We start from the raw sequence: 72,089 nt of genomic DNA, 5'->3' as shown, positions 1-72,089 counted from the left end.
ATAGTTGGTATCAGTGGTATAAAAGTTTTAAAAAATCATAAACACACAAACACAAACACCTACATTCAAATGTATTCACCTCTAGTTTGTGAAATAAACCACATCTAAAATACAGATTTTTTAGAAGAGTTTCCTTTCAAATTCATTTCTGTCAGAAATAGTCCCCAAGCACTCTGTGGTTACTGATCTTATTTTTAGGGCAAACCATATTTATATTAGCTCCAAGCCTTTTCAATCTTTGTAAAAAGATAACAAAGATGAAAAGGAAAGCTGATACCGAAAAGTTGCCCCAAATTCTAGAAGAGTCCACTTTTCTTCTGTATGTTGTATTCAACTTTCAGTCTACAAACCTGACCCTTCCTTTTCTAACTTCCCTTTTATGACATGGTGTCTTTGTACACAACCTCCCTGCATTTAAGACAGTCCCCTGGGCTATTCTCCATGGAACTCATCACCACCCAGCTTGAGGGTCACCCCATTTTCCTGACTCTCCTATGCCAGGCAGCACTCTCTTCCTCTCTGTACCCACACAGACTTGCATGTACAAAAATGACCTATGAAAGTACATGTTTTTCTGCATTACATTGTTATGGGCTGTGTTTTGTTCATCTTTAAATCCTTAGAACTTAGCAGGTTCTTAGTACATGATTATTGCTCAATATATGTTTGTTGAATGAATGAACAAACTAATAAGACCCTGGTACCCACTACGTAAATAAAAAAGAAAAATAAGCTAACAACAAGCATGGATTACAGTTTTGTGCAGGCATATTTTTAGGGTTCATTAATTACAGTGGACCTATGACATTTAAAGTTTTGATTTTTGTTTTTGTCTTGTTTTGCCCTACAGCAAGTGTGTGTGTGTAAAAATGTGTATGTGGTATGTATGTGATGTGTGGTTTATATGATAAAATAGCCTTCACTGTCACCTGGAAATCCTAGAGTTTGATCTTATGTTTCTGCCTCTATTCTATTCCCACAATTTTCTGTGCTCTTATCATATCTGCTTGCTGCCACTACACACACAGACACACACACACACACACGGGAAGGGGAGAGAGACAGAGAGAGAGAGATTGAGAAATACAGACACACATACATTCCATCTCTAAGGTGAAGTGGTAAGAAATGGGAGATAAAATACAGAAATATGGAATGATCCGAGTCTCTCCTCACTTTTCGGTGAATCATCTAGCCAACACAAAGTGAGATTTGCCATTTTAATTGCCTTGCCAATAGCTCTCTTTTGGTTTCCTTGATCTTTTGGGGTAGTTTTGTGGGTTTCGGGTGTTGGACATTAAAAGCAGCGATGTTGGAGGTAGAGGCTAAGCTGGATAAACATGAAGGACCCTCAGGGTTCTTGGGCATGTGGAGACCCTCTGGTGGAAAATGAAGTGGCATGTCTGAGATTCCTGCTGATGTGGGGTAGGGACTAAGTAATGACCCAGCTTGTGAAATCAGCCCTCTGGGGCTGGCATAGAGTCATAAACCAGGCCAATTAAATTCTTAGAGGAAAATATAATTGTGTAAACTTCAAATGTTGAGTTGAACTATTCAACAGTAAGTTGTTCTTTTAACTGCCAACAGTGCCTGAGCCCACTTCTTCCTGTTATGCCAGCAACTAATGGCAGCTCTGGGTTTGGGTTTCTGGGTACTGGGAGGAAAAAAAAAGCCTTTCCCCAAAGTTTTAGTGTCCCAACAGTAAAACTGAAGTGATAGTGATAATATGGATGATATTAAGATACTTAAAGTTGATACTGGAATGAATTAAGACTTCTGGGCCATTGGAATGGAGTGAACATAGTAAGAACTATATCATTCTTGGTGGGCCAGAGGGAGAAACGTTATGGAATGAATTGTGTCCCCCTAAATTTCATATGTTGAACTCCTAACCCCCAGTACCTCAGAATGTTACTCTATTTGGAGATAGAGCCTTTAAAGAAGTAATTCAGGTAAAGTGAACTCATATGGTGGGCCCTAATCCGAAATGACTGGTGTGCTTATAAGAAAGGGAGATTAGGACACAGTACTGCGCATGCACAGAGGACAGACCATGTGAGGACACAGCAGGAAGGCAGCCATCTGCTAGGCAAGGAGACAGGACTCAGAAGAAACCAATCCTGCTGACACCTTGCTCTTGGATTTCCAGCTTTCAGAGTTTGGAGAACTAAATTTCTGTTGTTTAAGTGACCCAGTCTATGGTATTTTGTTATGGTAGCTTTAGAAAATGAATATAGTCACCTCGTCTGGGAAATATTATTTTCTAAGTCTCCTTATTTTCTAACTCAGTGAACTTTGTAAGTGATGGACAGTATGGAGAAGACTTAGGTTCTGAGAGGCCTGAAGCTTATACAATTTTTGAGCCTTCTCCTCAAGAAAAAAAAATAGGTTTAAGAAAGCAAATATTTACAGAATAAGAAAAGAAATCACAACACATTTTAAAATTGTAAAGTGCTGACAAATTAAAAAACACATGACCACGTGAACATTGCCCAGGCCTCTCTCTAAGGGCTGTTTAAATAGGAGCCCTCAGTGAGGCTCGTGCTTGGTTAGCTATGTGGTAAATGACCTGTTGAAATGACAGAAGGAGACCAGATTCCTCTATGGCTAGATTTTCTGTCTCTTCATCCTCTTGTTAGCTTCACTACAGCAAATTTGTAGATACAAATTGGCTCTTTCTCATGAGCCTCTACTAGGCCCTTAGTTTATGTTTCCGTCTAGCCAAATCATCTTTTCACACAAACATGGTGCCTTCTGGAAGAATCCTTGCAAATACCATGCCCTGTGTCCTAGTTGTGATCAGCTACTCTTTTCAGCAGCCTTTTGTGTAGATCCCTGTAATTAAGCACTCTTGGCCCTGTCAGTTGCAGGTGATGGAGCAGAGTCAGAGTTGGTGCCCCTGGTACAAAAAAAGCTCCTCTGCAGTTGCACAGAAAACCTGAGAATTTTGGTGAAATTTTCCAGTTTCAGAATTCACTGGATCTCAAATTGGATCACTAATCTGAGGTCATTTCCTTGACCCTTTTTCCATTTTCACAGGCAAAGCTTCCCTTTTGCTCAAGACAAAAACTCATAAAACTGTGCCAGAGAAATATGATTTTTTTTCACACTTCACAAAGCTGTCAAAAAGCCTACGTTTGCCAGTTTTGCTTTTAACACGCAAAACCTTTCACATGGCTCCAGGCACAACCCAGAATCTTGTGGCCAACTAGTTGGATTTCTTTCCAAAGGAAACAGTAGAAGCATTGTCGGAGAAGAAGATGGTATTGAATTCAAATGGAGCTGGCTGGGGCGTTATTCATATGCAAAAGTACAGAAGCACTGGCTTCTTCAGGGACAACTTTTATTTCAGAAGTAGGTTTAACAGCACACAGCAGGCATGGGATGTGTGTGTGTGTGTGTGTGTGTGTGTATTACACAATAATTTCACATTTTGGATAGAGATCATGTTTTTCAACTCCATTTTGCAAATGAGACATCTAGAGAGCAATCCAGTAGAGGCATTGGGACATAGGCGGATCAGTTTTATCAAATTATATCTGAGCCCCTTACACATGACTCAGTCTTAACAGCTTGTCCTGGGACTTCTCATATTTTATGCTTTCCTTTTTATTATTTTCCATGCACTCTAAGGATATTTGGTTAACAAAAATCTATTATATTTGACCATGTACTTTCTCCCTCCTTTCTTCTATTCTCTACAACAGTGATGCCCAAGTGTGGTCCCTGGACTGGTAGCATCAGCATCACCGGGTAATTAATTAGAAACGCAGATTCTCACTGAATCAGAGTAAGTATACTAAATGGGGCTCAGTAGTCTGTTATTGAACATGCCCTGTAGGACACATTGAGCCCACGAGGTGAGTGCTATTATCCAGAGGCTTAGGGAGGCTGTGTGCCATACCCACAACCAGGATGGTACTTGGGGATAGCTTGGAGATTGTTACCTATGGCTGCCCAACCAGTCTTCATAAAGCCCTCTTCTCTGCTTGCTAGTCTCTGCTTGCTAGGCAACATGAGATAAACCCCTATATTTTATTGCTTCCTACTCACAAGCCCTTTATGATAAAAATTCTGGACCTATTATCTCCAAGGGCACATAGCTGGTAAGTAGTGAAGCCAAGATTCCAAGGAGGTATGCTTGGATTTGACTCCTGTGCTTTCTTCTATACCTTGCTGCTTTCTCAGAACCAATTGTTCATAACGTGTAGCACTGGACTTGGTGGAGGACACAAAGTTAAACAATAGAGGGTCCTGACCCTTAAGGAGTTCAGGATCTAATGGGAATGCTGGCCTGTAGCTTTACGCATTCATGGGAGGTAAGGTTCAAGAGACCTAGAATGCTGCTTTGGGAAAAACTGAGGCCATAAAGTCAACAGCTCTAGATTTGAGTCCTGGTTCCACAAGCAATGGGCAAGTTATTATTAACCTCTCCAAACTTCAGTTTCAACATTTGATAGTGGCAATAATACCTACCTCATGGGCCTGTTGTGAGGACATATTGGGATTGTATATATCAAAGGTTTAGTCCAGTGCCTGATGAACAGGAAATAAATGTTATTAACATTCTTGTTATCATTACCTACCTAATAGGGTTGTTGGCAGAGAGGAAAATAATGATTATAAAATTCCAGGCATGAATGATTAAAGCACTGTAAACTAGATGGATAGAAAGATAGATAGATAGATAGATAGATAGATAGATAGATAGATAGATAGAGAGAGAGAGAGAGAGATAAATTTCCAGGGACATCATGGGCCTTCAAGAAATGGTGTGCATTTTTATTTCTTTATTAATAAGTGAAATTGTATACAGAAGTATTGGCTGAGATGTCATCTCCTTATGCAGATCAGTTGAGTGGTGGCTGAGAGAGCTAGAAGCTGAGAGGAAGAGAGGGAAGTACAAAAGGAGTGTGGAACAACTGGGATTCCCACACTTGGGTATACTAAAAGCAGCTCTGTGAATATTGAGATGTGCTATAGGCTTGATCACTTAAATATTACTTCTTCAACCTTTTTTGAAATACTGAATTTGGAGAAAAATGTAGGTCAGCAGTCACAGGATGTGAAATATAGGACACATTTCACGGACGTCAAAAGATTCTTGTAAATTTTGCAAAAAGGGATACAGCAAAAAAAAAAAAAAATCGATGGGGCCCAAACTGAATTTGTCACCTCTACTCTGTTTAATCACATCAGGCATTTGCTGAATGCACTTGGTTAGCTGTGTTTTCTTAACCATGGAGTACAGTCACAGACTGTCTAAGGAAACCTTAGCAATCATACACTATCTGTAGCTTGGGGTCTATGTACAGACTCCTGCCTAGAGATTGTGTTCATATGCTTTTTTAGTTTTTTACTAAAATCAAATCCAAGTCACATAGATAGAATGTAAAAAGTAGCTTTGCATTACAAACCTTCATAGAAATAGAACCTATTTGTTACAGAGCCAATTTTTTTCCAGGATCTTTGGGAAGAATACATTTTACAAGACTGGAATATTCTGAGTTTTTAATTTTTTTTTAAGGAAAGAATGAAATATCTAAAGTACCCTATAATCTCCAGAGAGATGAGACAGGAAATACCAGCTCGAAGCTTACAAAAATGGTAATGACCAAATTTCCCAAGAAAGTAATCTTACATTTTGTGGTCATCAGTTCACTTTACACATGAATAAACAGTGATAAAATAAGGTGATGTATAAGCAAGTTGGTAACCAGCTGTGCCTTTTATAATTATACAGATGCCCTAACTCTTGATGGAGGAGGCGTTAATTTTTTATAGTGTAGGACAATTACTACATTTGTTCATATAATTCTCTTGGAAGGCAACAATCCTGCATTAACTAAAGAGTTAACATATGACATATTGTTTACATCAGGTTCCTGCTACCTGGTTTCATGCTACCCATTTCCGATTGGCAGAAGCACAGTTGTGGAGCCAGACTATTGAACTGCAAACTAAGCTAAACAGAACTAAACGCAACTTTGTCCTGGTTGCCCCTATGTGGTCTGTCTGCACACCTGCTGGCCTCGGCAGTTGCTGGGCTGGCCCCTTGTTTATGGGGCTCCCCTCTGCCCCTGGGTCCACCTTTTTCTCCCCTCACTTTCCACTTCCACCCCCTACCCCCATTTCCTTCTCATTCTTGTGGGGTCTTGCCCACTGCCTGGGAGAGGTCTCTGATGAGCCATCAATGTTTTGCCTTCTGCTTCTTAGTTTCCCATTCTTTGCCAGTCATTTAAACCTGAATGTCAGCTTGACTATTCTTGTATATTCTCTGCTCAGATTTGGCAACTCACCTGCTGACACATGGTTTTCAACCTTGGCATTCTTTCTCCTCTACCAGACTTCAGGGCTGACACTGCACAGTTCCTCTCTAACCACCCCAATTCCTCTCACCCTGGCAAACTGACCTGAGTCCCTGCCACATTACTTCTTATCTTCCTGATACATCCCTTCCACCCTCTGCACACACACACACATACAGTAAGATATAATATTTGCCAGGGCTACCTAAAGCAGTTCAAAACTCAGGCATTTATGATTGTATAGTGATCCAATTAGCAAATGTGTTCAACGTTTTTCCTAATTTAGGATATTTAAGAGTCATCTATATTCAATATCGTATTATCTATTTATGTGAGTATGTATTGTACATGTATGTGAGTATGCTGTCTTTGTATGTCATGGGAATATAATTATGATCTCACTAAAAATATTTCTTTTATTGTTTTGTATTTTATATTTGTTTTATATTACTGAAAAAAGTCTCAAAGAATTTCTTCCTATTAACTGCTAAGAGATAGGTACTACTATAGCTGCTTTAATAAAGAAAAGTTTCATTTATTTCCGTATAATTGTGCTAAAACATAAAACAAACTACTAGCATGATGTTCTCTTAAAACTAATCAACCCCTTGAAATATATTTACGCTGGTAAATTATTTCCTAAATATTTACTTAGAAATAGTATAAAGATCAACTTAAACTTGGATGACATAAGCACAAACAGAATTAATAAGCAAGCTTTGCAATATTGTTTGATGAATCTTCACTTACACGTGGTTACAAGGATAAACTTGGATTAAATAAGCACAAATAGAATGAATAAGCAGGTGTTGAAATATGTATTTTAATACACAGACCTGTGAACAGTTTAAACAATTTCACTTGGGTTACATTCACAAATACCACCATTTACCCACCAAAGGAACTCACCTTCTAATACCACCAGTTTGAGCAATAATAGCAATGATGTCTAATACCTGTGAACACCTTACGATGTTCCAGACACTGTTATAACTGTGATCTCCATGTTAGACAATCCTCATAACTACATGCAGTAGATACTATTGTTATCTTCATTATCTCCATTTTACATATGAGGAAACAGAGACACCAGATGTTAAGTAACTCATCCCAAAATACATTGCTTATAAATAGTCAGAGAAGAATCAAACCCAGTCTTCCTCCAGAGACTGCATTTCAAGCCCCTCTGCTCTGTAGCCTCCCTAACTACAGTTCAGAATTTTACTACTAGCAGGGGCTTCCGAGAGGCTGCAGAAAACAAAGGGAGAAACAGAATTTGGTAACTATATCTAATTTCATTCCTTCCCTCAAACTCCAGTAAAAACAACAGTAAAGGGATTTCTTTTAAACACAAATTCAGAAAGAGGAGAAAATGTGAGATGAGATTGCAGTAACAAAATTTAGGAAGTTGGAAAGTTGATGGATGAGTAGGGATTAAGTAGCTATCCCAAGAATGCTGAATACTAAGCCAGCAGTGGAGAACCTAATTGCAACTAATGAATACCCTATAATTGGCCAAAGTCTTAGGAATTAGTGGCACTAGGAATCTCTTGACTCAGTGTGAGGGCAGAATGCTTGAAATCTGTTGAGTAACTGATTCTTAGATCTCAGCATGTGTTCTCTCACGCTCCATTTTTCTAACATTTAAGAGTTCTTTACATATCTGATAGAATCGGTGAAATCATCTGAACTCATAGTTTTGAAGTTTTCACAATGTCAATTTCTTCAATAGATACTATTTCACACTCATGAGAATGGTTAAAATATAACACTGACAAAATCAAATAGTAGGGGGACATTGAATAGCCAGAACTCTTATGTCATGCTGGTGGAACTATAAAATAATAACACTACTTTGGAGAACTGTTGAAAAGATTTCTGGAAAGTTAAACTTACATTTACCCATCATCAAACAATCAATTCTACTTCTAGGTATTTATCCAAGAAAATTGAAAGTGCATGCCCACAAAAGGATTTATACAAGAATGTTCACAATAACCTTACTCAGATTTGCCAAAGCCTGGAAACAACCTGAATGTTGATGGAAATCAACAGGAAAAATGGACAAAAAATTTGCTGTATGGCCATACAATGGAATACTACTCAGCAATAAGGGGAATGAACTATTAGTGCACTCAATAACATGGATGAATCTCAAAAATAGTGTTGAGCTACAGATGCTAGACACAAAGAAAGCACATTTTGTATGATTCTTTTTATTTGAAATCTAAGAATATGCAAAGCTATTCTACGGCTATGGAGTCAGACAGTGGTGCCCCTGGGACAGAAGTCAGGGCTTGACTAGAAAGAAGCCTGAGGGGATGCTCAGTAATGACGGAGATGTTCTGCATCTTGTTTGAGGTGGTGCTTCCATAGGTGTATACCAGTGTCAAAATTCATCAAACTGAAACCCTAGATTGGTGCATTTTGTTGGGCGTAAATTATACATCAATAACTTTAAAATAGTTATAAGTAGCAAAACAGATTAAAATGCATTTATGAATTTGATTTTAAGTGACGACAAACTTTATGTTTCTGGCACTTTCCAAGAGCTTTATACATACAAATTAATTTAGTCCTTGTGTTATCTCAATGAAATATGTGTATTACAAAAATTCTACAGTTGGAGAAATTCAAGCCTATAAAGTAAGGAGCTTTCCCAGTCACACAGTGAGTCCGTGGTAGAACTGGGATTTGAATCCAAGTAACATGACTCTAGAGCCTGTACACTTGCTTCTCAATAACTAGAAAGAAAGATGGGGTTATAACAAAAATAAGGTTGACAAAAAGTGACATCTAAATAATAAATTGTCTGCAAATAGAGCTCTTTTGACAAATTTTGCTCTAGCACAGAGAAGAGTTTCGGGTAGCTCTTATGGGGCTAGGTTCTTGACAGGTGTGACAAAGGAGAAAAAGGCAGGAAGGTTCTTTCAGATCCCGGCTTCTCCTGTGGGTCAGGTCTTCAGTCCGTGTGGAAAATTGCCCATGTTCCTGGGCTGGCATTGCCTAGACACTGGGAACTAAGGAGGTGCCACCAGATCTGAGTCCTGTGTGGTCAGACCACTGGGGTGTGGCATGGCATAGCAGATCTGGAACAGTATCTTTAACATCAGTCGGACCTAATTTCCAGTACCTTTTCTATGATTTTATAATTGTATGACTCTCTAAGCCTCAGTTTTGTCATCAGTATCCACAAGATGATAACACCTATGTCAGGCAACTGTTGTTAGTTTGAAATGAGATAGGATACATGTAGCAAGTACATCTAGGTGTCTGTTCAATGTTTATCCTTGCCTTTCTTCCTCTTCACCAATTGATGCCCTATTTTGCTCAGGGAACAATGTACCCAGCTAAACTCCTTTTCAGATGCCCTCTCAATGAGGGGTGATCATGTGACGCAGCTCTGACTTAATAGAAATAACATAAGCAGAAGTCTGCTGGTATTTTGGGTAGTCTTCTTCTTCCTATCTGGAACTTCAATGTGCAGCTTGAGGTGAAGCAACCATATTGCAACTATGAGGATGAAAGCTGTTTGCTAATGATAGGAGAGGAAAAATAAGCTAGGGTCACTATTGACCATTGGAGCCTCTGCACCAGCTCAGGATGGTCTACGGAACATGAGGTCCCCAGCGGTGAGGCTACTACATTTTGAATTTTTGTTACATACAGCTGAGTACCATCCTTATCTTATATCCAGGAAGCTGATAAGAATCATTAATAGTTAACAGGTAACTGTCCCTTCCCCCTAAATAAGCTGACAGTACCCCTGTGTTATTTCTATTTCTGGTATAGAGTTGTAACAAGTATATCACTGGAATACATTCTCTTTTGAAACAGAGATATGACTATACATTGCATCTCTTTTCATTACTGGTTTGCCAGGCATAGATATTAATGAATACTATTCTCAATCATAGTTTCAAAACATGTTTATATTAACACTTATTTATTTCTTGCACAATTAGGATATATGCCTGGTAATTTGTCAGTCTTATGTACTTGTCTTAAAGACATTTAAAGGGCAAGGTTGCCCTCACCATCCTTTTCTTCAAAGCCAGTTTATTTAGTATGAAATAATAATAGAAATAGGCCGGGCGCGGTGGCTCATGCCTATAATCCCAGCACTTTGGGAGGCCGAGGAGGGCGTTTCACGAGGTCAGGAGATCGAGACCATCCGGCCTAACACGGTGGAACCCTGTCTCTACTAAAAATACAAAAAATTAGCCGGGCGTGGTGGCGGGCGCCTGTAGTCCCAGCTACTCAGGAGGCTGAGGCAGGAGAACCGCATGAACCTGGGAGGCGGAGTTTGCAGTGAGACGAGATTGGCTACTGCACTCCAGCCTGGGTGACACAGCGAGACTCCGACTCAAAAAAAAAAAAAAAAAATCAGCACTTACTAAGCAAGCATTCACTATCTTGATCAATGTAATTCGACGTACTTAATCCTTGCAAAAATTAATTGAAGGGACACTATTATTACAAAGAGAAAAATTTTAGCAAAATCAGTGCCCTCTTATAAATATTTTATGAAAAACACACACACACACACACACACACACACACACGAGAGAGAGAGAGAGAGAGATAAAGCGTGATTAAGCAACATCATGAGTGAGAAGGCCGGTTTTGCCACCAGCAGTCTGACTCCAAGCCTTCCTAGCATTACTCACTTGCCCTGATTTTAACTGCTGCCTAACGCAGCCTGGAGTCACAACTGGTCAACAAGATTCAGAAATATTTAGTTGCTAAGTATGCACGCACACACGTGTGTGTGTGTGTGTGTGTGTAAGACAGAAAGAGAGGAAAAGAGAACAAGAAAATATGACGGATGGTAAGATTTTTGGAGTGGGTGAAGGTGAAAGATTGTAAAGGAAAATTTCCTTTTAAATGTCACTAAAATGCAAATGAAAATTTCATGTGAACATCTAGTTTGTGGTTTTTTGAGACTGTTAAAATTTTTAAGCTGATGAACAACCGTAGGCTAGGTCTTCAAAACTGGAAAGAAATTCTAATAAAGTTGTCATCTGATACAGTACAATTCTAGGATGAAAATTTATTCCCTCATTTGGGGAAAAAAGTTAGACACACACAATATACAGAAAATTAGACTTTATGCTAAAGGAATGTGGCAAAGAAAATAATTTCTTGCTTAAAAAAATGACTCCTTCAATGAAGAGCCATTATCACAAGATAGATATCCTGAACTTACTAATGTATTTAAAGGTATCTTCAACTTACTGATATATCTGAAATAATATGAACAATTTTTTCTATAACTCAGTTTAAGGTAGATATGAGAAGATTGTTGCATGAAATTAAACTTGACTAAGAAGTACAAGCTGAGTTTAAATAAAATACAAAAGGTTGTATTACACAGCACAGTGGAAAACCTGGCTTTATATTTTTTTGTTTTTAAAAATGGAAGTAAACAGTAGATTAACTGAACTAGATACAGTGAGCATTTCAAACTGAAACAATAGTAAAGAAATTATTTTTAAATCTTACCTTTTGATCTCTCTTTGAGTTATTTTGAACTATTGCATCATGTTATTTCTGGCTGAGGATTTTTGAAACCATGTGTATGCAGGATTAGTCCTAGACAATAGCAAATACAGTCAAGCAACCAAGAGGTAGGGGTGGAAAAAGAGGGAATGGGTGCTGGCTAGCCAAGGTCAATATTGAAAAGTCACAAGGACATGTTAGGAGCTAAGCTAGTAAAATAGAGCATACAAGCATTGCAAGTAGTTTCCAGAGAAATTCAAGTGTTTTTAACAGGTTGAAATGTTACATATCTGCTATTGTCACACGTTATCTTAAATATTCTTATTTGACACATTGTAGATTTGTTGAGATATTTAATTCTCTGAAATTTGCCATTTCTGGTAAATACTATTTACCATAACAATATCATTTATGTTGAAAAAGTAATTGATAATTTCTAAACCCATTCCTAATTAGAAAAGTAGGAATGGAGTAGAAATAGCAACACAATAAAAAAGGATCTGTATTAAACCTACAGCCAAACCTACTATGCTCAATGGTAAAGCACAAGCAGTGTGCCCAAGAAATTCAAGAACAAGGTCCTGCTCACTAGTACTATTGTTAATGATGGTTTTGAGGTTTTTAGCTAATGCAGTAAGACTACACCGTGAAATAAAATGTATGACTAAGGAGAAAACTTATTATGTACATGTGAAATTATTTTACTCTTAAAGAGCCACACCAAAAGCTTCTTAAAATAAGTAAGACAATTAAACAAAGTGGTGAAACACAAAATAAATATCCAAAATAACTTTCCTTTGTGTACGCAGTGACCAGTTAGAAAATTCCATTCATAATAGCAATGTAAAACATGAAATCACTAGGATAATATTCACAAAAAGTATAACTTTTATGAAATAAATTGAAAAAGTATTTTGAAAGATATTAGAGAAAGACACGCCATGTTTCTGAATTAAGAGACTAAGTATTACAAATAAATTACTTGTTTGCCGGTCAAAATTTTAAACTATTTTAACTTAAAAATAATTCTAATATTAAACTAGCTAATAAAAATAGAAATGAGAATGGCTTATAAAATCTTAAACAAAAGGAATATTAAAGTCAGACTCAAACTACTATATAGTAAAATGTAATATAGAACTCTTGTGATTAACACCACATGGTATTGGCAAAGAAGTGACAGATCTATGAAATGAAGTGGATAACTTTGAAATAGACTCTAGTATGTAGACTATATTATATTTTAAAGGAAATGTCACAAACTAGTGGGAAGGCTTTTGCATCCAGCAAATAAGGTTGAAAGTACTAGTAAACTTCAGAGAAAACTAAGATTCTCAGAGAAAAAGAAACAAACAGGGAATAAAAGTAAAAATATGTTTTTAAAAACTTCTACAAATGAGATTATCATGGTAGCATATTACACAAATAGGATCATTCCAGAACTCATGAAAAAAGTTCATTCTATATTTTGTCATTTATATTTACTCTACATTTGATTTTAAGAAACACCATTTGATCTAGCATGATATGCGTTCTTCTCTAGGTTGTCCTATGTCTCAGAGAGCGTTTATTAATCTAGTGTGTAACCAGCTTCATTTTTATAATGGATAATAAAAAAGGATTTGAAATTATTTAAGAGTTTGCTATATTTGCAGCTGCTGGCTTGGGTAGTCCCCGGCCTGTGATAAACCCTGGCGTTTGTTTAATCTGCTCTCTACCAGCAGCTGACACACAGCATGTTCTGCTCTTTGTCTTTCTAATTTTTTGTGAACCCTTTGATCAAAATCTGATGATGTAAAAAACAAAACAATAGAATCTGTTGCAGTGGCCACTAAATGAGTTCAAGAAGTTGTTTAAAGTATTGTCATAGTTGAGAAGGCGATTCCTTTCCTTCAAACTAGATCCAAGTTCTTGATGTTAAGGGAAAAAGAATTAAGTATTATTTTATGTATTCCTGGTGAGAACATGCTGCCATAGCCCAACTGATAAATATTCCATGTGAACTCTTGGAGTCACAATCCAAGGGTCATCTCAGCCAACACTTACTGGAGTTTCTTTCTCCATCACAGAAAAGTAAATACTTATCTTTCTCTGCTTATGGGATATGTAACTAAATATTTTTATGGTCTAAGCATATGCCACCTATCACTACTTAATCTTCATTTTTAAAGAAGACAGAACTATAGAAAAGGCCCTGTATTTGATCCAAACTCTTCTTGTATAATCTAGAAGAAATCACCTAACCTCTCCAAAATGTAGTTTCCTAGCCCATAAAATGAGAGTAACTTGAACACCTGTCCACTGGACTTTACAGGGTGGTTGAGAGAATTGCTTAAGTTTATGTCTGGAAAGGTGCTTTGAGACCTATTTATATCTGTCTACCTATACCTGTACTTATATACCTATAGCTGTATCAAAACGCAGTGTGTAATAATTAGATTGATGGGCTCAGATTATCACCATAATATTTCTATTTTGGAGCAAACGATTTCTTTTCAGGAGGGTCACAAAGATGAAGTCAAATGATTTGTGGATTATTTATTTGCTTGATTGTTTTGTGAGTGGCCCCATCCAATGTAGCTTGCTGCCCTTCTCTCCATTGCCAATAGTCAAGCATTCTGGCCACCACTCCTACAGTTTAGATCACCATCAATAAAGTGAGATGCCAGTGCCTGGCCACTGAGATCTCAGAAGCTCCAGACATAGATTTGTCTAACTTAGTTGTTCTCAACCAGCGCCAATTTTGCTCCCTATCTCCCAGAGACATATGACAATGTCTGGAGATATTTTTGGTTGGCACAGCTTGGGTGATGGCACTACTGTCATCTGAGGAGTAGAAGCCAGTGATGCCACTAAACATCCTACAATGCACAGGACAGTCTCCCTTCCCCCAGAAATAATTATACATCTCCAAGAATCAATAGTGCCCAAATTGAGAAACCTTGGTAGAAATCACCATTGGGCAACTCTGAAATGGTCCATCACTTGCACATTCAGAGTAACTGACTGATGTGAATGGAATTCAAATGGTTCTTGTTCTGGCTCATTTATACCATCATATCACAAGGTTTTAATGAGTCTAATGTGTCCATTTCTTTATTTACATTCTGTTAGGCAGCATCCGGGGAATTCAGCCAACTGAACATTTTGATATTGTATTCACTACAGTCAAGTAGAATTCTTCGTGATCTAAAACACTATTTTTTCTACATAGAGTCTCTGCAATTGGTACTCCAGGTTTTGTTCTGAGCCTAGGTAGAAAAGCACTTACTTAGGGTTGAACCACTCTATTCCATATTAAAGTCATTCAACTGTGAGATTGTAGGGAATTCTAATCTGCTAGAGGGCAGGGGGAAAAACGCAGACAGTAAGGGATGTCAGATGGCTTTCTAGGCACATGAGAAGGAAGTTGCTGAACTAGATTGGCCAAAGAAAATAGGCAGGAGGCTAGAGACACCTATATCAATTTAACACCATAGACAAGAACCCTGGTAGATTATAACTTGCACTATGTTTGAATGAAAATGTCTCACTGCAATCATCAAAATACAACATAGAATAATGAAACGATTAAATGGATCAAAGTTACACACCCAATAAGATACTGCCTCTATTCTTCATTTTATTCTTATTTACCACTGCACAGTAATGTTGCTATTAGGCTGGTAATAAAGTACCACAAGTTGACCTGCTGAGGATGTCATTCTATATTTTAAGATAGCTTTCTTAAGTTTCACTGAGATTTAGGAAATTATTTTGAAGAAATACATCCAAAGAGAAATCATTACTGATTCTCATATGAAAATAATATGCCTTTTAATTTTTTTCTTTTATATCTCCGTGACATTGACAGTGTGACTAATGCATTTGGTGGTATGAGAAATCCGCAAGGCAATGACATCACAATATGTAATTTGTCCCTTGTGTACTAAGGGAAGTCAGTTCTTTTGCATATTTAAAGAATCAAAAGGCCTAACTTGAAATGGGAATAGTATCCAGAGTAAACAAGTTGAAATGTTCTCTTCCCCCTATGACCCAGCTTTTGCCCCTGTAGTTTTAAAGTTTGGAATTAGGTTGTCATAATAGTCTGATTTCCATTTATAATTAGCCAATGATTTGAAAAAGAAAGAATAAAGGAAGAATCCTGCCTTGCATTGAAATTATTGATGTATAGTATTCTGTGGGTTCTGGTGCTTGATGAAGTTCTTTACACTGATTTTTTGTTGTTGCCAGCAACTGAAATACCTACTAATGCTTTCTGGCTCTAAAAGAATTGCACAGTATTGGCTACATATGTTTACCATTATCTACAGAACTGTCAGACCCTTTATTCCAGAGGAGGCATGTGTGGAAATAGGCCAGAATGTGAGGGAACACAGTTCCGGTAGTGAAATAAGCAACTGGAGAACATTCCCAGGGAAGTGGCTGAGTTTAGTTCTGGCAGAAATCTCATTGCTGCTAGTACCAAAAAAAAAAAAAAGGAAAACAAATATAAAGGGTAAAATGTATCTGGAGAAACCAAAAGGAGGCAAATACATAGGAATTGCACAGCCCATCAAAAAATAATTCTGATCTTTCTTTTCATTTATGCCAAGATCTTGGTTATTGGGCAACTTCTGATTTTGAAACAGCAAAATGCCTATCTGAACCTGGATTACTGATGAAGACATAATGCTTAAGACTGGCAACTTTTTGACATTTGAAGAGAATTTTAAGTTCGTTGTGGTTATAGAATTTGAAAGTTATCATTACAGTTGAATTAAATTATAGCTATTATTTTTATTTCTCCCAAACTGTATCAATTCACCAAATCAAATATGGTAAAGTAAAACAACAAAATCAACTTTTCAGTGTGCTCCATAAGGTTTTATTAGGAATGACTTAAAGCATGGAAAATCACCAGAAGATACACTACCAATTTATGATACTCTTTCTTTTTTCCCCAGCTTGACTAAAGTCTAATTGATTGATAAAAATTGACATATTTATGATATACAATATGAAGTTTTGGTATATGTAGACATTGTGCATTCATTTAGTTAAGCTAACCAAAATATCCATCAGCTCACGTACTTTTGTTTGTGGTAAGAACATGTAAGATCTACTCTCTTTACAATTTTCAAGTATACATTATTATTAACTATAGACACCATATTGTACATTACATATCTTGAACTTATTACTTTTCTCTAACTGCAATTACCTGTCCTTTTGACCATCACTTCCCTCATTCCTCCACCCTCAGCTTCTGGTAACCACCATTCTAATTTTTGCTTCTATGAGTTTGATTATTTTAGATTCCATGTATATAAGTGAGCTCTGGCAGTATTTGCCTTTCTGTGCCTGGTTTATTTCACTTAACATCCTCCAGGTTCATCCATGTTGTCACAAATGACAGAATTTTCTTTTTTAAGGCTGAATAGTATTCCATTGTATATATTATTTATCTATTCATCCATTGGTGAACACTTAGGTTGATTTCATATTTAGACTATTATAAATAACGCTGCAGTGAATATGGGAGTACAGCTATCTCTTTGACATGCTGACTCTATTTCTTCTGGCTATATATACAGAAATGTGATTGCTGGATCATGTGGTAATTCTATTTTTAATATTTTGAGGAACCGCCATTCTGTTTTCCATAAAGAAGAGAATTTTAAGAACTGTCTAATTTATATTTCTATTTCTACTATTTCTATATTTATATTTCTACTAACAATGTACAAGTGTTCTCTTTTCTCTCCTTCCTCACCAACACCTTTCATCTTTCCTCATTTTGATAATAGCCATTGTAACACACCATGTAACAGGTGTGAGGTTATAGCGCATTGCGGTTTGATTTGCATTTCCCTGATGCTTGATTATGTTGAACATTTCTTTTTCATATACCTGTTGGCCATTGATATGTCTTCCTTGGAGAAACATCTATTCAGATCCTTTGCCCATTTTAAAATCAGGTTATTTGCTTTCTTGCTATTGAGTTGTTTGCATTCCTTATATATGTTGGGATACTAACCCATAATCAGATGTATGATTTGTAAATGTTTTCTCCCATTCTGTAGGTTGTCTCTTCAGTCTCTTGATTCTTCCCTTTATTGTGGAGAATAGTTTTAGTTTGATGCAGCCCTATTTGTCTATTTTTGCTTTTGTTTTTTGTGCTTTTGGTGTCACATAAAAATATAATAATTGCCCAGGACAATGTCAGGAAGCGTTTTCCTATGTTTTCTTCTAGCAGTTTTATGTTAATACTTTCAGGTCATATGTTTAAGCTTTTAATTCATTTTGAGTTGGTTTATGTAAAGAATATGAGATGAGGGTCCAATTTCATTCTTCTTCATGTAAACATCCAGTTTCCCTAATACTGTTTACTAAAGAGATTGTACTTTCCCCATTGTATATTCTTGGAACCTAATTTATAAATTTTATTTAATGTTTAATTAGGTTAGTAAGTGACATGGATGCACTTGTAAAATATGGCTAAAACTTCAAAATATGGACAACTTGACCCCACAAAGCTTTTGGGACCAGGAAGAATCTACAGTTATACAAATTGTTTAACCATAAACCTAAATGTATCTTGGTCTTTCTGATTCAAGTAATAATACTATGTATTAATCACTTGTATATCAATCCTTCCATTTAAGCTTAACAGCAATAGTTAAAATAGGTTTTATCTCTTAAAAGGCAAGAAAATTGAAACATGAGGATTCACATAATAATTCACTGCAGAGCTAGGATTTGAACCCAAGTCTGTCTGACTCTAACCCCACATTGTGGGATTACTAAACTCATTTCCTCTTCTTCCTGAACCCACACTTAAGGCTTTATTTCCCAGCCTCCTTTTTATCTTGTGCTGAGTTCCATGTGTATTGGAATGTAAACAGAAGTGATGTTTACCCGTTTTGTGACTATCCCACAAAATTCTCCATGCAGAATTTTCCTCCAAGTGATTTCCTCTTTCACTGACTTGAAAAATGCATAAACACATTGGATATGTTAAATATGACAGAGGCATAGGAAGGAAAGAACCTGAGTTCTTATATTATCACTTGAAATAAGACATCTTTCAATTAGACACATCTGTTTTAGAATTTACATAAGCAAGAAATAAATTTCTATTGTATTTGAACCACTATACATTTGGGTGTTGTTTCTTATAGAAGCAAGCATTACATTACCTGTATATTACCGATATAATACATGTCTTTCTCCATACTATAAAGAACTAGAGAAATCCATACAAAAGGAACCAAATAAATATATATACTGGCAGAGTGTGTAAATGACTTTTAAATCCTTAAGGTTCTGGGGAAGAAGTATTTGAGCAAACAAGGAAATATCTCATCAACTCTTTTAAAGAAACTCACATTTGGAAAGGTTATATCTTATATTTATATTATTAAGAAACAACTCAAGAACCTGGTTTAGAGTCACAAAGATATAAAATCCACTAATGGATATTTGAAAAATGAATTTTCTGTGTGTAGACCAGTACGGTGTCTACAGAGATGCTCAATAATTATTTTTATTCCATGGTATTCATTGGACAAACTCAGAAGATGGGGGAGGGAAAGAAAACAAAAGGACTCTGTATTCTTCAATAGATAATTCAATTCAGAGCAAACAAGAGTTAGTTGCAATTATATACAATTTTCAAACTCTTAGGGATATCAAACTTCACTTCTGTAAAATCTAGTGATCGACTCAGGAATAAAACTGGACTCCTTTAAAAATTAGCACTAATGTGATAAGGTTGTATGGTAGTTATGTTTGTATAAAAACACATCCCTATACACCTACATTTTTTCACATCTGTCCTTTCTCATAACAGAAAACAATATTAAAGAAGCCTTAGGGAAGATGCTAAAGTTTTGTGGGATTGCTGTAAAAATGTCATATTATCTAAAACTGAGTTTAATGTCTGCAAGGAGAGTATATTCTGGCATTGATATCTAAGGGTTCTGTGTAGTGGATGAGACACCACCTATGCATCTATGGAAGAGGAGACCTTTGAAGACAGAGGGTGAATAGTGTCAATGTTCCAGAGAGGAGGCAATGAAATATGTTGGGAAGGTCATGAACTCTGGAATCAGAGACACCTTGCTCTTCTACTATTTAGTCTTAGCTTTGGCTAAGACGTCAGATATCTTGGATCGTGTGTTGTGATATATCTGCAAAAGGGGACCATCCTACATAGCTTAATTGTTTTATTGGAATTGCCAATAATGTAAACAAGTTGTTTGCAGAAATAGATTCTAAGTAGAACTTGTTGCTGTCATCAATGGAGCACCACCTAATCAGAGGACAGGGTTCAGTCTCCAGGGGAGGTAAGTGGATAAGCCTGGCTGGAAAGCTACAATCTGTGGTTTAAAAACCAGAGGAGGGATGTAGTTCAAGTCGGGGGAAATTGGTACACAAACACACAGGAAACAAATGCTCAGTCGTAAGAATGGAGAAAAAATTCTAGGAAGCGTGTGGAACCACTCCGGAATCACTAGGTACTAGGCTTATGTGGCATAACTGTCAGTAGACCTCAGTCACTGGGAAAGAGAACCCCTACTATACTGACAGACATGGCCAGGATTGATTCAAGAACTGGATAAAGCTTAGCCTTTAGGCTACAGGTTTATGGTACCTGTATCTGTGTGCATTTGAGGTTGTCTGGGACTGAAATTCTGGAAAGTAAGCTATGTTACTCAAAATTTTTGCTCATTTTTTGTTTAAAAAATGTTTTTCTCTAGCTTTATTGAGATATGATTAACAACTAAAAATTGTATATATTTAAAGTATACAATATGATAATTTGATAGATGCATACATTGTGAAATGATTACCATAATCAAGTTAATTAACACGTCCGTCATCTCACATTATCTTTTTCGTGTGTGTGTGTGTGTCTGGTGTGAACACTTAGGATCTATTCTCTTAGCAAATTTCAAGTATATAATACACATTATTAACTACAGTCACCATGCCGTACATTAGATCCTCAGAATTTATTCCGCAACCACCATTCTACTTTCTGCTTCTATGAGTTCAACTTTTTTAGATCCCACATGTGAGATCATACAGTATTTTCTTTCTGTGTCTTGCTTATTTCTCTTAGCATAATATTCTCCAGGTACATCTATGCTGTCCCAAATGGCAGAATTTCCTTCGTTTTTTATTTTTATTTTTTGGCTGAATAATATTCCATTGTGTGTGTACATATTACATTTTCTTCATCCATTAAGAAAACCCCACTAAATTGCACTTCCAATGTTGTCTATTAAAGTTCTTCATATAAATACTGTATCCCCCATTCTCTGTTTTCTTCCTTTCCTCTTTGTTTCTTTCCTCTAGCTGAAATGCTGTCTTATAGGGGTGAAATATGTAAACTGATCTTATTGAACATGATGAAGGCTATAAAAGGAGACACAGAAATATGTGCAAAATGCAATAAGAACAGAGAAAAGAAGTCCCATGTCTTCCACAGACAGTCAGGATGGTTGATGTGGGAGTATATTTGCAAGAATACTGCAATCCTGTCAGGGTGAGAAGCAGAAAGACAGCTAAGTGCAGGCCAACCATAAAGAATTCCCTTCTGCTTCCTTAACCCTAGTGCTCAAACGTGGGCTCTGTCAGCAGGACACAGGGACAGTCTCTAGAGATAAGCCCTCCTAAGGCCCCCCCTTGCTCAAAACAGAAGGAGGGAGGACACAGTGATAAGCATCTCCAACTGGAGGAACCCGTAGTCCAGAAGGCAGCTCCACTGCAGGCCTCCTAAGGTTGGATATGGATATGATTAGGGTCTGCAATAAGTGACATCTGTTTGCTCTGACCTTTGGGTAATGTGGCGTTTCTTTCTCTGGGGCAGATGCTAGAAAGGTGTTTATTGTGAGTTGACAGGGGTCTTGGTGGGTGGTGAGGTGTGAGTCAAAATTCAACTATGCATTTTGGCATTTTGTCTACAGATGTTTCTCAGATGTTTGTGGGCGGGCATGTCTTTAAATGAAAAAATACTAAATGTATGTTTCTTTTGTGGAGAAAAGGAAAAAACTCACACTCAAAAACTTGGCGCCTTTCTGCCTTCAATGACACTCTTGTTTAATGGCCAGTTTGAAATTACTTGCTGTATGTATTTTCTGAAGAGAAAATTTGCTCATATAAGAAAAAAATCTTGTTAGAATGAAATTAACAAGCTGGTGAAGAACTTGAATATGGCAGTGGGAGAAGTATGGAAACTTCATGGGGTTCCAGGTATGAGTTTTATGTAGTCTAGCCTTCCTTTATCCTCCCAACGCACACTTCCCCCTAAGCAAGACAAGATGCTGGTTTTGATAAGGATCATTCCTAACCCCAAATGTTCACTGCAGTTGGAATTAGGGGGATCTTCATAATTCACCATCTACACTCGTTTCACTAATAATTATATTATAGTACCATGGAAATTATATTCTGTTCAAAATGCTGATGTTATATATGAGACAGTGAAAGCCCTTGAAGGATATTCAACTTGCAATCCCTTCCGAATTAAGTTAAAATGTGAAAAATTGATTTGCAAACGAAAGAAGAAAATCAAAACCACACTTTTAAACTATCTTCTTTTCATACTACAAGAAAAATAAACTTTAAAAGTCCATTTTACTTTTGATTTCCAGAAACTAAACTTTCTTAAGAAATCCTCTATCTAATTTAGTTTGAGAAAAATATCCCTGAAAAACTTCACAAACAGATGAAAGAAACTTCTTTAGAGTTGATTCATCTGATTAGTCAATAAATGGAAAAAAAACAATGATGATGAAATAAGCCTGGAAACCAAGAGCTTAAACATTATGTAGCATTTCCCTGCTTTGTATCAAAACTTCTTGAAATAATATTTTTGACAGACTCTCACTTTGACCTCTACTTGTTAGCAGCTTTATGGAATTTACCTCCCAAAAAAGTTTATTTTCAAAATAGGCTTATTTATGGCTAAGAAGACCAACTTACTCAATTTGGCTCACTTAAAATTCTCAAACCTTAATGGATCTCTTAACAGGAAGTATTTTATCTAATATTGCTGCTTAGAAAGAAGATAGCTGATGAAGGATTATAAGAATAGTTGCAAAGAAAATAAAAATTTGTGTTACATTTGTTAGTGACTATGTTTTGGTATATAAATAAAGATTGCTTCTTTAACTTAGCTACCATATATGCCTATTTTCTAAGTTTTCTACAGAAATGAAACAGAGAAATATGACATGGAAAAGCAAGTCTACATAATAGTTTGTTTACAGCCTTGGTTTCATTTTCTCAAATTAGGAAAATGTGTTCTAGCAAATCTAGAGAATGGAAACATCTTAACTTATTTAAGATTCATGATTTCCTTGTTTCGACTCCTTACTATACTAATGACTGATGTTGGGTGTCAACATCTCATAGGAAATGGGGCTATCGTTACTGATATTTGGGGACCCCACAGAGTCTAGCTAGTGGCAGTCAATAATTGTAGCTCAGCCAGAGAACTATCTGTTTTTTCTTGTTTTTCTCATCTTCTCAGTCTTACCCACTTCTTTCATTCCTTTTCTCACCTCTAACCTAGTTGGAGAAAAAAATGGTGGTAAGTTAAGCTCTATTTTTTTCTTACCCAAAAAGTATGTAGCAAAAGGTCCTAGGAAAAGAAGACATGACTTTCATTGTAATGTGCAGTGGGGTGGCAATCAGTGTTTATGAATCTCAGTATTACATGTGGCCACAGTGCCTACAAGGCAAGTGTGTCAGTCAGGGTAGATGTGCTCAAAGCAGATTGGCAGGAGGTTCTTCTCCCCAGACCCAGGCTGACAGGGCACCCCACCGTGTGACACTGTCTTCTCATCCAGTTTTAGAGTTGGCTGTAACAGGGCAAAAGAATGTGGAGAATGTAAGCCATTATCCTAGAATAGACATATCTCATCTCTCCTCTTTTTCCTGGTTAGAATAAGGGACATATTCATGCTTACCTTCAAGAGAACTGGGATGGTAATTCTCTAAATTCCACAAGGAAAGGGAAATATTTGTTAATTTACTCTAGCAAGCTTGGGTTGCTTTTATTTTTATTTTTTTTTAACTAACCCTTCTGGACATGGGCACAAAATAAACTGATTAAAAATAAAAATTCATGTCTTACATGTAATAACCATTCAATAAATATTAATGAACAGCAGTTTATTAGTTTTATATTGCTGCATAACAAATTGTCACCAATTTAATGACTTAAAACAACACCCATTTATTATGCCACAATTCTGTAGGTCAGACATTTGGCATGGTGTGACTGTGTTTCCTTCTCATAGTATCACAAGCCTAAAATCATGCTGTTGGCCAGCCTGAGTTCTCATCTGGAGGCCCAGGAGAAGAATTAGCTTCCAAATTAATTCAGGCTATTGGTCGAATTCATTTCCTTGTAGTTGTAAGACTGAGGGTCCCCTGGTCCCTTGCCCTGCTGGTTGTCAGCCAGGTCAACTCTCAGCACCTAGAGACTGCCCACATTCCTTGCCATGGAGACCTCTCTACATTCAAAGTCAGCAACAGAGAATCTCCCTAGCATCAAATCCCTCTTATGCTTCCAATCTCGCTGAACTCCTCTGTCTCTCTGACCTCTTGACCCATATTTTAAGGGCTCATATGATTAGGTCAGGCCCATGCAGGCAATCTCCCTTGAAGGTTAACTGATTTAGAACCTTAATTACATCTGCAAAATCCCTTTTGCCATATAAAATAACATAATCAAAGGCATGGTATTTCATTTTATTCAGAGATTCCATAGATACTCCAGCAGAGGAGATTATATAAAGGTGAGGGGCATCAGAGGTCATTTTAGAGTTCTGTCTACCATAAGCAACCTGGGTTCAAGACTTGGGTTCAAGACCTGGCTCTACTAGTTATTAACTCCATAATTTGAGGCAAGCCATGAAGCCTTTCTTCTCTCAGTCTCAATTTCCAAAACTATAAAATATTATTCCCAGCACGGCTAACTCCATAGAGTTAGCAGGAGTTGTAAGAATAAAATGAAATTATTTGAAAACACTTTGTAAACTTTAAAGATCAATACAATGTATATTATTATTGAGTTTAAATTCAATTTTACTTCTGAGAGCTGGTGAGACCAGATTTTTTCTTTTTTTCTTTTTTTTCTGAGAGGGAGTCTCACTCTTTCGCCCAGGCTGGAGTACAGTGGCACCATCTCTGTTCATTGCAAGCTCCGTCTCCTGGGTTCATGCCATTCTCCTGCCTCAGCCTCCAGAGTACTAAGGCACCCCACCACCAAGCCTGGCTAATTTTTTGTATTTTAGTAGAGATGGGGTTTCACTGTGTTAGCCAGGATGATCTCGATCTCCTGACCTCGTGATCCGCCTGCCCCAGCCTCCCAAAGTGCTGGGATTACAGGCATGAGCCACCACATACAGCCAAGACCAGATCTTTTAAAAAGCAATGCCAGAAGAGGAGCAAGGCATTAGGGGCTGAGGAAGGGTCTTGAGAGACACACGGCTTTTTGGCTTTCTGTATACACAGAACACAAATTTGATCTGCTAATCATAAAATAAGTGAAAGCACATGATACATATTTCTTTTCTAATGCATGAAATAGGGATAAATTTCAGAGAATCACTTTGGCAAGAGGTTTTTGGCTTCTGCTCTATATAATAAAAAATATGCCTTATCATATATTTATGTGATATTTTCCAAAGGAACTGAAACACTTTACAGACAGTGCAATTCCACTACCAAATGTGCCAGTGAGATAGTGGCAGATGTGAAGCATTTGTCTACAGACAAGGTTAGCATATAGACAAGGCCATCTCAGAACACAGAACCCCAATACAACACATAAATGTTTTCCTTTTTTTCCTTGATTTAGGGTATCTCCCACAGTTAAAGAACAGTTCAGGATTTTTACGAACCCTCAAGCCCACCCTATTAGCACATGTCTACCCCGTATTCCTTTTATATTAGAGGCTGAGCATGAGAGCAATTGCATTCTTCCAGTTGGACATTCTTACTTTCTTATTGGTATTAAATACATACACATTCCCATTGATTGAATGGATTCTGTGAAGGTATCACTTAATGCACAGTCTTTGAGCTTGCTGGCTTATAAACAAGCACACAAAGTGATTGTCAGACACTCAGTTGTGTTCTGAGATATATCCTTTGGTTTAAATTCCTTATCAAAGACACTAGCAAGGACATTTGAGTAAGTTCATTACTTACAAAAACGTACTCTCAACATCACTTAAACTGTGTTCTCTTTAATACTTTCTCCTTACCCCATGGAGGTTGGAATGTAGCTGATTTTATTTCTAAAAAACACTACCGAAGAGGAAATAATTTCCAACATACAACATGAGAAATGAGGTTAGATATAAAGAAGAACTTTCTAACAGTAATAATTGTTCAATCTTACAGGGAGCAACTGACAGAGCTTTTATGACTTGCTGTCTGAGAGCACTTAAACAGGGAAGCTATCTACAGTATTGATCCTGGTGTGATCCTAGAGATGAATTTGGAGAAAATAGAGATCAATTTCTAGTGGCTTCCTTCCATAATTCTATTATTTTTATTTATTTAATTATGAATTTTAAGGCTGAAGTTAAAATAGCTTCACATTTACACTAAATTTTTATTTCTAAAATCCTTTGAAAAACATTTAATTAGTTATTTTAAAATCACATTCCTCCCCTCTCCAAGCTGAAGGTCCTAGATTTGAGATTCCTTGTAGGTTCCTTCACCCAGTGGATTTGCTTTTCCCTCCGTTCTACAATTTCCAACATTCTAACATCAAGAAACCAAGCTTGTACTAGATTCTGCAGGACTATCATAGGCAGAAATACTACCATAGGAGCATGTACTGATAATGGGCCTACTCTTGGTGGTTATTTGGATCCCCAAGTGCTATCAGAAATAGGTATCATCTGTAATCTCAATAAGTAAATAAAACTATAGATTCTAATGGCATACATTCTTTCAAATATAAATAGTAACACTTTATTATTATTTTTACCTTTGACTACTTTTTAATTTTATTATTGACTAAAAATACAATTATATATAAGCAGTTAGAACCTCCCAAAATGTTGGATCATTTAATTTCTGAGGCTGTGACAGACTTCACGGAATTTGTCTTATATGCTCAGAGTCATCTTAAATTTCACAGATCATTTGCATGCTTAACAGTTAGACTGGGATCAATTAAAACTCTTTTTAATAGCAAATTTCCAAGCTTATACATTCTTATGATTTTAAGTGACAGAATAACTTTCAAGTTTGGGATATACGGAGGGTTTGACTATTGATGAATCTTAATAATGGTGACATAGTATCTTATAGAAGGTTATTTTTTCTTTACCCTATGCTAAGGCTATATATACAACAAGATTTTTAAAAGTGAATTTACAGCCAATTAACTTTGGAAAAGAAAATGTGATAAAAAAGACCACCCAGCTGATACTAGCCCTTAAATAACCTGCTAAAAAATACTTGTATACCGAAGTGAGATCCAGATACAGTTCTTATGCTTTTTGTTTGTTGTTTTTAAGATTATTTGCTTACTTCTTGGTAAAACAACAAGTTGCTCATGTAGCTGTACAATATTTGGTGAACCAAAGATATTGTGTATAGGCCACAGATCAAGTTATCTAGCCATGTAATTATAAGATAACATGACAAAGCACAATAGTGCAGAAAATACAAAGTGCTAAAGTGTTGAATAGGATCCAAAGCAGTGAATAATTAATCCACTCTCAATCTTGCTTTTTTAAAAAAGAAATACACCATCAGCCCTAGCCTCATGCACACACACACAAACACACATATATTCCTTCCTGACAGTCACAGACTCTCATCCTCCCAGCACATGAAGGTGTATAGGGAAAAACGAAGGAGGCTGGTGTGGCCGGAAAGACTGAAGTGTTTCTCTCTGAAATCATCTCCTGCCCTTCTGAACACCACCTTTAAGATTCTTCTCACATAAAGAAGATGAATAATAATAAGTCAGAGTTGACTTTCTTGGTGGATCCTAAGCTTTGTTATATATTTTATTTTTAAAAAATCTCCTTGGTGCCTCTGTATTAGTCCTCAGAAGATTTAAGAATCTCCTGGTTCCTGAAGCTTTCCATATTTTATGAGTATGCCTGAAACTAATCTAAAGTGTTACTGATTTATTGCACTTCCTTTAGCCAAGACTGAGTGAAACAGAAAAACAGTAGGACAAATTCTGAATCTGTATCATTCCTGAGGCAAGACCATTGAGGCAAGCACTTTGGCTGTCGTCATCTGTAAAGAGCTAGCATAAGCATCCTAGTGGATGGGCTTTGATTGTCAAAATGCCATCACCCACTTCAACAGGGGGAAATGCTCGCTAGGGGCCAGGCACTCCACAAAGCGTGTTTGTGTATTTAATTCTATCAAGAGCCATGTGAGATGTATTATTATCCCCATTTACAGAAATGAAAACTGAGATTCAGAGAAAGTACGATTCATAGTAAGCTTGATTCACACATTAGTCTGGCTGACTACAAAGCCCATATCCTTTCCCTTACCCCTTCCTTCAAGCTGAAGAACAACTATATATATATATATAGTTGTCATTCAGTAGTATTTGAATGCCTACTTATATACCCAGCAGGGCTTCCATATGCTTAGCTAGGAAGTCTTCATGGCAGAATTAGGAAATTCTGGGCTGATAGACTCCCAAAATAAGGGTCAAGTGAACTAGCTGTAACAACTTCAACTGTCTTTTATCAAAACTATATCTGAACCTTAATACCCTGGGAAAGGATGACTCACAAAACCAGAGGCTCTTGTTGACTTAAAGGAAAGCTGCACTGTGTGTCAGGGGCAGATCTGCTTAGCACAGACTGTTTGATGAAGGACCTGAATTGTGACTCGCACAAGCTAAATGCCTGATATGGGCCCTCTCAAAAAAATCTGGAAGCAAAGCCGCTCTCTTGGATGGTGCTCTTCCATAGAGCCAACATAGAGTTACTGTCCTAATGTGTTGATAACAGCCCGAGTGACATCAGACTGTGAGGTCTTCAGGACAAAGACCTCATGGTGGTTTTGGCACAGTGTATCCTATTGAGCCTTGTATGTTTATGGAGAATATTAAATAACCATTTAATTGGTGGTTGGGGAATAACAGACTGGGGTCCAGGGAATATAAAGGGGTGGGGCCAGAGGAATTTTTTGACAAGAAAAGATAAGAAGCTACAGGCTGTGGGAAGCTTTTATGAGATAGAACAGTCTCTGTGCTGAGACTGTAGGCTGGGTGTGGAGGCATGAGGCAATTAGGTCTGCAGACTAAGTGAATAAAAAAACATTTCCAAGAAATTTTAAAGGTGTGAAGAATTTGAGAAGACAGATGGAAGAGGAGAGAGGGCAAGCTGACTTGACAGGCTTGTTGGCAGACTAACTGAGATTTCCTGACCAGGAGAAGTGCTAAATGAGGAGAGTCATGTATTTTTCCTCAACCAAGAGAACACTAAAGGAATGCCGCAAAAATTCCAGAGACACTACAATCACTACTTATTTTACGTGGAAAGGCAAGAGGCTACCAAAAATATATTTTTTAAGCTAGATGGCTTCGCAAAAACTCTAGCCCTGATTGAGACAGGAACAGATATATTCTGGTTACTTTATACCTCTACCAACAGTATTGAACCCAGTGCTTTTGTGTGGTGCTAATGAGTGACTGATTAAATCTGCAGTCCCAGATTTACAGTGGAACTTCAGGCCAAAATGTGGAAGAGTGATGTGATTTTACATAAAGGCAAATTCAGAAGACACACAACGGGGAAACAGTAAAGCATTCTTTTTTTTTTTCTTTTTCCTTGAAACAGTCTCGCTCAGTCGCCCAGGCTGGAGTGCAATGGTGCAATCTCAGCTCACTGCAACCTCCGCTTCCCGGATTCAAGCAATTCTCCTGCTTCAGCCTCCCAAGTAGCTGGGATTACAGGTGTGTGCCACCACACCCAGCTAATTTTATTTTGTAGTTTTAGTATAGACAGGGTTTCGCCATGTTGGCCAGCCTGGTCTCGAACTCCTGACCTCAGGTGATCCACTCACCTCAGCCTCCCAAAGTGCTGAGCTTACAGGGATGAGCCACCACACCTGGTCAAGAAAGAACTCTTTATTTCATGTATAGATTGTGAAAGTATCTCATTAAACCTTGAGTCTGGACCCTGGGCATTATGGGGCAACCTTAGCTGTGTGGTATCATACAGTTTATCAACAACGAAAAAAAATTTACTCTTAATGTAAAAACACTTGAGAAGAATCCTGGGCTGGCTGGAGGAGCTAGTCTGAGAGGTGATGTAAGGCCACAGTGGCAAGCATTGGGAAAAATATGACGTTGTCAATCCTCAGTGGTTCAGGCAGGAATAACCAAATGGGATTTAGTGAAGGACACCAGAATGTAAAGAGAGGTGGGGGTATGACTTTAGTCTTGAGAAGGCCAAGAATACAGTATAGGCAACCAGAACAGGAACTTACCAGAAGAGATCAAGGAAGATGCCAGCAACAAGAGGAAAGCACTGAGACCACTACTCTGACCAGGCATTCAGGAACTATCAGGAGAAGGGGGCTCTGAAGATGGGTGAACTCTAATTCAAGGCCAAACAGAGAGAGTCATCATGAGGAGAGCAGACTCACTGTCAGACTTAGCAAACAGTCCTGGAGCCCAGCCTTGGGCTCTGCCCTGTACTTCATAGGAACACATAACAGTAGCCCCATGTGGCTGCTGGGAGCAGTCTTGGTCAGGGAATGGGGATTGGAGCAATGCAGGTTTTGTCTCAGAGAAGATGGACTAGAGAACTTTGACGGGCACTAGCACTCAGGGAAGGACATTATGGACCTGATGATGAGGAATTAGGGAAGGCAAGGATGACTGAGAGGCTGAAAGATGCTCAGAGAAGTTGGTGAAGGTCTCTGGCTTATGACATCCAAATTAGTCATATCCAGTTCAATCCATTATCAGCACCAAGGACATAAAGATTATATAATGGATTCTATTTTATTCTTTCAGTGTAATTTTTATATTAGAGCCTCCTTATTTGTTTATCTTAATTGTGGCCAATAGACTTCAAGATGAACTCCATGACCCCTCACCTCCTGGTATTCACACTTTTGTGGCATCTCCTCCCCTTGAGTACAGATGGGGTCTGTGGCTTGCTTCTAACCAATGCATTATGGCCAAGGTGATGGGATATTATTGCCATGATTTTATTTTATTATATAAGACTGTGTTGCTAGCAGACCTGCTCTGAAATCTCTACGTGTGTGTGTGGGCATACATGTGCACGTGTGTGTGTGTTTCTCTCTTTCTCTCATTGCTGGCTTTCAAGAAGACAGCTACCTTGAATCACACGGCTGCAAGAATATGAACTTTGCCAACAACCTGAGAGAGCCTGAAAGCATCTCCTTCCCTAACCAAGCCTCCAGATGAGACCCCATCCTGGCTGACATCTTGACTGCAGCCTTGAGAGGACCCAGTTAAGCTGTGCCTCGACTCCTGAGTCACAGAAACTGTGAGAGAATAGATGGATGTTATTTTAAGCTGCTAAGTTGCTGATAATTTGTTACACAGTGTAGAGAACTAATATACTGGTACTACTCTCTATTTTCAACAATATCTATTCTCAACACAACAGTCAGAGGATCCTGTTAATATGTAAGTCTTTTTCTATTTAAAACCCTCTGGGGTCTTCCCCAATGCAGAGCAATATCCACAGTTACACCATAGCTCACGTGGCCACATGCACACACTGCCTCACTATTCTGGCCTCCTACTGCTTTCTCATGGCTCACTTTATTGATACTGGCCACCTTTTCAACTCTCCAACATGCCAGGCATGCTCTATGGGCCTTGGTTTCCTCTGTCTGGAATACTCTTCCCTCCAGTATCCATGCAGCTCACTCCCTCAGCTCTTGCATATCTTTGCTCAAATGTCATTCTCTTGATGAGGCCTTCCCTTTTTATTCGCAATAAAAAATTGCAACACTCCTCCTACTCTACCACTCTTCACCGTCATTTCCTGCTTTTCTTTTCTCCATAGTACTTAAAGCATCTGGCATATTATATGTTTTACTTATTTGTTTATTGGCTATCTCCCCACAGCAGGACATGAGCTCCATAAATGCAGACACTTATTTATCAGCTTTTTCCATTGCTTTATCTCTAGCGCTTAGAGCAGGTCTGACACATAATACCTGTTCAGTAAATATTTGTTGAAATAAATTTCAAAAATTTATATGAAATCTGCTTTTAGGTTATATTTCCAGCCATATTGTAAAATCTTCCATTTAAGCATAATATAAGCATCATCAAAAAAAATCTCAAGACTATTATTTACATTGTCTGCTCTAACAACAAAAACATGGACCATTTCAGGAAAATCACTTTCTACTGTAGAAGAAAACCAACATTAATCCAACTCAGTGAAACCCACCACATATCCAAATTTCCCTTTCATTATATGGATCTGAAAGCTGAACTCTGCTACCCTAAGAGCAGGCCGCCCAATAATGAGCTGGCAGAAAACTGAAGCACCAAAATCAAGACACTTTCTATACAACAAAGGTGTTCTCAAAGTAAAGTTCTACCAACTTTCTCTATGATTGTAAAATGAGAAAGCTGTTTATTTAAGCAATTTTAAGAGTAAGCTTTGGCAGCACCCACTTATCACTAACTGGCAGAACTAAGTATCTAAGATCTTGAATCTAGAATCTTTACTAATATCTGTTGGGCAGCAGGAATTGAGGTATGATCCCATGGCCCAGCCCCATACTGAACAGGACTTGTGGGGCAGGGAGGTTGCAAGACTCAGGAGCTGCTGTGTGGCAAGCAGAAGTCCAATAATTGCACATACTTGGAGAATAATCACTGGAAAAGACAGAGCCCTGGTGTAGTGGAAAGAGAGTGGACCTTAGAGTCAGAAAGATCTGCTTTGTTTGAATCCAAACTCTGCTCCTGACCTCTCACCTTGGGAAAATTACGCCATCTCAATTTCATTTATTGATCTATAAAATGGGAATACTGTACCTGCCTCAAGGAGTTGTGATAATAAATAAATGTGATAAAATGTGTAAATTCCTTGGACTGGTGGCTGCCACATAGGTAGGAGCTTAGTCAATGGTAGCTGTTATTCAAAATAGACATTAAAAGAACAACTTCAAGTAATGCATCATCAATGTGGAATAAAAGCATACACTAAAGACAGCTTTGAGCAATGCATTATTAGTATAATAATAAAAACAGCATGGTTAGATTTGAATAAAATGACACAGATCCCCAGTGAGAGCACAGAGCTAGAAACCAAAGAACCGTCTTCACAAATATGTAATGTGATGTAGGCATTTGCCCTTTTCTTGACACATATGAATGATGACTGAATACTAGGATTTTCTGATACTATAAACACTGTCACGTTTTTATGTTACTGGAAACTAATACTGTGCTTGGTTTTTAGTTTACTTGGGGTTTAGTGTAGATATACGTCTCCATATTTATAGGATACAGCTTCCAAATTTCTTTCAAGCCTCAATTCTAGTAACAGCTTGACCTAGAATACCTTTACTTTATTAAGGTAAACTTCTGGAGCATATACAGATTAATTCAGTGAACTTAACCTTTCATATTCACACCATCATGCCTGACAAGGATACATTGCCATGATGTTAAGCAAGGGATGTAACAGCACAAGAGATCCAACTTTCCAGAGCTGTGTTCTATTGTTACCATCAGACAGAGCAAAGGAGTCCCACAGGGACTTTATGAGCTGATCCAAACAATAACCAGACTTCCCAGCTGGGGTGAGGGCTCTCATCTGGGTGTGGTTTCTGGAAACAGCCTCCTGGACTGCAGCCATATTTTCTCAGCATGTGCTGCCTCCGGGAGGTTTGCTTTCTTATGTTGAAGGTGGTGTTCTTTGTGATGGGGCTGGCAATATTATTGAGGTGATAACACCCCACCATGGTGTCATGAGAGCCAAAACACCTCTCTCTGACCTTTTCGTTCCTGTAGCCAGTGACTTTGCAGAAATATCTGTGGCAATATCAAAGCCTCACTTGCCTTTGCAATCCGTCTCCATGCTGACCACATAGGAGATGCAATGGTCTGGATAATGCTTTCCAAGCCTGCCCACTCTGTCCACTCCTCCAAGGCCTGTGTGCAACATATTCGCTGATATAACAGAGAAGAGTCTAGTGGTTCCCAGAATTTGGGATTTAAAATACAATTTTTCCAAAAAAGACCATTAACAAGAAGCAAGTACAAGCTATTTGGTTGGGCCAAAAGTAATTGCAGTTTTTCACAGCATGAGAAATTCATGAAGCATACACAAGTATGAATAACTGAATCAATGAAGCAGAAGAAAGGATATCAGAGATTGAAAATCAATTTAATGAATTGAACTGTGAAGACAAGATTAGAGAAAAAAAGAATGAAGAGGAATAAACAAAGCCTCCAAGAAATATGGGACTATGTGAAAAGATCAAACCTACAATGATTTCTGGTGTGCCAGAAAGTGAGAGGAAGAATGGAACCAAGTCGGAAAACACACTTCAGGATATGATCCAGGAGAACTGCCCTAACTAGCAAGAAAGGCGAACATTCAAATTCAGGAAATACAGAGAACACCACGAAGGTACTCCTTGAGAAGAGCAACCCCAAGACACATAATCGTCAGATTCACTAAGGTTGAAATGAAGGAAAAATTATTAAGGGCAGCCAGAGAGAAAGGATGGGTTGCCCACAAAGAGAAGCCATCAAACTAACAGTGGATCTCTCTGCAGAAACCCTACAATCCAGAAGAGAGTGGGGGCCAATATTCAGCATTCTTAAAGAAAAGAATTTTCAACCCAGAATTTCATATTCAGCTAAACTAAGCTTCATAAGTGAAGGAGAAATAAATTCCTTTACAGACAAGCAAATACTGAGGAATTTTGTCATCACCAGGCCTGAAGTACAAGAGCTCATGAAGGAAGCACTAAATATGAAAAGGAAAAACCAGCAACAGCCAGGGCAAAAACATACCAAAATGTAAACACCATTGACACTATGAAGAAACTGCATTAACTAATGGGCAAAATAACCAGCTAGTATCATAATAACAGGATCAAATTCACACATAACAATATTAACCTTAAATGTAAATGGGTTAAATGCCCCAGTTGAAAGACACAGACTGGCAAATTGGATAAAGAGTCAAGACCCATCTGTATGCTGTATTCAGGAGAACCATCTCACATGCAAAGACACACATAGGCTCAAAATAAAGGGATAAAGGAAGACCTACCAAGAAAATGGAAAGCAAAACAAAACAAAACAAAAAGCAGGAGTTGCAATCCTAGTCTCTGATAAAACAGATTTTAAACCAATGAAGATCAAAAGAGACAAAGAAGGGCATTACACAATGGTAAAGGGATCAATGCAACAAGAAGAGCTAACCATCCTAAATATATATGCACCCAATACAGTAGCACCCAGATTCATAAAGCAGGTTCTTAGAGACCTACAAAGAGATTTAGACTCCCACAGAATAATAGTAGGAGACTTTACCACCCCACTGTCAATATTAGACAGATCAACGAGACAGAAAATTAACGAGGATATTCAGGACTTGACTCAGCTCTGGACCAAGTGGACCTAATAGACATCTACAGAACTCTCCACCCCAAATCAACAGAATAGACATTCTTCTCAGCACCACATAGCACTTATTCTAAAATTGACCACATAAATGGAAGTAAAACACTCCTCAGCAAATATAAAGAAGTGGAAATCATAACAAACAGTATCTTTGACCACAGTGTAATCAAATTAGAACTTAGGATTAAGAAACTCACAAAAAATCCACACAACTACATGAGAACTGAACAACCTGCTCCTGAATGACTACTGGGTAAATAACAAAATCAAGGCAAAAATAAGAAAGTTCTTTGAAACCAACGAGAACAAAGACACAATGTACCAGAATCTCTTGGACACAGCTAAAGCAGTGTTTAGACGGAAATTTACGGCTCTAAATGCCCACAGGAGAAAGTGGGAAAGATCTAAAATTGACACCCTAACACCACAATTAAAAGAGCTAGAGAAGCAAGAGCAAACAAATTCAAAAGCTAGCTGAAGACTAGAAATAACTAAGATCAAAGTTGAACTAAAGGATATAGAAATAAGAAAAACCCTTCAAAACACCAATGAATCCAGGAGCTGTTGTTTTTGTTTTTTTGTTTGTTTGTTTGTTTGTTTTTTCTGAGAAGATTATCAAAATAGAACGCTAGCCAGGCTAATAAAGAAGAAAAGAGAGAAGAATCAAATAGACACTACAAAAAATGATAAAGGGGGTATCACCACTGATCCCACAGAAATACAAACTACCATCAGAGAATACTATAAACACCTCTACGCCAGTAAACTGGAAAATCTAGAAGAAATTGATAAATTCCTGGACACATACACCCTCCCAAGGCTAAACTAGGAAGAAGTCGAATCCCTAAATAGACCAATAACAAGTTCTGAAATTGAGGCAGTAATTAATAGCCTACCGACCAAAAAAAGCCCAGGACCAGATGGATACACAGCCGAATTCCAACAGAGGTATAAAGAGGAGCTGGTACTATTCCTTCTAAAACTACTCCAAACAATGGAAAAAGAGGGACTCCTCTCTAACTTATTTTATGAGGCCAGCATCATCTTGATACCAAAATCTGGCAGAGTTAAAAATAAAAAAAAAATAAAAAAATAAAAAAAGAGAAAATTGCAGGCCAATATCCCTGATGAACATTGATGCAAAAATCCTCAATAAAATATTGGCAAACCAAATCGAGCAGCACATTGAAAAGCTAATCCAGCTGGGTGCAGTGGCTCACGCTTATAATCCCAGCACTTTGGGGGGAAGAGGCAGGCGGATCACGAGGTCAGGAGATCGAGACCATCCTGGCTAACATGGTGAAACCCTGTCTCTACTAAAAATAAAAAAAATAAATAAAAAATTAGCCAGGCATGGTGGCGGGCACCTGTAGTTCCAGCTACTTGGGAGGCTGGGGCAGGAGAATGGTGTGAACCCGGGAGGCAGAGCTTGCAGTGGGCAGAGATCATGCCACTGCACTTTAGCCTGGCCAACAGAACAAGACTCTGTCTCAAAAAAAAAAAAAAAAAGCTAATCCACTGTGCCACCGTGATCAGATAGGCTTCATCCCTGGGATGCATGCCTGGTTTAACATACACAAATCAATAAACGTAATGCATCACATAAACAGAACCAATGGCAAAAAACACATGATCATCTCAATAGATGCAGAAAAGGCCTTCGATAAAATTAAACACCCTTCATGCTAAAAATACTCAATAAACTAGGTATTGATGGAATGTATCTCAAAATAATAAGAGCTATTTATGACAAACCCACAGCCAATATTATACAGAAAGGACAAAAGCTAGAATCATTTCCTTTGAAAACAGGGCACAAGACAATGATGCCCTCTCTCACTACTCCTGTTCAACATAGTATTGGAAGTTCTGGCCAGGGCAATTAGGCAAGAAAAAGAAATAAAGCATATTCAAATAGGAAGAGAGGAAGTCAAATTACCTCTGTTTGTAGATGACATGATTGTATATTTAGAAAACCCCATCATCTCAGCCCAAAAACTCCTTAAGCTGATAAGCAACTTCAGTAAAATCTCAGAATACAAAATCAATGTGCAAAAATCACAAGCATTCTTATACACCAATAATAGACAAACAGAGAGCCAAATTATCAGTGAACTCCCATTCACAATTGCTTCAAAGAGAATAAAACATCTAAGAATACAACTTACAAGGGATGTGAAGGACCTCTTCGAGGAGAACTACAAACCACTGCTCAATGAAAACAAGAGAGGACACAAACAAATGGAAGAATATTCCATGCTCATGATAGGAAGAATCAATATCGTGAAAATGGCCATACTACTCGAAGTAATTTATAGATTCAATGCTATTCTCATCAAGCTACCATTGACTTTCTTCACAGAATTAGAAAAAACTACTTCAAATTTCATATGAACCAAAACAGAGCCCACATAACCAAGACAATTCTAAGCAAAAAGAACAAAGCTGGAGGCATCACACTGCCTGACTTAAAACTATACTACAAGGCTACGGTAACCAAAACAGCATGGTACTGGTACCAAAACAGATATATGAACAATGGAACAGAACAGAGACCTCAGAAATAACACCACACACCTACAACCATCTGATCTTTGACAAATCTGACAAAGACAAGCAATGGGGAAAGGATTTCCTATTTAATAAATGGTGTTGGGAAAACTGGCTAGCCTTATGCAGACAACTGAAACTGGACCCCTTCCTTACGCCATAAAAAATCAACTCAAGATGGATGAAAGATTTAAATGTAAGACCTAGAACCATAAAAACACTAGAAGAAAACCTAGGCAATAAAATTCAGGACATAGGAATGGGCAAAAACTTCATAACTAAAACACCAAAAGCAATTGCAATAAAAGTCAAAATTGACAAATGGAATCTAATTAAACTAAAGAGCTTCTGCATAGCAAAAGAAACTACCATCAAAGTAAACAGACAACCTACAGAATGGGAGAAAATTTTTGCAATTTATCCATCTGACAAAGCTCTAATATCCAGAATCCACAAGGAGGTTAAACAAATTTACCAAAAAAAGACAAACAATCCCATCAAAAGGTGGGTGAAAGTTATGAACAGACACTTTTCAAAAGAAGACATTTATGCAGCCAACAAACATATGGAAAAAAGCTCATCATCACTGGTCATTAGAGAAATGCAAATGAAAACCACAATGAGATACAATCTCATGCCAGTTAAAATGGCAATCTTTAAAAAGTCAGGAAACAACAGATACTGGAGAGGATGTGGAGAAATAGGAACACTTTTTACACTGTTGGTGGGAATGTTAATTAGTTCAACCATTGTAGAGGACAGTGTGGTGATTCTTCAAGGATGTAGAACTAGAAATACCATTTGACCCAGCAATCCCATTACTGGGTATATACCCAAAGGACTATAAATTTTTCTACTATAAAGACACATGCACACATATGTTTATTGCGGCACCATTTACAATAGCAAAGACTTGGAACCAACCGAAATGCCCATCAATGATAGACTGGATAAAGAAAATGTGGCACATATGCACCATGGAATAGTATGCAGCCATAAAAAAGAATAAGTTCATGTCCTTTGCAGGGACATGGATGAAGGTGGAAACCATCATTGTCAGAAAACTAACACAGGAATAGAAAACCAAACACCACATGTTCTCACTCATACGTGGGAGTTGAACAATGAGAACATATAGGTACAGGGAGGGGAACATGACATACTGGGGCTTGTCAGGGGTGGGGAGCAAGGGGAGGGATAGCATTAGGAGAAATACCTAATGTAGATGACAGGTTAATGGGTGCAGCAAACCACCATGGCGTGTATATACCTATGTAACAAACCTGCGCGTTCTGCACATGTGTCCCAAAACTTAAAGTATAATAAAACAAAAAAAATTAAAAAAATTTTTTTAAAGTAATTTTGATTTTTGCCATTCAAAGTGATGGCAAAAACCACAATTACTTTTGCACCAACCAACACTACCAGAAAACAATAAAGTTTAGCCTTTGGAGTCAAACTATCTAGGTTTATCTTCCAACACTGCCACGTAATAGTTATGAGACCTTGAAAAAAGATTCTTAACCACTCTGTCCTTCACCTTTAGTCTCTTTTAAATGAGGATAACAGTCCTACTCCCCTCCAAGGCTTCTTGTGAGAATTACAGATAAATTACCTGCTAAATGTAGAAAAGCACTAAGCACAGTGCCTGGCACATGCTACTCATTCAATTACTATGGCTTGTTATTGTCTTCACTGTTACAATTTCATAAAAGAAAGATTATTTTAACATAAAAAAAAAGTAGAAAGTATCTCAGAGTAAGGAGCAATTCTTCCCAAGAAAACACAGTTGGCAAAATAAGTATATTGGTATAATATATATTATACATATAAGCCAAAAATGATGACTTAAAATTTCATTTTATAAACGATAAAATACAACAGTTTCCTTGAGACCTGTTGGCCAGTTTGCAGACACATTTAACATTGTTACTTGAAGTGAAAGTCAAATTCAGATCAGCCTTGTACTTCCTGATTTAAATAGACATTGTTGAAAATATAGTTTCTCTTAGGCTTACTTTGAAAAGTGAAAGTAGTACAGTACTATTACACCCAATTCAAACTATTTGGAGCTAATTATGAGAAGTCAAATTTTTTTTAACATTTTTTTGTATTATACTTTAAGTTTGAGGGTACATGTGCACAATGTGCAGGTTTGTTACATATGTATACATGTGCCATGTTGGTGTGCTGTACCCATTAACTCGTCATTTACATTAGGTATATCCCCTAATGCTATCCCTCTCACCTCCCCCCACCCCACGACAGGCCCTGGTGGAGAAGTGAAATATTAATAGCTCCCAAGGATGGTAGTTGGAAGGTTTCAGCTTCAGGCAGGTAGCAGGAAAGAGCCTTTGGGCAATCCTGACTCAGAGCCTCTGTCCCAGGGCCCAGTCCACAGGTAGGTTGCCTTTGTTTCTTTGCCACAGACCTATGACTGCTGCCCTAATACATAACCAGACATGTCTGGCTCCAGAAAACCTTGAGTTATGGTGCTTTTGTTACCCTTTCCTTGTCCATCGCCCTATTCCTGTCTATCACTTGCAAAAAGAGTGGCGTAAGAATGGAAACATCACTCTACGTGCTGAGTGATTTTCATACTGTTGGAAAATCTATACTTGGGGTTATGTTACTGTATCTTAATTCTCCCTACATGAAGGAGATAAAAGGGTACAGCACTGTAGATTCCTGTCTGACTTTGAAAAATGTTTCATACCTTAAAGCAAGAAAATATGTTAGTTGACCTCTCAGGGTCTCTCTCAGCACCAGTAATCAATATCAAATGTCATAGTATTAGCTGATAACAATTATATTGGAAAGATCTAGAAGAACAATGGATGGTATATCAAGAATTAGTTCAGAGACTTACACCTGAAAAATGTTTTGAAATAATTGATGATTACAACAATAACAGTAGTTTTCATAGTTACCATTATCCTTGTTGTTTCTAACATGAAAGAGTAATGTTTCAATTAGGATGTCAGCTGAGAACAGAATTCACCAGAAGGTTCAAATGAAGACACTTTTTATCTAGGTGTAGGTAGGGTTAGGGAATAAGCAAAGGATATGAAGATATCCACAGACTAGCAAAAGCAGGAAGTCTAAAAGTCCAAGGGAGGAAAATAGTGCTCCCAGAGCTCACTGAGGGAGGGCTGAAGCCATGGAGTAGGGGAGAGCCTTAGCTACGGAGCCTTAGCTAGGAAGAGACCCAGTTGTGGTCAGAAAAGCAGTGCTGAAATAATGAAAGAGGAGGAAGAAATACCTCAGTAAAGCTCTCTGTTTTCTCCCACCTGCAGTCTATAGCCAGTGCCTCTTAGTGAGTGAACTCAAGTGCAGGCCAATCAGGCAGGCGGCCCAGGTTATGTATGTATAGGGGTCAGTTTTCTGAGCACAGGGCAGAGCAAGGCAGAGAATGTACCTAGGACAAACAGAGTAACTAGGACAAGCCTTTACTACATGCTATACCCTGGGCTGAGTGTTTTACATGGATTATTTTATCTAATCATCAAAAAGACTCTATGTGGTAAGTATTAGTATTAGCTTTGTTTTACAGGCATGAAAACCAAACCTACAGATGTTAAGCAATATGCTCATTGACTCATCTGCCTGCAAGTAGTGAAGCCAGGAATTGTGCACTCTGATAATTTGATTTCACTAGGTAGTTAAGAAAGATAAGCAAATAAAGTTTGAGATGTGTATTAGTCTATTTTCACACTGCTATAAAGAACTTCCCTGAGACTGTGTAATTTATAAAGGATAGAGGTTTAATTGACTCACAGTTCCACATAGCTGGGGAGGCCTCTGGAAACTTACAATCATGGTGGAAGGTGAAGGGAAAGCAAGGCACCTTTTTCACAAGGTGGCAGGAGAGAGAAGAGAAAGCAAATGGGGAAAGGCACCTTATAAAACCATCAAATCTCATGAGAACTCACTTACTATCATGAAAACAGCATGGGGGAAACAACCCCATGATCCATTGACCTACCTCCCTCATGGGGATTACAATTCGAGATGAGATTTGAGTGGGAACACAGAGCCAAACCATATCAAGATGTTATGCTAGATCAAGGTGTCAGCAAAACATAAGTCTTGGGGCTAAATCTAACTTGCCACCCGTTTTGGTAAATCAAGTGTTATTGGAACACAGCCATGCTCATTTGGATTACATTTTGTCTCTAGCTGCTTTCACACTGAGGCAGAATTGAGTAGCTGCCACAGTAAACAAATGTCCCACAAAGCCTCAAATATCTACCCTCTGGCCTTTTACAGAAAACGTTTGGTGACTCCTTCACTAGGCAGAAGAAAAGGTTTTATGGGAAAATTGGCTAGCCATAAGTAGAAAGCTGAAACTGGATCCTTTCCTTACTCCTTATACAAAAATTAATTCAATACCGATTAGAGACTTAAATGTTAGACCTAAAACCATAAACACCCTAGAAGAAAACCTAGGTAATACCATTCAGGACATAGGCATGGGCAAGGACTTCATCTCTAAAACACCAAAAGCAAGGGCAACAAAAGCCAAAATGGACAAATGGGATCTAATTAAACTAAAGAGCTTCTGCACAGCAAAAGAAACTACCATCAGAGTGAAAAGGCAACCTACAGAATGGGAGAAAATTTTTGCAATCTACTCATCTGACAAAGGGCTAATATCCAGAATCTACAAAGAACTCAAACAAATTTACAAGAAAAAAACAACCCCATCAAAAAGTGGGCAAAGGATATGAACAGACACTTCTCAAAAGAAGACATTCGTACAGCCAACAGACACATGAAAAAATGCTCATCATCACTTGCCATCAGAGAAATGCAAATCAAAACCACAATGAGATACCATCTCACACCAGTTAGAATGGCAATCATTAAAAAAAATCAGGAAACAACAGGTGCTGGAGAGGATGTGGAGAAATAGAAACACTTTTACACTGTTGGTGGGACTATAAACTAGTTCAGCCATTGTGGAAAACAGTGTGGCAATTCCTCAAGGATCTAGAACTAGAAATACCATTTGACCCAGCCATCCCATTACTGGGGATATACCCAAAGGATTATAATTTATGCTGCTATAAAGACATATGCACACGTATGTTCATTGCGGCACTATTCACAATAACAAAGACTTGGAATCAACCCAAATGTCCATCAGTGACAGACTGGATTAAGAAAATGTGGCACATATACACCATGGAATACTCTGCAGCCATAAAAAAGGATGAGTTCGTGTCCTTTGTAGGGACATGGATGCAGCTGGAAACCATCATTCTCAGCAAACTATCGCAAGAACAGAAAGCCAAATTCTGCATGTTCTCACTCATAGGTGGGAATTGAACAATGAGATCACCTGGACACAGGAAGGGGATAATCAGACACTGGGTCCTATTGTGGGGCGGGGGAGGGTGGAGGGATAGCATTAGGAGATATACCTAATGTAAATGACCAGTTAATGGGTGGAGCACACCAACATGGCACATGTATACATATGTAACAAACCTACACGTTGTGCACATGTACCCTAGAACTTAAAGTATAATAATAAAAAAAAAAAAGTAAAGATTTTACTTGGAGCCTCTCCCTGACTTCTACACTTCTTACTATCATCCTACAAAATATTCAGAATGAACCCCCTCTCTTTCAGACACAGCACACGCCTGCCTGATGCATTTCAGGCAAAGGAAGGCACAGGCATGGCACCAAACTACAGATTAAGGCAGCTGATTAGAAATAAACGATTAATTTCAATTCTGAAAATAATTTTTATTATACAAATTTTGGAAGATATTAAAACAATGAGATAGAAGATTAAAATTATGCTGCCCAACAATATTTTCATTATACATAAACACATATCATTTATACTTTTCACAAAAATGAGTTTATACTATGCATACTGCTATTGTAACCTATCTATTGAACTGTCTTTTCACCTAAATGTTCCACAATATATTATCCTTCAGGGTTATTTTAATGGTGATTGAAGTAATTCAATTAAAATAATTATTATTTATTTAAATAAAGCTAGTCCTACCCAAAATTTATTGAACACCTTCCATGTGCCAGGCACTCTCCTAAGTGCTAGGGATGAAACAGTGAACAAGCGAGAGATTTTATCTACCTTCAGAGAGCTTTATTCTAGGAGGGAAAACATAGAATAACAGAAAAATAAATAAAACAATTGCAAACTGTGATCAGTGTTATAACAGAAAGAAATAATAGAGAAAAATTATGCAGAAGTGTTTTATATAGCCTGGTCAGAAGTCTGTCTGTGGAGAATGCATGTTAGTTGAGACCGAAAATGATAAGGAACGAGTTATGCAAAGGATGGGGCAAGAGCATTCCATGCAGAGGTAACATCAGAGGCAAAGACCCTGAAGATTCAAAGGAAGCTTATTCAAGGAACAAATCGAAGATCAGTGTGGCTCAAGTTTGGTGACTACTGAGAAGAAGGTCAAAGGTCTGTAGAGTATAAACACCTACAATATGCAATGAAATACTACTTAGCAATAAAAGGAATACATTCCTGATACAGGCAGTAACATGGATGAAATCTTGAAATCATTATGCAGAGTAAAAATAGCCAGGCACAAAAGAGAAGACACGGTACGCTTTCATTTATATGAAATTTTAGAACAAGCAAAACTTGTTCTATGGTGATAGAAATTATAACAACAATTGTCCCATAATTAGGGACTAGAGCAGGGGTAACAAAGAAGGGACATAGGGTATTTTGGGGGGTATTGGAACTGTTTTATATGATAGGAGTGTTTGTTACATGGGTGAATAAATTTGTCAAGACTCATCAAATTATACACTCAATATCTGTGCATTTCATTGTGTGTAAATTATACTCTAATATAAATTTTTTAAAAAACAAAGGATGCACAAACACACACACACAACCACACACACACATTGTGGCTGGGGTCATTTCTTGAAGGGACTTTGAGCTCATGGTCTGAATGTAGATTTTATTTTCAGGGCAATGGGAGGCCCCAGAAGGTTTTAAGGAGTAGAACGATATGTCTTGATTTATAGTTTAAGATTCCTGTTGCTGCTGTGTGGAGAATGTATTCGAGGATGAGGAATGTGGAAGCCTGAAAACCAGTTAAGGTCTACTGCAGTAGTTTAGGTGAGAAGTGATGGTGACCCTTAGGACTAAAGTGGAGGCAGTGGGCTAGATTGAACATATATCCAAAATCAGCCTCTTACTAAGTGATAGTTGTTCTGTTTTCTTTTTGTACTATTTCTGTTATAAAGCATGGTACAAAGAACATCCTAATAGATCAATATTTGAGCACATCTAATGGCTATATTCTTGGGTTAAATAAATTCTTAGGAGCAGAAGTACTAAAATAAAGTGAGTAAACATTTCTATTTAGATACATGTTATTGAATTATCCAAAAATCAGCAAGATAACCTTGAGTGTCTATGTTTCTAAATCTCCACTGCAACAGACCATTCTTAATAATAAAGTTATGCTTACACTAATTTGCTTGTTGAGCTGAAGAATAGCCTCTGGGTGTTATTACAAATTACCATTTTATTACTATAAAATTAGAATATTTTCATATTGTTTAGGCATCTGCATTTAATTTTGATTTATCCATCTCTGTTTTGAAAGGTGGTTGTTTTTTAGTAACTCTTGATTCTATGATATTGTTTAATATTTAAGCTACACAATAATACACTCGATAAAAAAATGTGGTACATATGCACCAAGGAATACTATGCAGCCATAAAAAACAACAAGATCATGTCTTTTGCAGGGACACTGATGGAGCTGGAGGCCATTATCCCTTGCAAACTAACACAGGAACAGAAAACCAAATACTGCATGTTCTCACTTATAAGTGATAGCTAAATGATGAGAACATATGGAAACATAGAGGAGAACAACACACACTGGGGCCTATTGGAAGGTGGAGGGTGGGAGGAGGGAGAGAAGTAAAAAATATGAATGAATACTAGGCTCAATACTTGGGTGATGAAATAATCTGTACCCCAAGACATAATTTTACCTATGTGACAAACCTGTACATGTACCCCTTTACTTAAAATAAAAGTTTAAAACAATTTTTAAAAAGTAGGTCTCCATTCCTAAGTCTTGTAATGAGTTTTATGAGTTTCTTCCAACAACAAAAAAGTGAATTGTACGTCGTAGATGCATCAGGTAGCCAGGCCAGGTTCCACTCCCTCATGTGAGACTTCTTTTGGCATACCATCCTCGGTCAGCCAACTGAGTTCCCAGTGAGTCACAATCTTCTAACTGACTCAGCATCCTTCCCACAATGTCTGTGTGAATGTTTCCTGTTTCTCATTTCTTATTGTTACACAGAGATAGCACCAGAGAGGTCAGATGGTAACTTTGCCTGAGACGATTCCAGAAGGTCATTGTCTGTTCTCTGTTTTTTATGCAAAATGGAGTTTGTTTGAATGGTTGAACCCTGTGAACCTGCTGCTTTAAAAGTAATGTTTCTCAGCATTTGCTTCTCTGCAGTGATAATTATAGTGTGGGAATTGAACTGGAATCTGTTTTTTTCTTGTGTTCCCCAATGTTTCATTCTTCAAATCCCTTTCTTTTCAATATTTATACATTCTTATTGGTCAAAGCTGTCAACGTAGATTTAATGTTCATTCACTTGTGTGTACTAACAACAAACAGATTTATAGTAAAATTATTTGTGTCAAGCCTATTTTCTGTATTTTCTACCTGACTTTTATTAAAATAAAAATTCATGGATGGTTAATAACTCCTTCAAGACCAAGGATTTCCGTTCTTTTATAGAAGACTCCTAGTATAATATTCACCTTTGCTCCCTATTCTCCTGGCAAGCCTCTCATCTTGTTCCTATTAATATTTAGTAAATGTCTTGAGTAGCCATTATTTTTAGTAGAGGAATTAAATTCTTATATATTAATATTTCTATTTGGAAGTTTGTTGTTGTTTTTTCTTTCCTTCCAAGGTTCTCTGGTTTTTTTCAAAGTGGTTCCAGAATCTCCCCAGTGTTTTCCACAACAATTTGACTTTATTAAACTGGTTATTCAGATTCTCAACACACACAGTACAGGTATTTGTTACAAGTACATGGCAATTGTTATTATTATAATTTATGACTCTGGAGACAAAGTTCCTTAAGGACCAAGAGCATTTCTTGTGTATCTTCAGATGCCTTCAATCTATCTTTTTTGGCAAGTGCAGTGACTGCCACATGATGGATAATCAATATATGTTTGTGGATGGGACCTAATGAAAGAATGAAAAAATGATAAATGAATGGTGAATTAAAGAAAAAAAAATATAGTCTGGGACTCTGGAATCCTCTATGGAAGGGCCCCAGATATTTTCTCCCCTTAGCACCATGTTATAACTAGTCACACCCTCAGAACACTGAAAAGCTTAAATATCCAGATAGTACTTCACACAAATAGTTATCAAGTACCTTAAAGTGGGATAAGCTTACTTATAATAGGAATTGTATGAGAAGCCTGAAATCCTGGGTATTTTTCTCCTATGTTTAGTAAGACATTGTGCAAGGAATTTAAATATGTGGTGCCCACATCATCCTTCTATGAAATTCTTAACTGATAGTTAAGATCTACAAAAAAAAAAAAAAAAAAAAAATTGAGAACATTTTCTGAGATTGCTTTGTAACTGCTAAATTTGTATAATAAAATCATAAAAATGGCTACCAGCAACCATAACCATCATTAAAAATCAGCAAATATCTTGATTTCTTTATAAAACATATATTTAGAATGAAGAACATGAAGAAAAAGACATGATGCTAATCAGTTAACGAAGTATGTATAGAAAACAAATTTTGTTAAAAAATAAAAGATTTATATGATAATATATACATAGCCATGGAAAAGTTCTTGGCTGTAACCTAAAGTTTGCTAAATATAACTAACCTAGCTTGAATGACATGGGACACCAGGAATGATGACAAACAGTGTCTATTTCCTAGAAATAAATTTCGGGTTCTGGGTGAAAGCACTCTATGAGTCTCAGGTATAATTCCAGGAGCAGGAACTAGATGATGTGCAAAGATCCTCTGGATGGTTTGAGCTAGTTATTTTGTAGTACTATGATAACATTGCAGCCTCTCTTGCAATGCTCTTGCCCTTAGTATTTAAATTCTCTTCTAGAAGAGAAAATGACATAAAGAAGAAGTCCCTAATTATATTGGTCAGTGTTCCCTAGAAAGAAAGAACTAATAGAATAGATATATACATATAAAGGAGAGTTTATTAAGTATTAACTTACATGATTACAAGTTCCCACAATAGGCGGTCTGCAAACTTGAGGAACAAGGAGAGCCAGTCCGAGTCCCAAAACTGAAGAACTTGGAGTCCAATGTTTGAGGGCAAGAAGCCCCCAGCATGGGACAAAGATGTAGGATGGGAGGCTAGACCAGTCTTGCCTTTTCACGTTTTTCTGCCTGCTTTATATTTACTGGAAGCTGATTAGACAGTGCCCACCAGATTAAGGGTGGGTCGGCCTTCCCCAAACCAATGACTCCAATGTTAATCTCTTTTGGCAACACCCACACAAACACACCCAGGATTAATACTTTCTATCCCTCAATCCAATCAAGTTGACACTCAGTATTAACCATCATGCTAATCTAATTAAAATCATGTGAACAATGCTTGTAAAACTGTAGGTCATAATACAGTGGATAATAACATCAACTTAATGGGACACAACAAACACTTCTTTTAAAGTGAAATAAAATAGAAAAATGAAAAAATGCATTACATGGAATAATGCTAAGTGTTATTTTGTGACAATGTTGTATAAATCGTGTGTTTTTATATGTAGATCTATATCAAATGTATATTTTGTTCTTTGAACGTGGGTTGTGTCCCCAAAACTTTGAAGGTCCCTGAATTAGGAGTCCAGGGCAGATTTGTTTTAATTAATAAAATAGAGACACCTCCCATTAGGGGTCAACAGATACCTCATACAGGAGAGCTCTGGCTAACATCTGGTAGGTGCCCCTCTGGAACGAAGCTTTCAGAGGAAAGATCAGGCCGCAATCTTTTCTGTTCTGCAGCCTCCACTGGTGATACCCAGCAAACTGGGTCAGGAGAGGACCTCCAGCAAACTCCAGCAGACCGGCAGCAGAGGGGCCTGACTGTCAGAAGGAAAACTAACAGAAAGGAATAGCACATAGACTCAGAGACCCCATCCGAAGGTCACCAACATCAAAGACCAAAGGTAGATAAATCCACAAAGATGGGGAGAAACCAGCAAAAACATGTTAAAAATTCCAAACACCAGAACACCTCTTCTCCTCCAAAGGATCACAACTCCTTGCCAGCAAGGGAACAAAACTGGATGGAGAATGAGTATGATGAGTTGACAGAAGTAGGCTTCAGGAGGTGGGTAATAACGAACTCCTCTGAGCTAAAGGAACATGTACTAACCCAATGCAAAGAAGGTAGGAACCTTGAAAAAAGGTTAGATGAATTGTTAACTAGAATAAACAGTGTAGAGAACAATATAAATGACCTGATGTAGCTGAAAAACACAGCACAAGAAGTTCATGAAGCATACACAAGTTTCAATAACTGAATCGATCAAGCAGAAGAAAGGATATCAGTGATTGAAGATCAACTTAAATAAATGGAGAAGACAAGATTAGACAAAAAAGAATAAAAAGGAATGAACAAAGCCTCCAAGAAATATGTGGCTATGTGAAAAAAACAAATCTATGTTTGACTGGTGTACCTGAAAGTGATGAGGAGAATGGAACCAAGTTGGAAAACACTCTTCAGGATATTATCCAGGAGAACTTCCCCAATCTAGCAAGGCAGGCCAACATTCAAATTCAGGAAATACAGAGAACACCACAGAGATATTCCCTGAGAAGAGCAACTCCAAGACACATAATCATCAGATGCACCAAGGTTGAAAGAAGGAAAAAAGGTTAAGCACAGCCAGAGGGAAAGTTCAGGTTTCCCACAAAGGGAAGCCCATCAGACTAACAGTAGATCTCTCTGCAGAAACCCTACAAACCATAAGAGAGTGGGGACCAAATTCAACATTCTTAAATAAAAGAATTTTCAACCCAGAATTTCATATCCAGCCAAACTAAGCTTTATAAGCGAAACAAATAAAATCCTTTACAGACCAGCAAATGCTGAGAGATTCTGTCATCGTCAGACCTGCCTTACAAGAGCTCCTGAAGGAAGCACTAAACATAGAAAGAAACAACTGGTACCAGTACTGCAAAAACATACCAAATTGTAAATAACATCGACACTATGAAGAAACTGAATCAACTAATGGGCAAAAAACCAGCTACCATCATAATGACAGGATCAAATTCACATATAACAATATTAACCTTAAATGTAAATGGGCTAAATGCCCCAATTAAAAGACACAGACTGGCAAATTGGATAAAGAGTCAAGACCTATCAGTGTGCTGTATTCAGGAGACCCATCTCACATGCAAAGACACACATAGGCTCAAAATAAAGCGATAAAGGAAGATCTACCAAGCAAATGGAAAGCAAAACAAAGCAGGTATTGCAATCCTAGTCTCTGATAAAACAGACTTTAAACCAACAAAGATCAAAAGAGACAAAGAAGAGCATTACATAATGGTAAAGGAATCAATGCAGTAAGAAGAGCTAACTATCCTAAATATATGTGCACCCAATACAGTAGCACCCAGATTCATAAAGCAAGTTCTTAGAGACCTACAAAGAGACTTAGACTCCCACACAATAATAGTGGGAGACTTTAACCTTCCACTGTCAATATCAGACAGATCAATGAGACAGAAAATTAACAAGGCTATTCAGAACTCAGCTTTGGACCAAGCGGACCTAATAGACATCTACAGAACTCTCCACCCCAAATCAACAGAATATACATTCTTCTCAGCACCTCATCACATTTATTCTAAAATTGACCATATTATTGGAAGTAAAACACTCCTCAGCGAATGCAAAAGAATGGAAATCATAACAATCTCTCAGACCACAGTAAAATCAAACTAGAACTCAGGATTAAGAAACTCAATCAAAGCCACACAACTACATGGGAAATGAACCTGCTCCTAAATGTCTACTGGGTAAATAATGAAATGAAGGCAGAAATAAAGATGTTCTTTGAAACCAATGAGAACAAAGACACAATGTACCAGAATCTCTGGGACATTTAAAGCAGTGTGTAGAGGGAAATTTATAGCACTAAATGGCCACAAGAGAAAGCGGGAAAGATCTAAAGTTGACACCCTAACATCAAAATTAAAATAACTAGAGAAGCAATAGCAAATAAACTCAAAATCTAGCAGAAGGCAAGAAATAACTAAGATCAGAGCAGAACTGAAGGAGATAGAGACACGAAAAGCTCTTCAAAAAAATCAATGAATCCAGGAGCTGTTTTTTTGAGAAGATCAACAAAATAGACCTAATAAAGAAAATAAAGAAGAAAAGACAGAAGAATCAAATAGATGCAATAAAAAATAATATAGGGGATACCACCACTGATCCCACAGAAATACAAACTACCATCAGAAAATACTATAAACACCTCTACACAAATAAACTAAAAAATCTAGAAGAAATGGATGAATTCTTGGACCCTCCCAAGTCTAAACCAGGAAGATGTTGAATCCTGAATAAACCAATAACAAGTCCTGAAATTAAGGCAGTAATTAATAGCCTACCAACCAAAAAAAGTCAGGACCAGATATTTTCACAGCCGAATTCTACCAGAGGTACAAAGAAGAGCTGGTACCATTCCTTCTGAAACTATTCCAGACAATAGAAAAAAAGGAACTCCTCCCTAACTCATTTTATGAGACCAGCATCGTCCTGATACCAAAATCTGGCAGAGACACAACAAAAAAGGAAAATTGCAGGCACATGCACACGTATGTTTATTGCGGCACTATTCACAATAGCAAAGACTTGGAACCAACACAAATGCCTGTCAATGACAGACTGGATAAAGAAAATGTGGCACATGTACATCATAGAATACTATGCAGCCATTAAAAAGCATGAGTTCATGTCCTTTGCAGGGACTTGGATAAAGCTGGAAACCATCATTCTTAACAAATTAACACAGTAACGAAAAACCAAACACTGCATGTTCTCACTCATAAGTGGGAATTGAACAATGAGAACACATGGACACAGGGAGAGGAACATCACACACCAGGGCCTGTCGCAGGGTGGGGGCCTAGGAGAGGGATAACATTAGGAGAAATACCTAATGTAGATGATGGTTTGATGGGTGTGGCAAACCACCATGGCACATGTACGCCTATGTAACAAAACTGCACATTCTGCACATGTAACCCAGAACTTAAAGAATAATAATGTTTTTTAAAAGAACTAAAAAAGTAAAAATGGAGAACTGCATCTCAGGTTGAGCGACCAGGCCATTTCTGAAAATGCTGTAGCTGGCAAAACATGCAAGCTGCAAAGTGAGTTCCCATCAGGTACACAGGAGTGATACCAGCTGCCCCCAAATGCAAGGAGCATGGAGAATTTGGCCCAGTTTTCATGACAACAGCAGCAGGTGGCCCTGTTGGGAAACTCCTTCTCACCATTCCGGGTTGAATCGCCCAAACCCTACATTCACACTGAGAGAGCAAAGGACAGAGGATAGGAGCAAAGCATGTGAAAGCTTTAAGAGACCTTGGAGACCACACAGCCTACCCCCACATTTTATATTCTAGCCAACAAGAGGGTGTGAAAACCTCCTAGTGTCCAAAGATGGCTTCAGAGCTTCTCTCCCTTTCCCCTACTCCACTCCTCTTCTAGATAATCCTGCCTGACATGTGGGATTTCATGGGATAGAATTATGTTGGCATCCTCAAAATTGTGACTTCTCCACTTTACATAAAGCTAATTAGCATGAGGTCTTTCCCAAGCCGAAACTTGCCCGTGATTACTAAATGATATACAGTTGTTTGCAATATAGATAACGTTCCAATAGGGACCTCGCTAAATATCCTCTAAAAACTCCTATTATCCAAGACCTCTGGCTGAACTTCAAACCTCTGTTAAGGAGTGAAAAGAACGGTGCTGTACTTGCTAACTGCCAACCCCTCCACCTTCCCTAGTTCCATTCCAAATTTTAGAAATGTTAGGTGAATTATCCTATTTGCCTTGTAAAAAAGTTTGGACAAAGTGAAGCATCAATCCCTACAAGAGTGTCTTTAACTAAAGCTAATTGTGTTGATTGAATTTAATACTCAATTCTGGATTGCTTATAGAAGGAAAACCCTGACGATGTATTATAAAGTTCTTAGTAGCTTTTGGCTTTCTTTATAATAGTTGTTGTGTTCCTGTGTTGGTCAGTAGTATCTTCAGGGTTATAAAATAAAAAAAGAAGTCTGAACAATTCATTGGCAAATTTCCCAAACTTAGGTCAGCCTCGAATATATGAGAAATGGTGCTACATGGAAGGCAAATACAAAAAAGAAAATCAGTTTGATTTTCCAAAATCTGTGCTAGTTTGGCTGGCTGCTGGTTGAACTCCTGCAGCAGAGAAGGACAGTGGTCAGTGTGCAGTTCCATCAATCAATACTAAAGCTGCGTTTGTGTGATAGTACTAGACAGTCTCTTTAGATTTGCTGTGGAGGTTACTGCTAATCTAAGAGTTTTTCTGCTTGTCACTGGTAATTTTCCTTAGAATTCAGGGCAATATGAACAGATGTCAACTGCAAACTTATGTTTAAAAAAGGAAAGACTGAAAATCCACACTGACCAATATTTACCAAATATTGTGTGACTACAAAAGTACTAAGACTTTCTGGCTGTGCGCAGTGGCTCACGTCTGTAATCCCAGCACTTTGGGAGGCCGAGGCGGGTGGATCACGAGGTCAGGAGATCGAGACCATCTTGGCTAACACAGTGAAACCCCATTTCTACTAATAATACAAAAAATTAGCCAGATGTGGTGGCGGGCGTCTGTAGTCCCAGCTACTCGGGAGGCTGAGGCAAGAGAATGGCATGAACCCGGGAGGTGGAGCTTGCAGTGAGCCGAGATCTGGCCACTGCATCGCAGCCTGGGCGACAGAGCGAGACTCCGTCTAAAAAAAAAAAAAGTACTAAGACTTTCTAAAAACCAGACATACAAGAACTTGTACAGCTCAATGAAATCATCTGTAATGCTCCAAATACCTGACTCTGCTTTCCTTGTTTGGAATATACTTGGAACTCCTTGAGTCTGTAGAATTTTGATATCTTGTATAAGTTTTTTAAACTCTCAGTGCCTCCATTTCCTCATCAATGAAATGGAGATCTTTTTTCCCATAGAAATCTATCTTGGAATACACATGCAGCGTAATTGTAAAAATATTTTTGAGGATTAAGTAAAATAGCATATGGAAAGTTTCAAACATAGAAACTAGCTTATAGTAGGACCCTCATACATGGAAGATGTAATTATGTTTTATGTACATATAGCTCCTTCCACAAAACATGAACCTTCACTCTCTGAAATATACTCAGAAGCAAAAAATGAAAGTAAAAATGTTATTCTGCTCATCCCTCAACCTTGCCCCATTCTGTCCATTCTCTATACTACAACTAGCTTGCAGAGGTTAGGGGCTGGGGGTTGTCTGCCTAATTTCTCTGCTTAAAGACTTCTTCAACATGTTATACATTTGGAATTCTCAACCATCTGGACTTTGCCTAACTTCCTAGCCTAACTTCCACGCTGAGAATCTCATTGTTAGTGTGCTATCTCATGCCTTTTTGGTTTTGAACTCAATTCCTCATTACTTGCAGTGTCTGTCCCTGATTCTCCCTCCAGCAAGTGCTCTGTAATAGCACCTCTTTTTCCCACTCTGCGGTTCACCATTATTCTCTCCCTCCACTGTGCTCCAGGAACATGCTGAGGCATTAAAAATACTTGCTTGCACACTTGTCCCCTTCACTAGAGTAAACAGTAGTATCTTAGATACCATGGCTAATATTGTGTGGAGAATAAAAGCACATATTCTGGAGCTCTGCCCTTTACTAGCTTGGATGGATGACTTAACCAACCTCTCTAAACCTCATCTAGAAAGCAACAATCATAATAGCACCTGCTTCATAGGGTTACTGTGAATATTAAACAAAACAATGGACACTCAGCGCTTTACAACATTTTGTGACACATTCCAGTAACTGCTAGTTACTTTGTTTTACTTGTTTGTTTATTCCTTGATGCTTTACAGTACCTAGGGCCTAGAACATAGAAGGTTTGGTTAATATTGAGTAAATTGGCAATTCAAGAAACACGTCAGATATCTATTTCTTATGCTTAAGTTTTAAAATATATATATATATATATTTTGTGATTCACTCAATACATTGCAGCAGCTTACAGTTCATGTAAGGAGAGATATGATGAACTTTGGAAGAAAGATGATCCATTTTAAATGTATTCTCATTGGAATATGTATGTTGTTATGATTCAGTTATAACTCAAAAAATGCGACTTTTCTGAAAAGTTGCTCCTCTGGGAATTGTGAAGTGAATGAATTATTCACATTGACTTCACATAAAAAGGTCTTCCCGTGGGAAAATGTGACTGCAAAAGTGTTAAAAAGAAAAAGGAGAGGGAAGCAATGATCCTATCTGTAGTGGTTGGATCTACAAGAGACATCCCTAGATTAATAGGGCTTTTTACTGTCACAGTGTCCCTCAATGTTTTAAAGGTTGTGTGCATTATTGGTTGCCTTAATAGGGAGCTGAATACCTGGTGTAACATGTCTCTGGCCCAGGATGGTGCCTGATAACCCTAATTCACGATTTATATTTGTATTAGTCTGTTCTCATGCTGCTAATAAAGACATACCCAAGACTGGGTAATAAAGAAAAGAGGTTTAATTGACTCACAGTCCTGAGGCTGGGGAGGCCTCAGGAAACTTACAGGTATGGCAGAAGGGGAGGCAAACACATCCGTCTTCACATGGTGGCAGCAAGAAGTACATTTAAAAAAATAAAACCTGACCCTGTAAATTTAAATGAACTATTATTTGACTTCTTTTTAACATTTTGTTCTATCCTTGTGATTCTTATTTCACCATCTCTTAAATGTGCATACTTGTTTCTTCACTGGCAGATAGTAGATGGTGTAACCTTTGTTTTATATATGCAGGAGGCAAAGATTTCATTATGTTAAAGATTTGTGTTCTGTACCTTTCCCCAGTAATATATTTCAGATAGAAAATCTGCATTCTTTATGAGTCTGGTCCTATAACTCCATAGATTTGAATTATCCTCAAAGTCTGGTTATGCATCAAAAGATCTCTTTTTTTTTTTTTCAGAATATCATGCCTAAAATGAAAAGCTGCTATGTTGTTCATACACTGTTCTTTGAGGAACAGCTTTTCATAGATGGAAGGGCATAAAAATGATGGGCTGTTATCTTGTAGCCTGAAACTTCACTCTCTGAACATATGAAATATTGATATTAAATCAAGCTGTACCTAGTTTCTACCATATGAATCCTTCCAAGTTCTTGACCTCTGTTCTGTTGCTGTTTCATTTTAGGCAGAATTCCAGTGGCAGAGTAGGGATTGGTGGGTGGTGGGGAGTGGGGTGCAGGATATGTGGATATCAGTAAAAGACAAACTGAAATTGGACTAGCCTGTTTGCATATCAGGGCTGGCAGAGAAGAGTAAAAACAAGCATCATGACAATATGGTCAGACAGATAAACATTTGCTCAATGTGAATTTTTTGCTCATTTTCAAAGACATCACCAAAAGCTGACACATAGGACTTTAAATACTCTTAAGTAACAAGTTGTGGGAGAAAATAAATTCTATAAAAATTCTAATTAGACAGAAAATTGGTTAAGGTACTCTAGGTGCTATAAAAAATAGATTCAAAGCTTATAATGGCTCAAACACTCATTTCTCATGCATGTGCAGATGAAATGAGTATTCCTGATTAACTGGGGCTCTCCTGTGAACACTGATTCAGAGGTGTGGGTTCCTTCTGTCTTGAGGCTCCACGAGCTTTAACAGCTTTCAAGGTTACCATGCCCCTCTGCATTAAATCATGTGAAGAAAAGGAGCACAGAGAAACAATAAGGTGAAGTTTTTATGCACCTGGCCCAGAAACGCTGCATATCACTTCTACTCACATTCCATTGGCTAGAACTCAGTCACCTGGCTACACCCAAGTGTAAAACAGTCTAGGGAATGTCTGGCTTTTTACAGCAAGAAGAAAAGTTCTTGCTGATCATTGAAAAGTCTTTGCCCCAGCTAGCATACTTTCCAGAAGATCATTTTCAGAAATTTTATTCAGAGATAATTTAACAAGATTATTAAATAGGTGAGTTGTTGGTATAAAGAGTCCTTTCCATAAAAACAAAACAGTGTAAAACCAAACCAAAAGACAACTCTGATTTTGAATATGTCCTGAGGATATAGTCTGTCCTTTCAGTTCTTGTAATTTTCTGACCATTCTGTTTGGAAGCAATACAGTAGAAGGGAGCCATATACACCTGGAAAGATCTTGGATAAATCCCTCAAACACCTGATCTTTACTTTCCTCATCTGTACAATAAGACAATAGTAGTGTCTGGATCCTCCATTGTTATTATGTTCAAATGTGATAGTTTCTGATGCTAAATTAAATACAGCCTAAAGCTGCCTTCTCACATATTTTAAGTTCAGCCTAAAGGTTTCTCCCTACCTTAACCTAACTGGATGTATAAACTGTAACCTAACTGGATGTGTAAACAGACTGTAACCTACACTAGTAACAAATAGGCAAGTAACAATTTGCTAATTGTTCTTTGCTCAATTCAGTCCCGTTAAATTCAATTTGTTTAAAGTTTTTCTTTTAACACTGGTGAAAGACCCCACATCCAACATAGTGTTTTGTCTATTGTAAAGACTGAATAATTATTAACTATCATCCTTACACTTTAGGACATTGCTCATTAGAGTTTCTCTCATTGCTAGCATCTGAAGTATAATATATTCCTTCATTGGGCTTCCAATTTCCAACTCTACCACAAGATTTTGAATCTTATAGCTTTTCTACCAATCACTGGGGAGCTCTATTTTTAGGATGAGGAGGTCCTAATAAAACTAATACTGTGCATGGATTCAAGTCTGCTTTCCCCTCTCCCCCCACTCCCTGGCCTTGGACATTCTCTTTCATTTCTGTAAGGAGACAGAACTCAGGACATATGGATTAGTACAAACCTAACAATGTTACCAAGCAAATAAATCACAGCAAATATCCTGTGATCCTATCATGCATGTAAACCTTATGCCAAGGGCTTGTCAAATACCTTCTCGTTTAAACCTTACAATAACTCTGAGGCTGATATATAACCCCCATTATATGTATAAGGAAATTGAACTTCAGGGAATGTAAGTAATATTCCAGTTACACATAGATAAGAAAGCAGAGACAGCAATCAAACCCAAATCCATCAACCTTCAAAGCCCAAACCATCTTACTCTAGGAGATCTGCCTCTCATTGGCATAAGAAAGCAGAGACAGCAATCAAACCTAAATCTGTCAGACTTCAAAGTCCAAACCATCATACTCTAGGAGATCTACCTCTCATTGGCTACGCTGAGTATAGTCCAAACCTTGGTACTTAGTATCTGGTAGAGCAGCTACAGAGTCACAGAGACACAGAAGGGAATTAAGAGGAAGGAAGTGAAATTTCTGGAGTATTAGTCATAAAAGCTTTCTCTATTGGTAACAGGTAACTACTGTTCTTTCCAGTGACTCCTAGAAAGGTAACAGTTATTCCAGGTTTTTTAAGGACACTCATCCACTAGCAGATTATATACACCCATCCTGGGGATAAATTGTACACCATTTGGAGGTTAATACTTTCAAGACCTAAGGCATAATTTAGATGAAGAATTTGCTAATTGGGTCTCAGGGGCCCATCCACCAACAGGAAACTATTTTATTTTCTAAACCAAATTCTACTTATACAAGTTTTATATCTAGCTTTAAAACTTTGTATTTTAAAATCAATCTTGTACATATTCTTTGAAATATGTTAACAGAATAAGACTGACATCTTTAGGCTGAAATCCACTCAAAGTTTGCCATCTATCTCCCTTATAATGGTTCTTATCCAGAAGCTTCTCTCACTGTTCCATGCTCCATTGCATTGGTTTATCCGTCTTAAAAATCTGTTGGAAAATCAGAAAATGTCACTTACATGAAGCAATAATCAATATTTTTTTGACATGTGGTTTTTGTGACTCAAGAATTAGGATTAATTTTCTTGAAGAAAAAGAATTATGTGACGAATTAAATACAGATCTTCAGCTTTCCATTAGTTTGTGGGCATTTTGTTGAGCACAAATTAAATGAACACATCTTAACACATTGAGCATAAAAAGAAAAAAAAAAAGGACATGTTTTGCTTCCTCACAGAGGCAAAGGTGGAGAAGTAATATATACACACAATATGATCTAAGAATATTTACTAAGGAGTAAATAACAAATGATAAATCTTCTTATAAGAAGCAATAAATCAACAAATGATAAACTTTCATAGGATGCCAACTTAAAGTATTGCTCTTGGGTTAGATTATGAATCTCTAGAAATAAACGATTTAACTGAAATTCGAATTCCCTTAATGTGCTATTAAACAAAATAAAGAACAATGTAATAACCTGTTTAATATTTAGGATTCATAAAAATGAGTAAATAAACAGGAAATATAAGAATTAATTCCATAAATACACATGTTAAGAAAGAGGAAACCCCATTAATGGGAATTATTCTTTTTCTGTGTATTGACATTTAAAATTGTTTTTAAAAATCTCTTTAATTTAGCAGAAATGAGTAAAATTTTGTTGTATAATTTCAGTTTCTCTATGCTTATTGTTCTTAAGTGAGGAAAAAAGACCTAACCCTTGATTCTACTGCTCTCATATGACTTCAGAAAAAAAGAGGGGGGATTAAAGGAATGACTCCCAAAGAAAGACCAAGGGAAGAATATAATATGGATCCTAGAAAAGCAGAACCATACGGAAAATATTTTAGCCAGAAACTTCATGCTGTAATATTATAGTATTGACAGTGTTGATTTCATTATCCAATGTTGATAAGCACTCCAATTATAGATTTAAATCAAAATAGAAAATATAGATTACTCTTCATTTAGAAAAAAATATTCCACCAAATGGATGAGAGAAAAACCCAGGTTTAAGTTATATAGCAGTCAGGATATACATAAAAAAGAAAATGGAGATCAAGTAGTTGTGAAGCAGATGTACTCTTTTTCTGAACTCTTTCAAAATACAATAACATTAAATTATTGACACAAAGTCAGTTTGTCTTGATTCCAGTGGTCTTGATTCTGCAATTAATAATTTGCACTCTAAATTTAAAATGATCAGAAGCAGTGTGTTGAAAATGACAGAGTTCTAGACCTGGAGTCCACAAGCATCATCCACCACTTCCCTGCTGTGTCCCCTATCCCTGTGTGCTGTGCCCCAACGTTGTGTGTGCTGGAGTGTTCTCCATCCTGCCTGCTGCCTCTTGCTGTCCATCATTCTGCTCTCAGGGTTCTGACAGGCTAACCACCCAGAGCTGCTGGCTGACTGCGGTAGGGTGAGTTTGGAAGATGGGTGGTCACACAGAGAGCTCTAGAGGAAAAAGCATGCTAGACAAGGTCTTTAAAAGTCTTTAGAAAAGACAGCTCATGCATTTCTAGAGTCATAAATTGTCACACTAAGCCAATGATCTCATTTTAGTGATATTTGTTATTGAAAGAAATATGGGTAACAACTTGTCTTAAAATCATTTCATGATGTCGTAGTAAACAATATCAAATCAGCCCAAGGCTCTGGCATTTTACACGCTTTTAAACATTAGCAAACAAACAAAAAAGAGACCTCTTCATCCTCCTTGAGCAAAAAGGAGGTGGAAATGCAAAATCAAATCATCATGTCTATTTTAAAAAACATATTTCCCCATTTTTGCCATGAAGAACAGTACACTGTTTGCAAGTTTATTTTTATTTTGTATGTATGCTGTAGTGCTCAACATTTTAATTGCCACTTCCTCAATAAAATTATTGGAAATCTTCCATCTTGCCATTAGCACTTGCAAAATAACTGTTAACAATATGTTATCCAGACACAGAAACTTTATAATTAATGTTGGAATAGCCTTCAAAGTCTAGTGACTAAAATATATCCTATAAAAATTACTGGACTTCATTCAATGCTGCTCTGCTGTTTTAAAGTTCAATAAATGTGTTGAGGGGGAGATATTTGGCAAACTAAGTTAGGCAGTCTGGCAGTGAGACCCGAGGTGCTGGAGAGTTTGGTTTCTGTTGCATGGTAAATGTACGAAAGGCCGCCAGAATTTCAGTGCAACCCGTGAGAGGCTGAAGGAGAGCTGACCAAATGCAAGTCCCATTGGGATTCTGAACAATCATTCGGGGCTATATTCCCACCTTGTCAGTTGATGAGGCTCTTGGGGCAGGTTCCATTTAAGCAATAAAACACAACAGGCCATGTATATATCTGGGTGATTATAGCATAACTCAGATTGTGTTATAAGTCATGAGGCTGAAGGCCAAGTGTCTTAACTTCATGAGAAGTACAATATTGGCCCTGAAACACATTGCCTGAAGTGTCTTATTGCTGTCAAGAAATGGAATTTCTACAGTACATTAAGAAAAGGAAAACACTTAGCACAGTGGATTTAAAATAAGCATGGCTATGACATCACTGACAGCTAATCAAAACTCTAATTGCAACCAGAGTTCTGAGGCTATTGTATAGAAGGTCTTAACAGACACAGGCACAAATACAGGGATGAATAATGCTTATGCCCTATGCCATGAGAGGAACTTCAGTAGCACAGGACCCTGAAGCAAGAATGGGGTGGGCTGGCAGGCCAATCTCTTTAGCAGTGAGCTGATAATTTTGCAGTTAACTCACCTTGAGCAATTAAACCAAGAAAAAGGAGTGCAAACACTCCTTGAATATTCTTTCTGCTTCAGTTGCAATCTTCATGTTCATAAAGTAAATATTTCTTTAAATTATTAAGAGATGAGACATAATAAATAGAATATATATATCTCAAATTCAGATGCCAGAGAAGAGATGAAAGGTTATAATGAACTGAGAAGAATTTGAGGGTCACATGTTGCTCATGATCCATGCAAGGAATTTCTAGTGATATTAAGTTAAAGTTGTCCAAAAGGATTGAAGTCGGTATGTGGTCATAAGGATGCAGTTCAGATTTTACATCTGAATCTGCCTAACACCACAAAGTGGAACATACATTTCAAGGTCCAGTTAACAGCCTCAATAAATTTAGCCATGCCAAAGCACACACTGAGAAGGTATGTTAAGAAGGTGCCATGGGAAGGCACATAACATCATAAATGAAAGCAAAAAAAGGCTGGTCTCAGGAGTCAGAGGATTTGGGTCTAATGATTTTCTGGGTCACCATGGATAAATACTTAATTTTTGTGGGCTTTACTTTCCCTCAGGCTGGCTCCCCTGGATTCTGGTTACTGGTATTGCTTCCTCAGACCCCAAATGAAGCTACTCTGTGTCATTTCCTAAAAGTTCACTGACAGTGCCATAAAGAGGGAAAATATAACTGGGAAATGCTGCCTTTGACAAATCATGGGATAATATGTGTATATTTGGAGGTGAAAGTCATGTAACAACTTTGCCTTCAGTTTATAGCCTTATAAATAAGCAATTACTAATGCACCCTTACTAATGGCATCAGAGCAAGAAATTTTGCATGTTCTTGTGGGAGAAAACAAGTAGGAATTTGTCCCATCAAAGAGTCCCCTCAAATTCTGGAGCAAAGGCCCCACAAGAATATGTAGCTCCCTTCTCAATATATTGAACATTTTTACCTACATTATATTCATCAGCCATGGTTATACTCATTTATAGGTAATAATTGTGTACTACCTGTGATAAAATATTTCTCATAGTTTTGTGTATTTATGTATTTCTAAGCATCTTTATTTACATATCTTGGGTTCCATTGAAACAATAAAGATGTTAAATGAGTAACCAAATAACTAAAATTGGAGCTAAATACAATTTTAATTCCTTAAAAATGTTGTGCTTTTACATCTATATTCTTACGAAATAGAACAATTGTTTGATTATGCCAAAATTTTTATCTCAGTATTTCAAAATTTAGCTTTGTTTAGACAACCCATGAAAGATTGTTATGAGTCCTGTTAGTCAAATGAATAAGGGGTCAAAGCCCCTAATGAATGTGGGGCTTAAAACCTAGATGACAGGTTGATAGGTGCAGCAAACCACCATGGCACATGTATACCCATGTAACAAACCTGCATGTCCTATACATGTATCCCAGAACTTAAGGTAAAATAAAACAATTAATCAAAGCAGTCCTATTGGTTTTAATGGCATCTGAAGTTTAACACACATGTTAGTCTAATTTGAAATAAGCCACATTTCCAAATTTAAAGTAATGATCCTGTAATGGGTATTTAATAAATGAGATTCCTTATTATTATAACCTTCTACACATGTAATGATAGACAAAGGCAAAAACTGTAATTAAGATAAACAATTAGATTCTAATACTTATTCAACTAATGACTTAGGATGTAAAATATTGTCATAATCTCTAAATTAGTCACTGAATAAGTTGAATAAGAATATTCCACTAACACTACCATTAAGAGAGTGTTTTATCTCATGAAAAATGAAGTATTATACAGAGATACCAGCACTAGGGTCTAAGGACCAGCTGATAACACGTCAGTCAGAGCCACTAAGAAGTTACGTATATTCTTTTGTTGTACACCAATGCAATAAATATGTACAAAGCTGCTTTCAAAGGAGGCACGTCTAATACTTCTAGTAACGGTGTAACATAGTTTCACCTTTGAAATGATCTGCCTAGGAACCTACCATGGGCTGCCACAATGTGACCAGTTCCTAATTATCTGAATTAATGAATATCCTGGATAAGTTAAATCAACAAATAAACCTAGCTCTCTTATTTTAGACATTGTTTATAACACACCTGTTAGAAGCATTGCTGGGGTATTGATGATATTTGGTTATAAGACCCAAAATGTATATATTCTGCTCCAACAATCATCCCTCTGAAGAGGTACCTGGTGGGCCACCACAAACACACACACACACACACACACACACACGGCACAAGGGAAGCAAAGCACAGAGTGCTGGAGGGTGGGGAATGGGGGGTGTTTGTTTTTTACTGGCTTAGCCCTGCCCAATCACCTCCAGTACCAAGTGAAGGTAAAACAAGTTTGACTCTTTATTCGACATAATCTACACGAATAAATGGACCCTTTTCTTTATCCCCAAGCCTTTACATTAGGTTCTTATCATCTTCTGGCCAGTCATATTGTACAGAAATCAAAGCAATGACTAACAAATGCAGGTATGCTTTGGGAGAGAACAAGACAGCATTTGGTGTTTTTGCTGCACCAGCAGCAAGATGCAGGGTCACAGTAAAGAGTTCATAAATGCATGGGCATGAACAAAGTGACAATGACCACCAATCAGTCATCCCAGGCTATGAACAATCAGCTTAACAGCCATTCCTTGATTGGGGACGAGCGTGGAAGAGGCTGAGCACAGAGGGATTGAAAAGGTAGGAGGATTCTCTCTCTGCTTCAGTTTTCTGTCTGACCAACAATCTATCAGTTCTATATGTTTAATGAGATATGTTGGGAAATGGAAAAGAATTGTCAGATTTTTTAAATGACATATTAGGTGGGGTCAAAAGAAAGTCTGCTTTCTAATGGTGTCTCACAAGAAGTAACTTTAGGGAAGAAAACATTAGGAAGGTGGAAGTTGTTGGGGAGGCAATAGAGATCTGGGAATTACTGGGAGGGGCATTTCATGGCAGTCTATGGACTATAAAATGCTACATGGATAAGCTTGCCAATGGCTCATAATTCACTGAAATCCCTTTCCCCCACCAACCCATATATACCATGTAGCATAGGGATAATGACATTATGAGTCCACTCCACATGAAGGAGCAGGTGGACCATCTGTTCCACAAACAGAACCTGTCTACGGTGTAATCATTAAAATTATGTAACTTACATCTTTCTCCTCTGGATGAGCAAAATAACTTTTTTTAAAGAAAGAAAATAAGAAAGGCTACAAAGATGGGAATCAAATACCCAAGAAAAAAGGGAAAGCAAGAGCCTAAAAGAAACCACAAAGAAACGAGTCAGACCTCAGTAGTTAGGGTGATCGGTACTGTGATAAATCAAATAGTTTCCCCTGAAGAATTCATGTCCACCCAGAACCTGTGAATGTGATAATATTTGGAAATAGGATCTTTGCAGAGGTAAGCAAGTTATGATGAGGACATACAGGATTAGGGTGAGCCCTATATTCAGTATGACTGGTATCCTTATAAGAATAAGGAAATTTGAACACAGAAATAAAGGCAAGATAGAAATGTGAAGATGGAGGCAGAAATTGGATTATGCTGACATAAGCCAAGGAAAGCCAAAGACTGCTGGCAACTACCATTACCTAGGGGGGCACAGAAATGGATCTCCCCCTGGGGTTTTCAAGGAGAGCATGGCCTTGCTGATACCTTGATTTTGGACTGCTAGCCTTAAAAACTGTGAGAGAATAGATTTCTGTTGTTTTAAACTACCCAGTTTATGGTAATTCATTATGGCCCTAGGACACTAACACAAACACTAGTGGTGCATTACTAGAACTTGTATGTTTATTACATTGCTTTTTCTTTGCATGACAATTTATTCCATTTGTGCATGTACACACACAGACACATACACACACATACACACACACACACACAATTAGCCCTTTCCATAGGAAAATAATACTATTTATCCACTCTCAGAAAAACATGCACTTGGAGTTTTTTCCCACTAGCAGGAATTTATTGGTACCATATTCTCCCTCCACTTTCTCTTCATTTCTCTTGTAATCATCATCACGCATTTGCAACACAGACAATAAGGATATGAGTACAATTTTTAATTATGGAGCAGAATGTTTCTCTATGCTATCAGGCTTACAGGAAGATAAGATCTACAATCCAGTCTCATTAGGACTATTATCTCCTAAATATCCGAATTAACTGATCCAAGCCACAGTGAGGTCATGAAAATGATTACAAAGATTATGTAGACAAATTGCATTATTTGTCTTCGGTATTTTCTTTCACTGTAATATATTTTGTATTCAAGAACTTGGATGAAATAGCCTTGCTTCTCTAAGTTGCAGTAATGCCTTTTTACGTGCTTAAAGAATTTTTTCCTCTACCTCATGGTACTGATTAAGAATTTCTTCTCTAAATTAGCTTAATTTGCATCAAGGGATACATAAAAATGAATGGCACTAACCATTATCTTATACATGTATTCAGAAATAATGATGATCAGAACTATCCTGCTGTGAGTTTTATCAATCACAGGAATATTGGCAAGGGTAGATTTATCATATAATGGGCCTAAGGGAACCCAACTTTTGGTTGCACTTAGATGTTGCCAAGTATCCTGACTTGAGCTGAGGTTTTGGTCAAAAGCCCAGCTCTCAGCATTTTTATCTCAGTCCCTATGTCTGTGCCCTAAATACAAATGATTACCATGATAACAGTAATGAGAATGACAGCTAACATTCACTGAACACTTGCTATGTCTTAGGAACTGTGCTAAGAATTTTACCTATATGAACTCACTTAACCATCATAAAAATTCTATGATGTAAGTGCTATACTTAGGAAATAGATTTAGAGATGAAAGATAATTATACCTGATGGGATCCATCCCAGCAGGGAACAGAGGGAAGCTTCAGAAGAGGTAAACAAAGAGAATTAAATGAAGGGCTATTTTCAAAATTGTGGGAATGGTTAAGGGAAACTAGCAAGCAATGGTGAAGGGATAGCACCATTAGGAAGTCCTTACTGTCCCAATCTGGAACATTGCAAAACCCGTCAACAGCAGCTGAAGTCTTTGAGACAAGGGCACAGTTGTTGACAAACTGTGGCCTGGAAGGCAGACATCAGGGAGAATAACTCCCCTCCCCTCCCTCTCTTCTTCCTCTCTTGGATCTCCTGAAGCATCTCCTATTAGTTGAACCCAACTGTAAACCAGAAGTAAAGAGAACTTGGTAATGCAGTCCCTAGAGGCCAGCCTCCAGGCTGCAGAGCAGGGTGAAGATTGGAGAACAGATTTGGAGAGACAGATGAAGCCTAGTACAGTAATTTACCCAGGACATACAAAAGCATTTTGGTGGGTGAAAGCAAGTGCAAATCTGGGCAGAGCTTACATTTTTAACCACTACACTGTTTATGAGAAGGAAGAAAATTCTTATAAAGAACCCAAGGGGTATTGCAAAGAATGATGTTTCTCTCTCCTACCCTTGTAGAAACCCACCACAGCCTTCCTGCTCCAGCTAAATTAATCTTTGCAGAGAGCTCCTCTGATACAAAGAGGGTTTCTGCAGAAATGAGGGAGCACACAGCCATACCCCACTATAATGTAAGCTCCCTTATTATGGAGATTTTAATCAGCTTGTTCACTGCTATCTCCCTATAAATTCAGTTGCTGAGATAAAAGAACTGTCTTTTAGACCAAAAGATAATGAGTTGTCCATCTTCAAAATGAAACCACCAAGAAACAGAATATAGAAAATGAAATATTCTGACTCCCTGCTTATCTGTCTTGTTTCCAGTCCCTCATTTCTTTGATCTTTATAGTTGTGAAATGGTTCTAGTCTTTAACTGTTGAATTTCTTTACAGGGAAAATCTATTGAGTGTGATGTGTTATGTTTTGTGCTAAGAGCTTTATGTACATTATCTTACTTGGTCCTTATCACAGATCTTTCTGAGATAAACACTAGTAGTAACCCAGTCTTATGGTTAAGTAAACTAAGACTCAGACCCAGGTATATCTGACTCCAAATGCCAAATAAACTACTTATCTCATACTGCCATCTGATTCTGATTCTTAATATCACTGTTAAAAAGCAACAACTGAGCCAGTCATGATGGTTCACACCTGCAAACCCAGCACTTTGGGAGGCCAAGGCAGGTGGATTTCTTGGACTCCGGAGTTCTAGACCAGCCTGGGCAACATGGAGAAACCTTACCTCTGCAAAAAATGCAAAAATTAGCCGGGTGTGGTGGCACGCACCTGTAGTCCCAGCCACTCAGGGGACTGAGGTGGGAGGATCCTTTGAGCCCAGAAGGTGGAGACTACCGTGAGCCATGATTGTGCCACTGTACTCCAGCCTGGGTGACAGAGCAGGACCTTGTCTCAAAAAAAAAAAAAATTAAAATAAATAAATAATGGAGAGTTATAACATGTTCATGGAATAGAACTTCAATATTACAGAATATATTGTTCTATAATATGTCTCTCATTGTTCTATAAAGTTATATTGAAATATCTGTTTTAAGTTCCTTCATAAATAGAGAGATATGCCATGATCATATGTTGAAAGCTCAACATAGAAAGGTTCTAATTACCTCCAAATTCAGCCATAAAATGATAAAACTACATGAAAAATATTTTGGAAAATATAAATACAAAGAAAATGTACAAAAAGTAATAATGGAGGTGGCTAAGTTGTTTTGATACCGTATATGTGGATGATGAGAAACTGTGAGTCATTAACAGACAGTTCAAACCTAACTGTGAGAATCAGGACAACACTTTGGTAGCTTAAAAAGAGGCCCTTATCTCTGAAGTGGAAGAGTAGACACAGCTGAGCAACACCCTAGAGCTTCAATAGTTGAGTCTCAGAGCTCCAGAGACACTTGAACTTTCACCCAAGGCAAGTCTGTTATGCTAAGAACCCTGGTTGGGACACCCTAAACTACTGGATGGGACACCTGGATGCGTTACTCTGAAAACGGTTCTGCAGTGTTTCCTGAGACTGTTGGAACTGTGTGTCATCTCATTTTGGGTTACAGTATGAGAGAACTTCTTCACCTACAAAAAGGATAGGTCTCTCTTGTTAGAAAGAAGTATGGAGTTGTTTTGTTACTGCATGGACATTCTTGTGTGTATACAAGAGTGCATACGGAAGCTGAACAGTTTCCCTTGATGACTTTGCAGCCCTTCCAATGACTACCTTACTGCAGTCTTCCTGTTGTCAACACTGGTGCACCCCAGAACTTGCACTGGCAATGGAGCCCTAAACGCTTCTCCATACTCACCCACCAGCCCCAGCTCACCTATACCCCAAAAGGTTGTTTTCTGCCACCTGACAAAAGCAGACTAACTCTGGCTCAAAAAACCAGCAAACATATCAGCCATCCAGACCACACCTCCTCCATCCAGACCACAGCCATCCAGACCAGACCTCCTCCATTGAAGTCTGAACCCTGGCCTTGGGAGGACACCTTCTTTCCAAGATCTTCCTTCCTTGGATATGTTTCCTCAGCCCTAGGAATCACTTTAGGGTCACTTTTATATCTTTATAGTTATTCCTATACCATAGTTTAATAATTCTTTACTTTAAAAACCCTTTGTTCATATTACATTGTAGTTTATGGTTTGTAATTAGACCCAGATTGGTAAAAGGTACTATATCAAGGGATCCCAAATGTAAGATTAAATAATCAAAAAAATTTACTGGCTTGAGGACACTTTCTTGGTGAATTATATTTAGTACTCTGGCAAAGATTCTAGGTAATACAACAAACTCACTGCTAGAGTAGCTCTTTGATGCTTGAAAAAAGTTATGGCAAATGCTGAGAACACTGGAAATGCCTGAGTTGCCTTGGCTTATGGTAGAGGAAGATATAAGGAGGCTGAGGCAAGAGTGTGTGCTGGAATGGATATATTGTAAGACTAGATGATTATGTTCTACATAAAGACTGGAGAGCATACCATTCACTAAGGCCATTAAAAATGCATGGAAGGGAGTAGTACTGAGAAGTACATGGTACCTCTCCTCAGAAGGCTAGGGCTGACTTTAGGGAAGGCAGTCACTCATTAATATTCATGATGATGATGTTGCCTGAAAGTAATAGAGGCTAGGTGGGTGTGTTTAATCACCAGAAGCCAGGAAGGTGCAATTACCATAATCCCTTGCAAGGTTGTTGAAGTAGCTAAGAGTCTTGCCTCACAGGGAATTGTGAAGATGGTTAATAGGACATGACATCCTCAAGTTGTACAACTGACCAGTAGCTAGAAAGTGTGCTGTGTAACCTCTACAACAAGAAAAAAGGGAAGAATGGAAGAACAGGAGGCTGAGGACAGTCACCCTAATTAAAAGTTACAATCTCTTGCTCAGTTTCTGGAGTTGGGCCTATTTGTAGATCCAAAACCCCTTGACTTGAAGGGGTCCCTAGAAGAAGAACACTGCAACACTGCAATAAACATGTACCATAATGATTTCCCTAGTCCTTCCCCAAAGGGACATATATCCATATACTTGGGTGACTGGATACACTGGGAAAAGAGGAATACCCAGACATATCAAGACATAAGGTCTGAGTTGACACTGATTCCCAGAGACCCAAAGCATCATCATAGCCCCCTTTTAGAGAGGGAACTTTCAGATGCCTGATAATAAATGGAGTTCTGGTTAAAATCTAGCTTATAAGGTCTATGGACCAAGCAGTCATTTCCTCAGTTCCCTATTTTATGACTGGAATTGACATACTAGGCAGACGGAGTTACCCTACATTGAGTCCTCAGCCTGTGGAGTAAGAGCTATCATAGTGGAGAAAACTCAATGGAAACCTCTGAAACTGTTCTTGTCCCACAGACCAAGACAGTCAATCAAAAACAATTGCACAAACCAGAAGGGAAGGCAGAGATTAGTGTCTCCATTAAAAAGATGCCAGGGTAGTGGTCCTGATTACATTTCTGCTTAATTTGGCAGTCTTCTCCCTGCAGAAAGCAGGTGCGTCTTTCCAAGCCTTAAGCTTCTTTATCCAGAAACAGTGGAGAATGATTCTGTTGTCATGATTATTACACATGGAAATTTCATCACTTGAACTCTGATTTATTACTCAAATTATGAGTACTTGCAAATCACACCAAATATTAGGACTCTTTCATTTTTTGTAGAGTTTTTGGTTTTGTTTTGTTTTGTTTTTCTTTTCTTTTTTTTTTTTTTTGGAAGAACTCAAGAAAGAGAACAACCTGGCTATGCTTTTCGACAGGGAAGATTACATTCTGGACACATTATATCCATCTTGACTGCACTCCATCAACAAGAAAATTCGTGACATTCTCAAAAGTGGCACATTTGTGTTTGGTGGTTTGCTTCTCCAAGTTTCTCTACATGGATTGTTCTTTTCCCTATATTTTGCCAGATACACTACAGCTTCTATTTTAAGACCCAACACAAGAGCTTCCTCGACCAGGACACTTCCCTGAAACTTCATCTACACACCACACTAGTTTAGTTGTCCTTTCTTGGTGCTCCAGCAATATCCTCTGCAATTTAAAAATTGCCAACAATATTGCACTTATTTTATAACCACATTTTAATGTATCTGTCTCCCTCTTCAACTGAGAGCTCCTTGAGGACAGAAACTGTGTTGCATTCATCTTTGAGCCTCAATGGTTTAGGATAGTGCCTGACACATGCTTGGTAGTCTGTAAATACTTGCTAAATAAAGGAATAAATGATCAAATAAATTTAAATGTTCCAGTGTGATGCTTGGATTATATACCAGATCCTTAGAATGCAGCACTTTATGAGCGATTTCCTCCAGAACACATTAGACTGTTTCATGAATGTGTATGTAGGCAATTTTCCAGCTCATTCTTTTGAAGTGGAGCAACATCCTACTCCAGACCACCCAGCAAGGACCAGTCTCTTTGCTTACTACTCCGCACCCAGACTGAAACACTGGCCTTCAGTTGATTCCAGGTGGACTTCTTGGCACATATCATCTCCACAGATGTGTCCACAGGAGGTCAGAAGAGTTATCAACAGCAGAATTATTGATTAACTTGTAGGACAGTGTGTTCCCTGAGGGCCTGGGGTACGCTGGAGCCTCACACCTGCTTCATCTGTCAAGGGTCCCTTTAGGTGATGCCACTTTTTACTCCAAGCTTAAAGCATCATTTTACCAGGCTCCACAGGACTACATCTGTCA

The sequence above is a fragment of the Papio anubis genome, chromosome 6, assembly GCF_008728515.1.
Source record: "Papio anubis isolate 15944 chromosome 6, Panubis1.0, whole genome shotgun sequence".
Taxonomy (NCBI): domain Eukaryota; kingdom Metazoa; phylum Chordata; class Mammalia; order Primates; family Cercopithecidae; genus Papio; species Papio anubis.
The sequence above is the reverse complement of the archived record's forward strand: the minus strand, read 5'-3'. Positions refer to the sequence as shown.